The sequence below is a fragment of the Peromyscus maniculatus genome, chromosome 11, assembly GCF_049852395.1.
Source record: "Peromyscus maniculatus bairdii isolate BWxNUB_F1_BW_parent chromosome 11, HU_Pman_BW_mat_3.1, whole genome shotgun sequence".
NCBI lineage: Eukaryota > Metazoa > Chordata > Mammalia > Rodentia > Cricetidae > Peromyscus > Peromyscus maniculatus.
The window spans coordinates 75,610,538-75,682,626 of NC_134862.1; the positions used below are offsets into that span (position 1 = coordinate 75,610,538).

Consider the following 72,089-nt stretch of genomic DNA (forward strand, 5'->3'; position numbering starts at 1 on the left):
AGTGCCCTTCTTTTCAGGAGCTTCCTAAGACTTTCAAGTTTCATCGTCTCCAGTGTCATGAGTTTCTCCCCACAGCATTCCCCTCCCATTTCCCTTCAGGAAGGAATGTTTCAGTGTCTGGGAAATAGCTACCCAACAAAAGGACTAATGAATGGTGGGGAACTGTTTCATAATGAATGGACTCCTGCACTCTTAATGTTCCAGGGAATCAAGACCAAGGTTGTCAAGGAAGGTATTTTTACTACAGTAAGCAGTCATTAAACCCTCTCCCTCATTTTAGCACACAAATCAGTGTAGAACATAATTTTTAAAACTTATTTTTTATTTTGAATGTATTAAGTTTACAAAAGGGCTAAAAGATTAGTGCTATGAACAGCTGCACAACTTTTGACCAGAGTCACAAGTGGTAGAAGTTCTGCCCTTGTGTTTCACTTCTGTGTTTCTTACTCTGTCCCTGCCAGTCTATTGCAAATAAAATGTACACATCATAGTACCTAACTCCTATATTTTCCTACCTCCTAGAAATAAGAACATTCTGATGCATAAACATAATATTTTTATACCACACAATATTATCATTAATTAAATAAGACCATATAATAGTAAACCTTAAAACCCCCTCATTTGTCAATCAGTGTTCAGATACTTTCATTTGATCATTATAGCACTGTAGTTCAGCTTTCATTTGGAATGGAGCTAAGATTTATTGGGAATGTTGACCTTTCTTCAATTTCATTCAAGCTAAACATTCTGGCAGCGATATTAGACTGTGATATCAGCCTTTGTACTGCATCAAATCAGGAGCTACAACATATCACGCTGACCTGTAACACTTGGACAAATAGAGCTGTTTGGTAAGTGATAAGCTGATGAATTTCAGAGTTTTCTATTGAAGAATCTTTCTTGAGGGCCCAGTGCCTGGCACTGGCTTACAATCCCAGCATTTAGTAGTAAAAGGCGTGAATATGAGGCCATTCCAGACTACATACACACTGAGTCTTAAAACTAACAACCAATCAACCAAACAACAGCTCAAACCAGCTATAATTTTCTAGGGGGTCAAGAATGGGTAAAATATTTTGAAGTCTTAGAATGTACTTTTAAGGGTTATCCCTTATTACATAGTCTCTGTGCTCTTTTATTAAATAAGGTTTATTCCTGGTTTTGGTTAAGTAAAGTTTACTTCTGGTTAATTAGTCTCTCTTGTCATTTATTAAATAAAATTCATCTCACTTTTAATTATTCCTCATGGTCATATTATATATATATATATATATATATATATATATATATATATATTACTTTTGGAATAAAATGGAAATAAATTATAACTTTTCAAAGCTCTCCTCATAAAGTCATTATTGAAGTAATTTTGTTTGCATTTAAAGATCCATTTGTGAACTAGTCTAATAAACATGTTTCCCCATATATTTAACAGATCCTATGATATACAGTTTAGATAACAATAGTTTACTCTCCAGCTTCATAAATATCTATGTCAATATGAAGTTAATGACTTGTGATATGCATGATAGCTAACATGGAAACAAAGAAAAAAATGACAACACAGATACTTTTGACCCAGAAAAGACGAGAGAGGGAGGTCTGCGATTGTTGGAGCACACGGGTTCTCAGGGGTTTGAGCATCCTTTCTCTCTGAGTGAGGATGGCTGCCCGGGCCCCAGCCCATTTCCCTGGCCCTTGTAGACGGTATTGGTAGGAGGTGCAGGGACCACAGAAAATCTCCTTGGCCAGCTTTGTGTCCCAGAGGAAGAGAGAGAGCAGGCTGGGTTTGACGCCTAACTCTGAAGCGATTTCATCCATGTAGTCGATGAACTGTACTCGACGAGAATCTCTGAAGTTTTTTGTAAAGCTGGGGTGAGAACAGAAAGACAGGAAACATCAGATTTCAGTCACTATTGTTCCCCCAAGTTTCCAGGAGAGTTTGCTTCTGTTTGCTTGTTGATTTCATGATTTTACATGGTTATTAAATCTTAATGTCATACCTTTGCTTCAACTCTCTTAGCATACTATGACCTCTTAATACATGATACAAATCCCTGAAGACTTTAAAGCTCCCAAGTACCCAGCAGAGTGACTGACATATATAAAGAAGAAACAATGAATGACCGGATGAAGTTTTTTTTAATCTATATTTCCCTTCTAGATACAGAATCCAGTTCCATGGTATGAATTAAATTAGCAAGGAATATATAAGTCACAGTGTATGAAACTCCATTGATTACTTCAAGTTTCCAAGCTACATAAACCATCTTCTCCATATGCTAATTCTGTACACAAATTCTTCCTTTGAATATTCCTAGATAATAATAAGTCACTATTTTTAGAGGACCAAATACTTGAAAAATTGAAAGCATCTCTGCAAGCAGGCACAGTGGCACATACTTTAAGTTCCAATACTTAGGAACTTCAAGGAAGTTCAAGGTCAGCCTGGGCTATATAGTGAGTTCAAGGCTAGCTTAGGCTATAATATCAGTCCCTATCTCCAAACCATCCTATCCCATCCCATTCCATCCCATCCCATCCCATCCCATCCCATCCCATCCCATCCCATCCCATCCCATCCCATCCCATCCCATCCCATCCCCATCCAAACCAAACCAAACCAAACCAAACCAGAAACCACTCTGTTGAATCACTCTTGGGTAAAAGAGACACAAAATAGAAAGTGTCACAATTTAAAAAATATTGAAACTTTTCAAAATGTTGGGAGGAGATAAATTTGTATCATATAAGATAAGCATAATAAAAAGTGAAAGAAAGTAGGCAAATAAGTTAGAAGGAAATGTTAAAATAAGGCCAAGGAGAGCAGTACTAAGGCATTTATTACCAAACTCATGGATGCAAGGGGAGAACAGTCATCATTGGTCTTGCCCAACTGTGAACCTTAGTGACTGTCAATATCTACCTGCCAGGCAAACTATGTCCACTGGTACAGTAGCAGCAAGACTGTTGTGGGGGTAACCAGTCACCCTCTGATGGGATCTGAGGTCTGCTTCACAGGAAGAAATTCATGCCTCATACTATAAACCCAGTAAAAACCCCACGACTGCAAAGTTTTGGGGCAGTAGGAGAGAATTTACTATTGTGTAGTTAAGTTTGTGTGACTCCAAACCACCTTCTAAATATTTATGTTTATACTCATTAAATAACACCACTACTCTCCGCTTTAACTGAACAGTTTCTCTTTGTAACGAGTGATGATGAATTCAGAGCCTCATGGTGCTGAGGATAAAGGATAGCTAAGTGTTCGGCCCTACACAGGGCATTTGTACTACCCATGATAAGGTTCAGAGAATACCAAGGAAGAGAGGAAAGAAGGAATGCAAAGCCAGAAGATGAAGAGAAGGGCTGCCAAATGCTGTCTTCTGGGTGTCACAAACCCTTCTTTGCTCTGCCATTTAAGTTTCTTTAAAATTATACAGGGTTCCATGGGTGCCTTCTCACGTAAGTATATATGTGCTTTGAGTGTGTGACCCCCCGACCTCACTACCCTTCACTTTACTTCCCCACACTGCCATTGGTCCCCACAGTCACCCAGATTTGTTTGATTCTATTTTCATGTCACCAGTGCAGATTATTTTATGTATCTGTAATGTCTAGGGCCCACAAATGAGAGAAAAGTGCAATACAACATCTTTTTCATTTATATACATGTTCTTGCAAATGATATAACTTATTTTTGCTTAGGACTAAAACTCCATTGTGAATACAACGTGCAGTTTTTGCTATCCTCCTGGATACCTGCATTGTTTCCCTAACCTAGCTACTGCGAATAGGGATGCAATAAATACTGATGTGCAGCTTGACTTTGTGTTGACCTGGAGTCTGGGAGAAGTGCTATATCTGGTAGGGCTATGTTTTTTTTTTTTTTTTTGAACCTCTGTTCTTACTTCCATAGTAGGAAATAGGAATTGCAGGAATTGCATTCTACTCATCATGTAGACTTGATGTTGTGTGGTTATTTAACATGTCATGTCAGATTTATGTTCCACAATCAGATCCGTGTTTAAAAAACTCAGCATGATATCACTGAACTAAGATGATCTCATTAGGGCTCATGCAGATTATGACTATAAAAACAAAATCAAATATCCGCCTCTGAACAGGTTTTGTTTATTTTAACAAAAAAATTAAGTTTCTTACTTTTTGGTCATTTTTCGTCTTTTTCTGTCGATGTCAGCCATCATGTCTTTCTTTGAGGGCAACTTTTTCAGTCCTGAGAAAACAAGATAGAGACATTGGAGAGTTGGCATGAGGACTAAAGTATACAAATAAATAAAAAGAATGGTTTTGAAACAGAATAGAATCATCAGGCCTCTATAAAGTTTCTAGTCAAAGCCTTATGTTTAATGAATTTCAAAGGAAGAGAATTTTCTTTCCATCATCATGCCCAGGATGTCAGGTAGGCAATTCAGCTTTCCCTTTAAAATAAATAGATGTTTAATTTCTTCTTAGGTTAAATGTACACTTAACATCCCTGAGTACTATGAATGCTCTAAACATGTCTTATAGTCTTCCAAAGATCCCCAAACTATCCTGGGACCTGACTCAAAGTTTCTCTTATCTGAACATGGCTTAGCACTGAGCTTACATCCCAAACACAATTTTTCTGTCTTTTGCGTTAAGAACATCCCTTAGTTTTCATTGTGTATTCTGAAAGTATACATTGAAGGAAAATGCCCTCAAACTGCAATAGCTACATTTTGAAAGGAGAGCAAGTAATTGCATACAGAAATTCTGTATGTGTGAATGTGTCAGGGACAAGGAAGCTACAACAAACAGAACGTTAAATAACGCTAGGGAGGCAGGACAAAGAGGACTAGGTACGCTGCTTAGAAATGATCTGCCTCGTTGCTTCACCAGGTGTCACATATCTGTTAGTATCTGAAAAAATATGGCCTTTGTACAAGTACCTTCAAATTTTTCAAAATACATTTCAAATATGAGTGTGCAAAGCATGAAAGGAACAGAATTGGAGAACTGAAAGGTCATGTAGGACTTTAAATTACTACTGTACACATATGCACATCTTGTGAAACATCAGTTATTCTTCAACAAATATACCAAATGGATATCTGCATATATTCTATGAAATACATGTGCAAGTTTGCCCAGGCATCATTTGTTTATAATAATTATATAAAAACACTGCAAGGCAACTCTCCTGAAACTGACTTTGATTTCATTCTACTAGCAAATTTGTTTTGCCCAGAAGCATTAATTTGGGTAAAGACTTGGGAAACAAATCAAGAATATGATTGGAGTTGGTCAGCAGAGTAAAATGACTTCACTACATTTCTGAGATGTGTCCTAAGTGGTTTGTCTCTTATTTGTTTTCTAACCTAATTTATATTTCCATAAAACCTCTTCCTAAGTTAGGTTTCTGCTGAAAAGTAGCAGATGAATTAAAATAAAACCTCATTACAATTTTTTTGGTTTATAATTTTTATTATTTGGGTGTTGTCATTTTTAGTAGAATTCTCTTAAAAATGAAATATCCTTCAGAAGAACCCAAAATGGTTTATTAAATTAATTTAATTTATTTATTTTAATTCTTTTGTTTTTTGTTTGTTTTTCCCCAGGAGCTGAGGACCGAACCCAGGGCCTTAGTGCTTGCTAGGCAAGCACTCTACCACTGAGCTAAATCCCCAACCCTTGTCTTGGTTTTTCAAGGCAGGGTTTCTCTGCATAGCTCCGTCTGTTCTGGAATTCACTCTGTAGACCAGGCTGGCCTGTGGACCTACCTGCATCACTGCCTGGCTGTAGTAGTTTATTTTTAATGGTGGAATTTCAAACAATTTGATGTAATGAGAGCGATCAACAGAAGACCTCTTGGTGACTCTTAAATCACAGAGCATTTGGAACATTCTGACTTCGTGGGGAGATCAGTACATACCTGTGAACACACGCACAACCCATCGGCTTTGGAGCTCGGAGGTGGGGATGACAGCTCCAGCAGGCTGGAGGATGCCAATGAAAGCTAGGGTTGGCTTCTCCAACTCGGGAGGGAAGACGAACTTAAACATGGAGTACTGGCTGTCCAGGATGGTCGGGTCATCATTCAGGAAAGGGAAGGACAATGTGTAGCCTGTGGCAAAGATGGCAACGTCTATGTTCTCTTCAGTTCCGTCCTCAAAGATGGCCGATGTTGAAGTGAACTCTTTCACGTTTGGTTTTATCTGCACTTTTCCAGTAATGATACGGTTTGGCAGGTCGTCACTGAGAACTGTCCGGTGGTCAAGAATTCTGTGTCAAGAGATGAGTATATAACTTCTTAATAAAAAGGTAGTATAGGCAAAAGCTTTGGAAATGGTTGCGTAGCTTCAATAATTTTTATTCTGCTTTTCCGCATCCTCAGAAGGCCATGTAGCTCATTAGTCAAGCCCTGATTTTCTGATTCAGAACTGAACCCTGATGCTTGCTCAGTCTCTTACCCATTGGGAGACCTTTGGATAAACCATGAGACATTTTAATTTCGCTTTCTTAATTAGTAGGACACCAATAAGGACACAACACCATGTAAGATTTGCTAATACATACTAAATTTCTTTAGATAATAATATTTTTACAAGGAATAAGGTGTATTAATTGTTTATTGAGACAAAGATTCACTATGTAGCCCTGGCTGGCCTGGAACTCATTTTGTAGCTCAGGTTGCTCTTGAACTCACAGAGATCTACCTGTCTCAGCCTCCCAAGTGATTGAATTAAATGTGTATGCTACAAAGTATGTTAATTTTTGATGTATTTATTTGTTCTTGATACTAGGTAAACTCAGGTGACATTAACTAGTCATTAATATTTTCTTGCATTTATTGACTTATTACATTTATTTACTTATTTACTGACTTACTTACGTGTGTGTGAGAGCATGTAGAGGTCAGGGGACAACCTATGGAAGCTGATTCTTTCCTTCTACCATGTGGGTTCCAGGTTCAGGTTGTCAGGCTTGGTGACAAGTGCCTCTATTTGCTGAACTACCCGGCCAGCCCTAGTTGCTAAGATTGTTAAAGACCTAATGAATGAATCTTCAATGAGAATGTTTGTGATCAGTGACACTGAGACCTTTGGTAAATTTCAGTTTAAGGTTTGAGCTATGAATTAGCAGCAGGGAGTCACATTCCCAGGGTACATTAGTACAAAAGTAATATTATTAAACCTATTTCACAGGTTGTGGATAATTTCTCCATAAAAAGGAACTTGTAGTCATATGTATGATCTGAGTTAAGCAAAAAACTATGTATGCATTCTTCTAGGTATCTGTTAATATTGATTTTATATTTTCATTAATTCAAACCTTCATTATATTTTTCCTGGTATTAAAAATTTACATTTATTTATTTATCTGTGTGTGTGCACATCAAGCGCACCACAGTGTGTGTGTGTGTGTGTGTGTGTGTGTGTATGTGTGTGTGTGTATGTGTGTGTGTATGTGTGTGTGTGGTGTGTGTGTGTATGTGTATGTGTGTGTATATGTGTGTGGTGTGTGTATGTGTGTGGTGTGTGTGTGTGTATGCATGTGGTGTGTGTGTGTGTGTGTGTGTGGTGTGTGTGAGTGTGTGTGTGTGTGTATGTGTGTATGTGTGTGGTGTGTGTGTGAGTGTGTGTGTGTGTATGTGTGTATGTGTGTGGTGTGTGTGTGTATGTGTGTGTGTGTGTGTGTATGTGTATGTGTGTAGGTCAGAGAGTAACTCGTGGGAGTCAGTTCTCCCTTTGCATCCTGTAGAGTCTGCGGATCAAATTCAGGTCGTCAGGGGTGGGAGCAGGTACCTGTACCCACTGAGCCATCTCTCCAGCTATGGGATTTGAAATTTTAATGCAGGGAGCTACTTAAGATGAAAACAAAACAGGACTGAGTGTGGACACACGGTGACACCAAGTCTTAGCTGTCTTATGGAGAAAAGAAGAAGAAAATAGAAGAAAAGTGGCCATAAACTTGGAAGGACCAGAGAAGGGAGACATGGGATTAGAGGCCTAGGTCAGGGCTGAAAACTGGCTGGTATTGAGTGAAGCAAGAGTAAAGAGCTAAGAATTCTCAGGTTCAGAAGGAGTTTGGGAAAGATGTCTATAAACACTGCAGTTTTCAGTGATGAGGGCTTGGGTAGCTGAGGCTGGGAGTCATGCAGATGGGATAGGACGGAAAGGCAGTGCAGGCGAAGAGGTCAAAGGCCACGAGGTTGTTGTATGTGGATAATGAATTGTCCTGGATGGTGATGAGTCTCAAGGCAAGCAGGGAATCAGTTTTTAGAGAGTGAATATGAAGTAGTCAACAGAAGATGGCAAGAAACCAGGAGAATGTGGCAAGTTGACCTTGTATGAATTTCGAATAAGACAAGTTTTAAAACCTCTACTTCCCTACTCTGCACATTTTTTTCATCTGCCTTAGTTGGATAACAAAGAACCTTCAGTAGGAAGGAAATAATTTGGATATTCCCTGTAAAATCAAATGCCATGAGGAATTAATGGTATCACTTATCCCATTCATGTACTTACAAATTTAGTTGATTAGTCTAATAGCTTAGATATTGTCTGCTTGAAATTCCACACTTTACCTGTGTTGAGGCAGCAGTCCGTAACTGGCATGGTTAAACCTCAAGTTTAACTTGTTCTCTATCTGTCTGTTGATCAGGTACGTGGGGCAGACCTTTTGGACAGCTCTGTTATAACGAGTGAAGAGTGTAGCATCCATAGGATTCCCATGATCCCAAACACGGTTCCAAATCCACGCCCCTCGTCTTGTGCTGAGGAAAACCTTCAAGAGAGGAGTGGTTGCCTAGTAAGTATTTAGCTGCTAATCACTCTGGTCTTAGATCCTTGGAGTATTTTTTTAATTGTCAAGGGAATGGAATTAACTTCTCATATTGCCTTGTCCAACTAGCCAGATTCCTTCCCCTGCCCCTTCTTTATAAAGAGATCCAGTGACTGAAAGTCATTTTGTCATGGGCCTACTCTCCTTGTGGTGTTTGCTCCAGCTATGTTAGATGTGTGGAGTATCTGAGGTCCCCAAATTTGGGAAAAACCTCACAACACAATAGGTTATTATGTTGAGTGTTAGCAGTTCACATTCAAATTCCATGTAAGCTCTTTCAGATGAAATTTTCAAAGTGATAGAGAAACGTGTGAATAAAACATTTGGGATGAAAACAAGTCAGATATAGAAATTCACACTGGAATTTTCTCACTTTTACAACTGGAAAATTACAAACAAAATGCTTGCAGTGCAAAAAAAGGAAATACACATTTTGATAAGCGTTTTGCTCTATTTTGTGTCATTTAAGAAGACTTTGAAAAGAAAGCTTTTTATCAATGTTAACAACCACAAGAGTGATGCCATTGTCATGGAATTCTGTGACTCATGTATCTCAGAATCATGACATGATTAACATATTTTACAAAAATTATTCAAGTTGGAAAATCTTGTATTTCCTATAAAGTATGAATCAAAATAAAAAAGCTAATTTTGAATTGTAGGAATGACCTTCCATGCTCAGCAATATTCACTACAGAGGAAGGACTGTTCCTCTTCGCCTACTTCTTATTTGGTCCTAGTCAGTGGAAACCATGGAATTTGTCCTCTTTCCTACCACCTTCAGCACAGATCAGCAATCTATTTTAAACACTCAGATTTGTGTATATTGATTGCTCTTTAAATTTCATTCCCAACATGAAAACAGGGTCTTCTGTAAAATTCATTTCGTTTTGAAATTTCCCATTTAGCTACTTGTAGTTAATTCTAAGTTATCTGACTCTAGTTAGATTATTACTTCCACAGCTCTACTTATGGACTTGGAGTATTGTCACTTTGGAAGTCTTTATTCTTTTATTCATATATACTCAGCAGGAAAACATGCCCTTGCAGTCCAAATGAGAACATCCCTGCTAAAGCCAGAGAAAGTCTAGACTCATGTTCTCTGCAAGTATCAAGGTTACCCACCCCCAAGAGCAGAATCAGGGTAGGACACCAAACCTGTTCAGCAACACGACCGATCTCGCTTGCCACATCTGCTCCAGAATTCCCGATGCCGATCACGACCACTCTCTTCCCCTCAAAGTTGCCTGGGTGCTTATACTCCCAGCTGTGGAGATGGCTGCCTTGGAACTTGGTGATTCCTGTGAAGGAAGAGTCACATCCCCCAAGTCACAAGCAGAAGTGGAAAACATTGGTTGGTAAATTTTATTCCTAAACATTAAGTTAACATTACTTAATTCTCTCCTTTATGCTTGGACCTTATATGCCATGAATACAGACTATTCTCATCTAAGGAACAAAGCATTAGTGACTATATGGCTGAAAACAAAATCAGAGCAGATTTTTCAAAGTAGCCAACAAAAAGATACCCATTTAAGACTGACTCAATGTGTTAACTCTGTCACTTTATGTTATTATATTTTTCTAATTTTCTGTTCAGACATATGAGACTGTTTCTTCACTTTTCATAACTCTTTGTTTATAAAATTTGTAAAGGTCCTTAGCAATGTACATCAGCGTTATCCAAAAGCAATTGAGTGCTAATCACATATGCAGTTTTAAACTTCCCAAAAGCCCAGGAGTGCTGAGAATGATAGTAATTTTAACTCCATATTTATCATATCCTGTAGGCAGAAGGTTATGTGGCTGGGTTAGTGTTCTAATCCTTCCACTGGAAGTCTTGCCTGGCCACAGCAGATGTCCAGTTCACTCTACATATCCCTTATTGCTAGGAGTCTTATCTGGGGTCATCCTTGTAGATCTTGGGAGTTTCACTTGCACTAGGTTTCTACCTTGCCCCGAAATGCCCCCTTTGCCAGTCATCTCCTTCAGTCCTGTTAATGCCTAGCCAACCAATGACTGGTCCAGCCTGAGACCCAGAGTGAGCCCACCTCTGACACTGCCTGGAGTGCCAGGGCCCAGAAGCTGGACAGCCTAGAGATCTAGGGTAGTACCAAATATGACTGGCAAAAAAAGTCAATGTAATGATGCCTAACAGTGTTCTGCTATACTCATAGATTGCTGCCTGGCCCAGCTGTCATCAGAAAGGCTTCAGCCAGCAACTGATGAAAACAGACGCACAGCCAAACATTAGGCAGACCTCAGGTCCTGTGCAACAGGGAGAGAAAGGATTGTAGGAGCCAGAGGGGTCAAGACATTACACAGAATCAACTAACCCGGACTTGTAGAGGCTCACAGAGACTGAACTGACAACCAGGGAGCCTGCATGGGCCCTCCACATGTATGTGACAGTTGTGTAGCTTGGTCCTCTTGTGGAACTCCTAACAGTGGGAACAGGGGCTGTCTCTGACTATTTTGTTGGCATTTGGGGCCCTTTCCCTCCTACTGGGTTGCCTTGTCCAGTCTTAAGATGAGGGGAGGTGTTTAGTCTTACTGCAACTTGATATGCCACGCTTTGTTGATATCCATGGGAGGCCTGTCCTTTTCTGAATAGAAATGGAGGAGTGGATGGTGACAGGGGGGGCAGAGGCTGGGGAGGAGGACAAAGATAAAGAAGAGGTAGGAGAAGAGACTGGGAGAAAAGGAAGAAAGGGGAAACTGTGGTTGGGATGTAAAAATAAATAAATACATTAATTAATTTAAAAGAGATTAGAATCCTAAGAGTCTTCTCACATACACACCAGAGAAATACCTGGGAAATCCTGTAAAGGAAAATGCTTCTCGCTGTAGTGTCCGCTGCAGACCATGATCCCATCAAAGATATAAGTTTTCTGTACCTCATCAGCTTCCACCACAACATCCCACTGGCCAGAGGATGAAAAATCAGGGCGCTTCCTTATACTGCACACCTTTGTCTAGGAAACAAGGAACAAAGCCTGAGTTCTAGGATTTTTTGCCCAGTTTTTTTTTTCTGTAGAATTTTATGTTTAAGTTGGGAAAGTAGTTCTATGTATGGCTCCTGGGTGGCTAGGAGTTGTGTGCACATAAAGTTTCTAAAATGACCATTTCCCAAATGTTATGGTTTCTTAGAGCACAAAATACATTGTTTCTTATTTCCTGTGACCTGTATTTTTATTTTACAAAATTAGCCAAAAATTGGAATTCAGGTTCCAGCTGGGACTGTGTCCATCTGGTGGGGTATATAAGACAAATATGTCTTCACTATTCATGAGAATGGCAGAGACATGGATGGGAAATGCAGACTGAAACTGTGCCCCAGCTGGCTCTGACAGTGCACACTTTACCTCAACCAATGAGCAGGCGGTGGGCGGGCTTTCACTTCTTACCTGGAACTGGATGTGTTTCATCAGCCCGAAGTGCCTGGCATACATCCTGAGATACTCCATCATTTTGGTGTTGTGCATGTAGTTGGGGTAATGGTCAGGGATGGGGAAGTCGCTGAAGCCTGTCATCTCCTTGGATGTATTGCAGGTCAAAGATTTGTATATCCCAGGCCTTCCACTTTCTGGTGTCTCCTAAAGGAAACAAACCAATCCTTGGCTACCAGATCTGCTAGGGGTAACCAGAACTGTGGTGTATGGTATACTTGTCTTTGAAAAGCCATGATTTGGTTTTCAGGTTTTGTGATAGTAACTCATCAGGATGAGGGTGTTAGGCCCATTTCCTGATGAGGGTTCTCTTGCTATAATTCTGTTTATAGTGATTGACTCTGTGGTAGGAATAATTATTTTGCGACAGCAAAAAGAGAGCACGCTCCAAGAATGCCCACAAACCGAGACAAGATTAGAAAAATAGCTCAAAGGAGGTTTGGAAGGGAGATTCCTAATGGACAAATCTACCTCACAATGGAAGGGATTTTGTTTAAGAGAAGGTAATAGAGAATACAATGCTTATCTGCTTTGGGACAAAAAAAAGTCATGCAACTATGGGGTATATTAAAATACAAAGAAATAATAATGGCGACAATAAGATAAATGTGGTGAGTTTATAAGAACTGCTTTTAATGATCATGTGTTATGCTTCACTAAGACACATCAACGTTAAGATTCCTCTTCCACCCTTCTGACTTCTGGAGACACTATGAGATAGACCCACTTCTTTAAGTTATTATGCATGACACTGTTTGTAAGGAAGCACCCGTTTCTTGGTGGAGACATGTTTTTCCAATAACTAATAAACAACACAAAATAACGCGTAGGGAGATTGTATGATGTGGAAGAAAATGCCACAACTAATAGTGAGTGTGATAGAGCGACAATAACTTTTACATTTCTGAGTTTCAGCACTCTCATGCCAAACTTGCGCATCAATATCTTAAGTGTTATATGTAGGGCTGGTTGTCAGGGACGTGAAACTGAATAGGACTGTGCGTGTCCCACAAGGAATTTTAACTTTCTTTAACTATTTATCACTAATTTGGAAAGTACACTTAAGAAATAATTTATGGTATCAGTTTTATTTCTTAGTTGAATAGAAGCAACTCTCATATACCTAGATGATGTCATACTCTGAAAATTCATAAAATTACCTCATATCTCCACAGTCCTCCAATGTCACTGCTCTTTTCAAAACATGTAGGTTCTAGTCCCTCCTCCAAACAGCTCTTGATGGCACCCAGTCCGCTGACTCCGGCACCAATCACTGCAATTTTCTTTACCGTCATGTCTCTTGAATTAAGAAGAGTTATTTCAAGTGTGCTTTTGAGCAACAAAACCAAGGTTCATCACTCTGTCAGTGCCCTGCCCCCCTTCATTTTAGCATAGATATATTTTGGGGCCACAGCTTTAGCTGTTTCTATTATACCTTATACTGTCTTAGCATACACATTCTATTTTAATTTTATATTATATAACTCTTTCCCTCCATTTCAGAACACTGTGCACCCACATATTCAACAGCAACAGATGGAAAAATCTTCTTAAAATGTACATTTCTATTGAACGTACAGATTTTTTTCTTGTCATTACTCCCTAAACAACATAGTCTAAAATCTATTCAGAGAAGTTGGTGAATATTACCAGTAATGAAGACAAGATTTAAAGTGTATGGGAGTTTGTGGATTGACTATATGTGTACATGATCCTATATATGTAAGAAGTGAGCACCTGCAGATTCTGACATTTGTAGGGAATCCTAGAACCAATCACCTGCATGTGCAAGGGATGATTGTGTGGTCATTTTGAATAGAACATTTTGTCAAAACAAGATTTGTAATGAATTTCAAGATGATTAATAACCTTATTAAAGAAACACCCCAGATTTTACTATATTGTTAAAGCTTGATTTTAAAACAGTCATGCTGTGAAATAATCTGCTTACTAATAACTATCAAGGTGTACAAATTTTTGTTGGAATGTTGTCCTGAGTCTTAGTGCTGTATTGTCTTTACTTTGTTTTAGTTCTATTATCTACTTGATTTCTTCCCAGTTAGGTCAGATGTACTATATTTTAACACCTGCACAGAAATGGAAGAATAATGCAAAGATTGAATAATAATAGGTCCACTCCGTTTTAGGTCTCTTGGGTGATGCTTGTGAGAAAAGACTGTGGTCACCCAGGGACATAGGGTAAAACCAATACCATTTGTCTAAAAAACACACCACACCTTTCAGCAGGTTGGACAGGAAATAGTTAGATGCTGAGGATAGCAAGAGACTAAGTCTTTTTATATTAGCTAAAATATTTTGGCTGGCTGCCCTTTGTGGTTACAAGGTACCAGACATTGAGTCTTAAAAAACAAATCTAAAAGAGTTAACTTTCATTCTTCAAGAGGGCTGATGTAAGTGTTTGCACCATGTAGAAAAATAAGCATTCAGTTTTCTAGGTTTAATACTAAGCACACCTTCCCCATGTTCCTTTGATCTACACTAGCTGTTTTAGGCACAAATGTAGACTTTAAGCCTTGCTCTGGGCAATCAAATGTTCTCAAGTTTCCTGTAGCCAATGTACCAGTACATTTTTTCCTAACACCAACTGTCCATAAAATATTTCCTGGGATCAGTGCCTCTCAGAATACAATCAACAGGACACATTAAGGATTCCTAAGTGGGTTCAGATAAGGTAATTTCTTTTACAGCAGTTGGGGTAGTCACAGATTTATGCTGAGTAGGAGTGAAAAGAAACATAGGGACTTTTGTCTATTCCCATAGTATTCCCCATTAGTTTCATCTTCTCAGACATTCCCTGGGGAAATTGTTCTCCATTTCTTTATAACATACCCTCATTATTCTCTTGTGCCCAAATCACCATGAAAAACCCAGTAGTAACAGCAACAAGACCAAGAAAGGAAAGCCCCAGGACCAAACATCGTTCCTGGGAATCACAGGAGATAGAAGGGCATCTTCTTGCAGGATATTTGTTATGGAGCAAGGAGCTCAATAGGACTCTGCCATACAGTAATCCACAGCTCTACACACCTGCGGTGATCCTGGCAGGTGCATGGCTCCTGGGATTCCTGAGTGTGTGAAAGAGTGGGTCTCTGACTCTTATACTTGCACTTGGGCTCTTTTCCTTCTGTTGTCTTGTCCAACTTTGATGTGATAGTTCTGTTTTATCTTATTATATTTTACTTTGTTATGTTTTATTGTTATCTCTTGGAAGTTTGCTATATTCTAGTGAGATAGAGAGGGAGTGGATCTGGTGGGAGGGGAGTTGGTGAGGAACTGGGAGGAGTAGAGGGAGGGGAAGCTGTAATCAGGATATATTATGTGAGAAAAGAACCTATTTTCTATAAAAAGAAAAATAGAACAATAGTTTTAATACAGGGTACACATTATCCCAGCATCTCTATCTGGTTTCCAAGGCTCTTGGTGAATCGGGCATCACCTGACTATTTGGTGTTCCCGACGCCACCCCCTCCCTCTGGCTTGTCAATATTGTGACCATCTTATTTTGGTATCTTTCTGCTGTTTTCTCCTTTTGTGCAGAGATTATTATCTTTTCCACATACAGCCAACTGAAATTTGCACTGATACCTTCTGTTCTCACAGTTGACAAAACACAGCTTAGAACTTCACTCTGGATCCTAATTTTCCTTTGCTTAACAGTTTTTTTTTAGGATGTGTCATATCTCTTCTTCATTTAGGTGAGTATTCCATTCTCTGAGAACAAGTATATAGTGCCAGAGGGCAGTGTAGGGACTCAATGACAGATAAGTAGGCTCATTTTCCTGAAGGCCAAGCTCTGCTTGACTTAGTCCTGTCTTGATAGAGGGATTCCTAGTATACTTGAATTTTAAGGACTACTTGTGGGTATTAATTCTTGTTCTTTTTTTCTTACTCTACATTATGATCCTTTAAAAATAATTATGTGTATGGTGTTTTTCCTACATGTGTCTGTACACCACTTGCATGCCTGGTACCAGCCCAAATCAGAAGGTGTTGGGTCCCCAGAAACTGGAGTTACTGATGGACATGAGCCACCATGTAGGTGCTAGAAATTTAATGGGGTCCTTTGCAAGAGCAGGCAGTGCTTTTAACCTCTGAGCATTCTCTTAAGACCTCATACATTCTTATTCTATTTTGCCATGGATGAGGAATGGTCCCTAATTTAGGTGAGTAAAAGGCTCTGTTGTCTAATTTAGGAACTGAAGCAAGCCCACGACCCTTCTGTCTCTCACTGAGCCTTTTTCTTTTGTCCATAAAGGGAATGAAGCATATAGTGGTCATCTGCACTAGTGATCAGCTATTTGAAGAATTCATTCTCCTAGCTGTATAGCTTTCAACGTGCTGTGGAAGAAGAAACAGTAATTCTGTTCAAGTTGAAATGTTAGTCGTATTCTGTGGCTCAGTGAAGAGAGAGGCGTGTACTTTGGGAAATAAAGCAATTGTGGTATCTTAATGCCCAGCTTTCTTTCTACTTCTCACTTGGTTAGAACTAGTACATTATATATGTGTACATAATATAGATATACATATAGATATGTGTATATGTTACTTGTTTAATCAGTTTTTGAGTCTTAATCATTATAGAATTATATTCTATATAATCATTATAGAATTTTCCACATATAACTTTCAGCTGGATATTTTAGATTTCCCCCACTATCATAAATAAACAAAAGCTGTCTTATTTTTTGCATCTTTTCTTAATACAAAGTCATCTCTCCTTTATTTCCTTTCTGTCTGTGTCTGTTGTGTCTATTACTCTCAGGCTACAAGAACACAGGCATCTCTCTTGGAATGGTGCCTGGGGCATTGCATTTATTTATTGGGGAATGAGTATGCTGGGTTCCCTATCTGACTTTAGATGCTCTTATCATTCCATCAACTATAGTTTCTGATTTTTTCCTATTTCCTTAATTTCATGTCCATATAAAATTTTGCTAAAACAGATTTATATTAAACAGGCATAAAGTAAACAGAAAGCCTATATATTATGAGGAACATTTGGATGGAACAAGGAAAGCCATGTGCATCTCTGCAGCAGTAGGTATGGTGCATAGTAAAACCCAAGTGCCAAGGTGAGAATTGCTACATTACCAGAATATATAATTGTCATTTACTTAATCTGTGTTTCAATCTAGAAATAAAACTATTTTAAGTCAAGAAATCCTGGCAATTCTGAGCTATAATTTTGCAGTTGGAAAAGAGTGGTTGAAATCAATGCAATATGAATTTGGGGAAGAGGAGATAGATGAAGGCAGGAAAATCTATGGCAGTAATTTACCAAGCACAGCCCCCCAGTGTCCCCAAAGTGGGGTTGTCAAGCTTACGGTCTTTAAGGAGTGAGGCTGTCCTTTGATGGATTCAGCAGTGTTGATCTTTCTGTCCTGAGTCCCTTGGGTTGGGTTGCTTATGTGCCCAGGGACCGTTAGCAAAGCTGCAGTCTGCTCTCCTTGGCCGGTCCTTGTGGTCTCCTTCCCAGGTGGCTTCTCCACTCTAGAGACGCTAGGCTGCTGCTAGTCTCTTCCCATCCTCATCCCTCTTTTATGTTTATCTCCTCCCTTTTTTTTCATGAGAGGGCAGGATCTTTATACAAGCTCCCAGAAGGATCCACCCTGTTTGATTCTTAGAATAAAAAATCATGATCACTGCAGATAGAGGTAAATAGTTTCCACACGACTGCCAAAAATCACTTCCAAGAAAGATTTATGTCCAACTTCCCCTTTTGGAGCTTTCAAGCACAATTGAATTTTCCTTCACAAATTTTGTCAGGCGCCCGCCCCCAGTCATAAAGTACTGTAGAGTCAGTTCCAACATGCTATGCTCCTTACTTTACGTGTCAGAGGTCTCCAGCCCTAATAGGACACTGATGTACCTATGCAGGCACAGAGGCAGAGGCAGAGGCATGGGAAGGGACTCGTGGTAGGAATTTGTTCACATGGCCATGCCAGCTGATGAGCTTCATAGTAAGCCTGAGACCATGTGATGCTGGGAGTCCTCAAAGCAGGCCCATTGATGGTGGAGCTTTCCATCCACAGCTGGAGGCCTGAAATGCAAGCCATTGCTGCTTTTAAAAACATATTTATTTTGGTAGTTTATACTAGGTGCACAAAACATAGGGTTTCAATGAGACATTTTCATGTACATATGAAATGCCATTTGATCATAACCCTCCCTACATGTCTTTTTTATTCTTTTAAAATTTAATTAAATTTTTTGAGAATTTCATATGTGAGTACTGTATGTAAATCATTTACAGTCCTCCTTCTTCCTCTTCAATTCCTTCTGTGTCCCCCCATTCCCTATCAAATCATGGTCTCTTCTTTAATTATCTTTAATATACACACAATTTTTTAATTTTTATTTTGATATGGAGTTAGGTCATATGGGGTGTTAATGCTGTTCCCAAGAGTCATAAACTAGCAAATCTCCCAGTGCTGGGCATTGGAACTATCCTTTTGAATTGTTGGCCAAGGGAGTCCAAGAGACTCCTCAATCAGTATAGGTAGTTGCCATTGCCCTTGGTAAGGGATACCACCGAACTGAGAGGTACTACCCTATTGCTGAAGATACTACACTTTGGATACAGACATTGGAGGAATCAAGCAGGAACTGATCTTGAAGCCTTCTTCTCCCCAAGGGCTCGCTCTCCTGGTATCTGAAGGTGCTATGTGAGCTGCCATGGCAGAAAAGCAATCAACAGTTCTACCTGTGAACTGCAAAACTGACCTGTTCAGCAAGACATCCCCAGTGGTGCATCAGTGACACTTGCATCTTGAGGGTAACCCATAGATGTCTAATTGGACTTAAGTGGTACCCAATAGGAGAAAATCCATGCCTGTAACACTGTAATCCTAGCCAACTCTTCACAGCTGGAGAGGTCATAGGCCCCAAAGGAGAACTTACTCCTGCTATTTTCCTAAACCAATACAACTCCTAACTAACTATATTCTACAGAGATAACCTTATGTCCACAGATACGTGTACCTCTCACTTCTCATCAAAGAAGCTTCTTTTTGCAACAGATGGGGCTTCCCACTTCAGATATCCACAGCTACACAAAATGTAGAGAAAACGTGACCATGTGGTGCCCAGCCCCAGTTCAAACATCTACAGGGCAACCTGTATACCCAAGACTTGGAACATCACGAAGAGGGGTGGGGAGGTTGTAAGAGCCAGAAGACCAGGATGTCGACTGCAGAATAGTTCCTTCTGGACATGACATGGAAGCTCTACCCACAAAGTTGCTATTTAATTGCTAGAGTCCAAAAGCACAAGAACTTGGAGTCCTGATGTCCAAAGGCAGAAGAGTATTCCAAGATAAGGAAAAAGGATCACCTTGTGTTTCCCTTGTACTTTTATTGTAATGCCCTTGATCAATTAGATGGTGGTCTGCCCACCCTGAAGTTGGATCACTTTATCTCTGTGGACACTTGAGTCCCATACCAGTGTTTGGCAACACCTTCATAGACACACCCGAGTTAGTTCAATCATTCTGATCAAATGCCAAAGTATCAATTTCCCATCCATCAGAGGAAGAATTAGCTTACTGCATAGTGAACGGTGAGAACAATGCTTCACCAGCTTGGCATCCTTTAATCCAGTCAAACTGACATGTAAAACTAACCACCGTTTGTTAACTTAGCATCCATATGCTTTTTCCTTAAGCCATTCTGAATCTTCAATCAGGCTATTCTAACTGTACCACGGTTCATTGAGATGTATAGACTTTGGGTCTGGTTAATTTTTACAAATAAAGTTTATAAAAAAAACAAATGAAATCAATAAAAATGAATTAGTTTCACTGAACATGCTATAATTATTCTGCTGATGACAGAAAGAACATTGAACTGTTCCCAAAGAAGAGGCACAATCCATGAGTGATGTGGTTCATTTTCTGATGTCCCCAGTCTCAAATGCTATGATGGACACAGAACATAAAATCAATACTTAGGTATTTATATAAATATTATGTATATGATAGAATGATAAGCATAACTAAAATAATTCTATGTTATATATACATGAACACATCCACACAAAACATACCCATAACAAACTATAGAGGGAATACTTGCAGCAATTATAGTACTGGTGTTTGGAACTGTCTTTCAATCATGGCCATAATTGGTCAGCACCAAGGAACTTCTTAGGCACCAAGTCAGCTTGTGGCCTTTCTTGCCTGTATGAATCCTTATGTAATCAGATTCATGGGTTTAGCCACAGGTGCCAATCCTGGGTGCCAGGAAACCCTGTATTCTTGCTATATACTGTGACTTGTGCAGCTTCCAATGACAGGCCCTGAAACAAAAGGTTAGTCCCAGGTGTGGCATGGTGTCGCCAAATCCATGCCAAGAGCTCGGTCTTATGGAGCTGTCAGGATCAGACCAACTTAGCATTTGCTTGCCAGGCCATGGATTCTTGTCAAGGCCAGTAAGTGTGTAATCTGTGGGTTCACAGAGGCCTGCTGCAGGGAAAGGCCTTTTCCTGGTAAGGTGGGCCAAAAGTTTTTCTCAGAGCCAGGCCTGGGACAAGAATCTGGAAAAAAAAGTCCTACAGGATTCTTGAGTTCTGTTCAGACTCTGGCTTCTCCTTAGAATCTGATTGATGGTACCCTGAAGTCTTGTCCTTCTCAACCACACAGACTAACCTCAGTCTCAAATCCATTATCTATATTTTCAGCACTTGAGTCCTCTGGAATTGGGCCTTGTACGACCCAAAGTGCTGGTCTTGTCCTCAGTTTTTCTCAGGACCAGGACCTTGGTCTTATCAGGGCTGAGATTGTATAAGTGGGATATGAGGCTGTCATCTACTCATTATGGTAACCCTGGTGATCTCTGGACCATGATGCATGCCTACCTCTTCCGAGCTGAACATGGCTATGGAGCCACTGATCTCAGAACCCTGATCTGCTATGTTGAGAGGACTTTTGGGTACAGAGACTTGCTGGCTGAGTAACAATGGCATAGGCTCTGATCTAGTCCTGGTGGTGGAGGTGTCCTGGGCACAATTAAGAAGGATATTTAGTTCTCTAAAAGGCATATATGGTTTCTTTCTGTGGAAAGGCACTATCCAGTGTCAAGAGAGAAGAGTGGGCGGCCCATAAGGTAGCCTACTACTGCTTCAAGGTTTGCATCAGGATGTGTGTTTGGACTTGGCTTGTAACAGAATCTTCACCTGGCCTACTACGGCAGCCTGGCTCTTGATGGTAAAGGCTCAAGAGAAGTACAGAGTGAATGTTAACTCCTTGGAACTCCAAATGCTCCATGTGCAGCTATCCAGGATAACGTCATTCATAGACTTGTGGCTGTTCAAGTACTCCAAATAAAATACTATGTTGCCAATCACATGAGTCCAAGGTGTTGGTAAGGCAACACCAATCTTGTATATGTAGCCTAACTTGTCCACTGGGATATTACAAATGGCACAGGATAGATTGTAGTTTGCTCATCTTCTCGGTGAAGCCAGCACCTGGAATCAGGGGTTTGGAGTCTCCAGCACAACTCTGAGCTCCATTGGTTTTGTCCAGCTTCATCCTACAACCATTATTCTCTGGGTTCGGACATCCAGGTTGCCTGGGACAGTGCACTGGACCATGCTGGGTTCATCAGGAGGGAAGGTCATTTGGTTTTCATTCCAGTGCCTGTCGTGGTGAAGGTGTTCAAATGCTACTGGCTTGGAGTGTCAATAAAAACAATCTGGCATGCTTTCTAGGGGACTGGGGGACCCTGAGACTCAGAATGGCCCAATACTAACCCCTTGACCACTCATAGATCCATCTGGAAAAATCTCACTACCAAGCCACTTTTAATTTCCTATAGCAGGCCTGGATCAACAGCTGGCTAGAAGCAGAGGTCTTGGAGTCAGACTCATCAGGGCCGAGCTTAGCTACAGTAACAATAGCAGCTCTTTATTCCCTGGTTGAATGAACAGAGTCCTTTACTATTCAATGTCTTTTCCATTCACCTTCCACTTGAAACTCAGCTGGTCATATTTTGTACCTGGTAGGATGGCCTACATATTTGAGTAATTTGTAGTCTTATCTAGATCATGTTGTAATTTCCATTGACCTTAATCACAGGGCATCAGATTACTAAATGATGCTGCAAGAGAATTGTCTGCACTCTTTCTTATCTATGTGGCCAATTAACATTCTCATATCTCCCTGTAGTCTGGTTCCACTATTTCATAGAGTGTGGTGTTGCTTTCTTAGGCTGCTGAGTCAGAGTCAACGGGAGGAACCCTAATGGGAATGCCAAATTGCAAAGAGAGAGCATTCCCTTCTAAAGAACAAAGAAATCTAGGTCAGCAGAGAATAAAACCATAGGAGCAGGAAGTAAATATTTGCTAATGGGTCACTATGAGTGACTGGCCTACTTCTCATTTCTGCTCTCTGATTCTCGGACTTGTGAATCCCAGCTATGGAGAAAATGATTCATTGTAGGTGCTGATTTAAATCATATGCAGTGGGGCTCCAGGAGAAGATGGAAGATTAGAAACTGACTAAGTAGCCCCGCGGAGAAGTGGAGTCATGGAGAATGGGCTGTTCTACAGAAAGGCAGCATAGAGACGTCAGGAAAGGGATGCTGTGGCAGCTGAGGAGCAGAGAGAAACAAGTACAGCGAAAGGGAAAACGCACCCGGCAGCTTCCCACGGAAGCGCAGGAAAATATCACCCACAAAGTAGCCGAAAGTTGCCGATGAGAAGAAAGCAGAAGTCTGTCACAGGATAAGCCCATGGCTCTCAAATCCATAAAGCCAGTAGAGATGTTTGGTGCAATACTGAGTCCCCTTGTGTGACAGCTCACCATTGGAGAGCAAATCAATCTGGTCATTCCCTGTATCTTGGAGGGATATGGTCACACACAATCTTGACAGAGAGAGCATATTGTTTAAAAAAATGAGCTACTAAAACGAGCTACTCTCAGTGAACCAGGGATTAATCAAAAGTCAGAGAGCCTGGGGACACTCTGCCATAATGCCTTCATGGGAGATGGCTGTGCCAGGCAGTGGTGGAGAGGGAGAAGGCTGAGGGGACCATGGGAAGAAGTCTAGGTGGAGGAGACCGAGGAGGGTGTGAAGGGCATGGTGTAGGGGTCCTTCCATTGTAGTAGGGAGCAAACCCCATGACTGGAGGAAACCTCTGGCAAGTGATAGCTGCAAGGCTCAGCAGGAGGGTTAGCCTCAGCAGGAGGGTTAGCCCCAGCAGGAGGGTTAGCCCCAGCAGGAGGGTTAGCCCCAGCAGCTGTGGCTCTGCACCATGGTTAGTTGTTGGTGAGAATGCTCCAAACTTGTGTCCGCCAGAGCATTCCATTTCCATAGTCTTCATCTTCCCACATGAGGTTTAATGCTAGGTGGGAACTGGATGTAGTGAGACCAGTTCTGTGGTACAAATCCCACTGTTGCTTGTTCCGCTCACTCTCCAGCACACTTGAGAGTAGCCTGTGTGTTGCTGGAGGGCTTCTCTCCAGGTTCCCCAAGCCCCGCAGTCCCACAATCCACATATAAAATAATCACTCAGACGCTTATATCACTTATAAACTGTATGGCCGTGGCAGGCTTCTTGCTAACTGTTCTTTTATCTTAAATTAACCCATTTTTATAAATCTATACCTTGCCACGTGGCTGGTGGCTTCCCAGCGTCTTCACATGCTGCTTGTCCTGGCGGTGGCTGCAGTGTCTCTCTCCTCAGCCTTCCGCTTCCCAGAATTCTCCTCTCTCCTTGTCCCACCTACTTCCTGCCTCGTCACTGGCCACCAGTGTTTTATTTATATAGAACAATATCCACAGCACTTGCCCTTTTTTCTTTTTTTCTTTTTTAAAAAGGAAGGTTTTAACTTTAACATGGTAAAATTATATATAACAAAACAATTACCAAGGAAGAATTATAGTTACAATATTAAAGATGTCCTATCTATCTTATATTTGTGAGTTTAAGGTTTTATAGCTAACTTATCTTTTATCATAACTGAGGAAATTACAACTATCTAGTTTTCAACCACATCAAAGACCTGAGAAGGAACATAATGGTACCTGAGAAATGGTAGATGGATGCAAGCAACTTTCGGGAATCTTGTAAGAGTAGACCAAGACAGCTGGCAGCCTGGACAGTCACCTAATGTTTCTCAGCATTGTTGGTGCATTCAGATTGGCTACAGGCCTAGAATATCTGACAGACCATTTTCAGAAGCAGAAATTTTGAGAGACCATCTTACCCTGTCTTGGCAGAGTACAGTGGTCACTTTTCTTGTGTCCCGCTTGTCCAGAAAGGACAGCATTGCATTTGTACTGTCAGCCATCAAGGCAAGGGCAGTTCTTTGCCCAGTAGGCCATTTTGTGCCAAAAAGACAAACTTCCAAATGGAAATGTCTTAGAAGCCCAACATTCTCTCGGGATCAATTGGTGCAGCCAGGAGCAATTGTGTCTCACATCAACAGAATTTTAAGTTATTTAAATGCCATATTCTCTAGGTCTATGAAGTGTTTGAAGATTACCTATCTATCTGAAATATATCTATGTATACCTAGAAAACTTAACTAACATGGCAACAGATATGATTATCATAGATGACTAATTATTAATTGAAGACTAGCAGTTATAGTTACAACTTAGTATATATAATATCTTAGATAGAACATATTAAGTATTAGATTCAGGTTCTTTAGGATAGGACACCTTTGAATGATCTTTATAACATGCCGTTTACCTATGCTCTATACTTCTCTGGATTTTAGAATGTGTTTCTTGCTTGATATTGTTTGCATTGGTTGTAGTTACATCTTATCTAGGTCATTATCCCTCATTATTTCTGGACAATATTTGATAACCATTCCTTTGTATATAGTCTTGTATTAGTTTAGAACCTTCTTATTTAGACAAAAAGGGGGAGATGTAGTGGGTAGCCATTCCAGCTTGGATCTGGAAGCTCCAACCCCCATTGAGACTCTGGCAACTGTCACGCCTACGAGGCGGGGCGAGGGTAGGTGCTGGAAACCTGAGAGCTGGATGGGCAAGCGCTCACTCTGGGCACGCTCTCTGCGCCTGGACCCTGGATGGTGGAGATTGATTGTGCAGAGCTCCAGAGAACACCGCTGGATTGCTATACGCCTTCCCCAGACCCCCGCGACCTATCCGTTCCTTCATTTGTAAGTCATCCACTAAATAAATCTTCCTTTTAACTACGTGGAGTGGCCTTTATAATTTTCCCCAATACCCGTGGCTTATATGTTACCTACTAAAAGAAGTGTGAGCTTGAGAGTTTCTGGAGTGAGTAGGAAACTGCCCAGCCCATAGGCTGCAAAAATAAATGAAGCCAATGCTGGCTTCTGGTACTCAAAGAAGGGAGGGTCCTAGAGGGACTACAGATCTAGTAGGCAACCGACTCCTGGTGGATCTGGGACCGTCACCTGACAGAACATAGGAAAGACAATGAGTTTCCACTCTGCCTGGTAAACACCTGGACTGGAGGAGACAGAAAGAAGCTGAAATAACACTGTGTCCTTTCTTCAACTGTTTTTTCCTTTTGTGTATTCCTTTTGTTCTTTTTGTAATATTTCTTAGTATTACTTTTGCTTAATTAAAAAGATTTGTTTTTTTGTGTGTATGCATGTGTGCTTATGTGTGTGCAAGCATGTGTGTGTGTGTGTGTGTGTGTGTGTGTGTGTGTATTCACTGACGCCAGAAGGAGGCATTGCATCTGTTGGGTTAGTGTTACAGGTGGTTGTGAGCAGCTACACATGGGTGCTGGGAGTGGAATTCTGGTCCTTTGAAAGTAGCCAACAGTTCACTACTGAGCCATCTCCCCACCCCCGATACTTACAGCAAAACTTTTCTGTTTTATCCTTCATTTCTCTTCTTATATCTACCAATCTTCATTCATTCGTATGTGTTTCCTACTGCCATCTCTCCTCTCTTCCTAACATTCTTCTCTTTCTATGTTCTTTTTCTGCTCCTTTATTGCAACTTCCCATTTTTTTCTTTCCTTTTCCATTTGGTGGTTTGAATGAGAAATGTCCCTCATAGATACATAGATTTGAACACTTGGTCCCGACCTAGTTAATGGTGCTGTTTGGGAATGTTTAGAACCTGCAGGAGTGGAGTCTTGATGTAGGGATTATAACACTGCCAGGTGGCTTCTGTCCTCTATGTCTACTTCCTGTGTGCAAGTGGAATGTGATTGCTCTGCTTCCTGACCGCCAAGGTAGCCTCACACTGCTGATGCCATCCCTTCCCTGTAAGGATGAACTGTATCCCTTTAGAACTATAGCAAAAACAAACCCTTTCTTCCTTAATTTTTTTCTGTGTTTTATCACAACAGAAAAGTAACTAGTATGCCTGTCCTCTTCCTATATGTATTCATTTGTTATTTTTACTTTTACTATAATTAATCTTAACTTTATGCTTTATGCTACTTAACGTTGTCATTTCTTTTCTATGTTATTGTTAATGTGGTAGCATCTTTAAAATGCACTTTAATTGTATTTAATATCTGATGGGCTTGGCGGTCTGCTTTTGTACAGTTTGTTTCTTCTCTCTAAGTTATAGTGGGGACTCAGAGCCTATAAAAATGGCTGCTCACTCAGAAAACCCAATGCTGTACAAATTGGAACAAAAAATATAAGAATTTTATTGTACTATGATCTGATAACATAAAAGAAATTGTTTTGATTCCTTTGTCTTTTGAATAAAATTATTTTGGTTCTTTTATTCTTTTGTAAGACTTTATTTGTGGCTTATGGGGTAGTATATTTTAGAGAAGGTTCCATGGGTTGCTGAGAAGAATTTGTGTTCTGTGTCTGTTGGATGGAATATTCTGTGGACGTCTGTTAAATCCATTTGCCTTATGACATAGCTTAACTGTGAATTTTCTTTATTGATTTTTAGTTTGAATGGCCTATCTAGAGAAAAGAGCTGTTTATTCAAGTCCCCCATTATTATTATATAGGGATCTTCTTGAGCTATTATGCTTATTAGACTCTATTTTATGAAGTGGGAAGCCTGGTTTTTTTTGTGTGTATGGTTATGTCTTCTTGATGACTTATACTCTGATTACTATATGGTGGCCTTCTTTATCTTTTCTAATTTTCATGAAAAGTCTACTTATCAGTTATTAGAATAGCTATGCCAACCTATTCAAGGTTTCTTCTTGTTTAATAAATTATTTTCCATTCTTTGGCTTTCAATATGGGCATCTTATATGTGATATGTATTTCTTAGAAACAAAATAGATAGTTGGATCTATTTGTTTAATCCAATCATCCAGTTTCCATTCTTTACTGCTAAGTTGAAGCCAGTCATATTTAAGGTAGAGAGATATTCCTGATTTCTGCAATTTTCTTGATTGTTTTCCCTTGTTAGTTGGGTTATTATTTGTTCTATATTTTCTCTTTTAGCAGGGTTTTGTTTGTTCACTGCATTAAACATATTTGATTCCTTCCTAGCTCTTCTTTTGTCCATCTATTACTGTCATGAAACTTCTTCTTTCCCATGCTCTTGTGACTGGGACCGTGTGTGGGTGTTCCAGTATGTATAGCATTCCATTAGGTAACTTCCATAGTGCTGGCTGGGTGGCCACGGAATGTTACAGTTTGTGCTTATCTTGAAATGTCCTTAATTCTATGTCTGTTTTAAAGGACAGATTACTGGATCTAGTGATCTTTATTGGAGGTTGCTTGTCTTCAGAGCTTGAAACATTATCCCATGCTTCCCTTGATTTTGTGGTTGTTGATGAGAGAGCAGATGTTTTGGTGTTTCTGCCCTTGTGGTTGTGTTGCTGATATAATGTTGCTCCTTTATTCTGAATGCTGATATATTATTGTTAGACCCCAAAAATCTAGGGTCTCAAGTGGGCGTCCCAAGAACCCAGACTCCAGTTCAGTTGATGCAACAGCAAGAGGTGTTTATTAATGCGGCTGTACAGTCGGGAAAACTCAGCTCCAGAGAGCAAGAGTCGCATCTTACTGTAGACACATGGGTGCTTTTAATGGAAAAACCCACAAAAGCCATAAGATTACAGTTCCCATACAATTTCGTTTCACAAGATCATGGTCTGATCACAGAGTGGGTACAGTCCTATCGGCATGTACATTTTTCCCCGAAACCTCAAGGCGGGTATCAGGGCGGGAGTGGAGTTTACACAAAGGTCACAGTGGTCCTTCCTGGAACACCTGCAACTGTTCCAGTAACAGTTGAGCACATCTTTTAACAGAAATCTTTTTACATTGTTACATTGTTACAGGTTGAATAATGGCTGAGTCAGGTTGCCCTTGGAACTAGATTTTTAGTTTCTCATTTCCTGGGGTTTGGGGGGTGTAAGCCTGAAGGGTTAGGGTCTTTCAATTATGTGAAGATCCCTTTCTGATATTGTCTATATGGGTCCTAAATGCTTCCTATGATTGCACATCTGTTTCTTTCTCTGAATTTGTGGGTTTTTTTTTTTTTGCTATAATTCCATTGAGTACTTTAAATGCCTTTAATACTTAGCTCAGCTCTTTATAATCCATAGATTCTTAGGTCATGTTTTGGAGTTCTTGGACGTTATAATCATGCTCATTTTGTTTTCTTTTCCGACATGGTTTTTAGTCTGTGTGCCTGGCTGTTTTGCCTGCATTTATGCCTGATTTGCATGCTTGTGTCTGTAAAGGCCAGAAGAAGATATCAACTCCCCTGGAATTGGACTCACAGATGGTTGTGAGCCACCATGCTGCTGATGGGAATTGAACCTGAGTTCTTGGAAGTGTAGCCAGTGCTCTTAAGCACTGACTCATCTCTCCAGCCCCTCATTTTATTTCATGTTTTAATGTGTCAACCTTTTCTTTCATCTCTAATATTTGTTCTGAAGCTTGGTTGAGTCTATTGAAAATATTTTATACTTTCTTTTATTCATTACATTTTTATCAAATCAGAAAACTTTTAAAACTTCATCTGGCATTTTGTCTATTTCAGGATGTTTAAGTTCTTCAGTTAGGGAGTTGTAATCTTGCCTTGATTTTCCATGTCTATTGTATGTCTGTATTGCATTTTGCACATTTTCTAGCATATATATCTCTTTTTGGGGGGTGAGGGGAGTATATTCTTGTCAATCATCCTCCTCTTGAAGGCTCAGTTCCCAGCATCACCCGACAAAGATGAAACAAGCGGCTTTTGGGACAGTTCCACTTGCCCGTCTGTTGCCAGGGCCGTGCTCGCACTAAGATGCACTTGCCTTGCTTTTCCATGTCACCTGTCTTTTTTCCCAGGCATGTTTTGTGGATTTCCATAGCTTTTCCTCTCTTTTTTTTCTGTCTAGAAAAGAGTTTCTCTCTCTCTCTCTCTCTCTCTCTCTCTCTCTCTCTCTCTCTCTCCCCCCCCTCTTTCTACATATCACACAGTGGCTCTCTCTAGGTCTCCACCTTACCCAGAAGGCCTCATTTTTGTTGTTAATTTCCTCTCATTTTACTTTTTCTTAATTTCCTCTAATTGAATCTATTTAGGGTAGAGGAATTAAGGGTCAGATAATGGTTCTTAAAGGATGTGGGATTGCAATCATGTTTTGAGAGATGAAGGATGTTGTTTTTCATGTAGAAAAGAGAAAGGGATTTTTTCCCAAATAGATTAGTCTACACAATGGTGTGGAACAACAGACACATGGATACACCTGGAGTGGAGGGGTTTGCTTCACAGAAAAATGCCGGAGAATGAGAATGAGGAGCGGGTGAAGGGCAGTTCTAGACAGCAATCCTCTTTTGTAGCTGAAGAGGTTTTAAGGGAGAGGGAAGGTGAGATTTCCCTCTTTAGATCTAAGCATGCTAGTGGTGTGGAGGAGGGCAGACCAGGGAGAAGCTCACCAGATGACAAGGTTATGAAAAGGAAGACTGTTTAACTTGTTGAGATGCGAAATTGTAGAGAGCTGAACTTTCAACACTGGGAGTTCAATCAGGAAGGATAAAATAGGTTTTAGGAATGCCCAGAAGGTAAAATCAGGAGGCATTAGAAACATAGCCTACAGGAGGAGATGGAAGAACATAATAGGACCTCTAGATTTTTCACTTGAATATTATGAGGATAAGTAAGAAGTAAGGAAGAAAACATATTTATGTCAATAAAATAAGGTCATTTTTTTTCAAATGAGAAGATGAAGTGTCTTTGGTATCATTTTGGCATAAATGTGAGGTGTGACTCAAGAGAAAGAAGCCAGTGTTCAGGTGTTTGTTCCTACCTGACTTTTTTTTTTTTTTTTACTTATCTCAATAACATCTGCACAGTTCCATTTCTTATATTTTTAGCTTTTGAGAACTGGTTATTCCAATGGTTGTCAGTAACTTCTGTGGTTAAGAATAACTTCATCAAGTGATTATGTTGTTGTTTTGAGGTTTCAGGGGAAGTATTGAGGCATAACAGTGTCCATTTCAGCCCCTGGAAGGCATGTGGGCATTTTTTTCTCTCAGTAGAGTAAGTAAACTTCCAGTTGAGTTATTCTGATGAGAAAGTATGATATTTCTCAGTGAATAAATTTTATTGTGATACTTCTGGAATAGTTTGCTGATGCCTCTTCTGGGATGGGAGTTTCATATGCTCCTCAGTCTCCCCACTCAGTTTCACACTCGTTCCAGGGTTTTTCAGAGTTTTAGTCAGGAGAGCAAAATGGCAGAGGTGGAGTCTTAGGGACGCTTTATCATAGTTGGTGTAATGAGAGGGCATTTGAGATAAAGAAGGCTTCTGGCACTTCTTGTATCCCAACAGTGAGGAAACCACCTATTCCACATAGGGAAAGAATGGTCTAAAATCCAGTAAAGTAACTACAGCTGCCAGCAAGAACTCATGCCTGCTACCTAGATCCTCAGACAGACTTCATACAGCACAACAATTATGTGTTTCTGAAAACTGAAAGGTAAAGTCGTTCATTGGTAGCTCTGACATATTCTATTTTATTCTTCAGTTATTTCTTTAAATATTCACAATTTAAATGAGAAGAAATTTTATTGCTTCTAATCAGTTGAAACACAAAACATTCTGACATATTTTAAAATTTCTATGCTTTAAACTTAAACTTTCGCATCTTGACACAAGTTACCAAATAAATTGGAAGGAAAAAATATAAGTGGAAAATATAGTCAGTGCACAATTAATATTTATAAATTCCTGTAAGTATAACCAACCTTTGTGGAACCAGTTGGGATCACCTTGGCTGTAAAAGTCTTTTAAGCTTTAAGTAAGGGCTCAAGGCTGTTTTTAATGTAAGCTCTTCTTGTACATTCAAACGGTTTGTAGAAGTTAATGCACACTCATTTTAAAGGACTCTTCTACTTGTAAAGTATATCTAAACAGTTCTGTAGCTATAATCATGTTAAATGAGACTGCCATACACTAGCAACTAAAGGCTTTGTAATGAACTACAATGAGTAGGAGTACATGTTTCCCCCTCTAAACTATTCACTCATTCATTTGCGTTTACCATGGTAAATATATCTAAAGTATGCTAAACCTGTAGCCAGAAATGCAAGGCCAACTGGTGCCATCTTTATCCAAGAAAGCCCTGAGGTGGAGTGATTATTCTCACTAGTAATTCGAGTCTTCAGCGGTTTGATGATCCGCTCTCTCTGAGTCAGGATGGCTCTCCGGGCCCCATCCCATTTCCCGGGACCCCGCAAACGGTATTGGTATGGGGTGCAGGGTCCAAAGAAAACTTCCATGGCCAGCTTGGGATCTGAGAGAAAAAGCAGCAGCAGGTTGGGCTTCACCCCAACCAGAGTGGCAATCTCATCCATGTACTCAATGTGGTCCACTTGGATTGTGTGCCGGGCTGTCTTCACATACCTAAGACAGACAGAATATGGATGACTCAGCTTCCAGTACTGGGCAGGAGCTTTAATTATTTCCATCTTAGAGGTAAAGAAACAGAGTGGGCAAGCTTCCCTGAGAAAGCCAGCACCACCCAGATGTTGAATAGAACTGAAGACACAGAATCCACGCTTTCATCCTCGATGTATGTTCACTGTTTTTGACAAGAGGATGTTTTGCTTTAGACCGTGTTCATAGTGATCTTGAAGATGCCTTTCTTAGACACGATTTATTTTGCATTTATTTATTTTCTTAATGTGTGTGGGCATGTGTATAAGTGCTATAGTGCACATATGTAGAGGCCAGAGATAACCTTGATGAGCTTGGATCTTTCTATCAAGCACAAGAACTTAAGTTTGATTCTCAGAGCCCATGTAGTAAAAGGAGAGATGTTTTTAACAGAAAGATTTTGATGAAAGATTTGATGGAGAACTTAGTGTCTAGTCCCTCCCTGTATTCACTGTAAACCAGGGATGAGTAATAAGATAGTCACTGGTGCTCTGGCCTCAGGAATGTAAGTGTACCTTGGACTTAGGCCTTAGTCCTCTGGCTAAGTTCTATGGTGTGCATTTGGTTTTGTGCTGTGTGACAGCATGTTGTAGGGAATGGAGAAGGGCAAGATAGACATGGAGAACTGAGTTAGAATTCCACACCAAGAGTCCTGTCATCTCTTTGAAGTTTCCAAACACTTGTTACTGCATTTTTATTTACCGTTTTTCCATAGCCTTTTTCCTTTGGGCAATGTCTGCTTTCATGGTCTTCTTGGAAGGTAATTTGCTCAGCCCTGGAAGTGAAAAATACATCAAATTTTGCAAGAATAAAAAGGGCATGTGTAACTTAAAGAAATGCTCCAACATTCTTAGCCATCAGGGAAGTGCAAATCAACACTACTTTGAGAATCCATCTTATACCCGGCAGAATGGCTAAGATCAATAAGGCAAGTGACAGCTCATGCTGTCAGGGATGTGGAGTAAGGGGAACATTCATCCATTCCTGGGTGGGGTGCAAACTTGTATAGCCACCATGGCAATCAGTGTGGTGGTTCCTCAGGAATATGGGAATCATCTACCTCAAGATCCAGCTCTACCACTCTTGGGCATATAACCAAAGGATGCTTCATCCTACCATAGAGACACTTGCTCAATTACATTCATTGCTGCCCTATTTTTAATACCCAGAAATTGGAAACAACCTAGATGTCCCTCAAAAGAAGAATGGGTAAAGAAAATGTGGTACATTTAGACAATGGAGTATTACTCGGTGTTAAAAATTGAAATGATGGAATTTGCAGGCAAATGGATGAAACTAGAAAAAAAATCATCCTGAGTGAGGTAACCCAGTCTCAGAAAGACAAATATGGTATGTATTCACTTCTATGTGGATATTAGCTGTTAATGATAAGCAAGCTACAATTCATAGAACCACAGAGGTAAGATACAGAGAAAGGGAGTAGGGGACAGATAGATCTCACTAGGAAAGGGAACTAAATTAGTTATGGATGGGGGCGTGGCTGTAATGGGAGGATCAAGTCAGGAGGCAGAGGGAAAAGAGAGGCAAGGAAAGGGATATGGTGAGAGATAACAAAAATTCAGGACCATTTGAGGGGTAGCATGAAAACCTAATAGAGTGGAATATTCCTAAAATATATACACACATGAAGGAAATATATATGAAATTTTCAAATAATGTGGGAAACTGACCACTTCTTGTCATCAAAATGAAACTTCTAGAACCAGGATTGGATTGTATCTAATTGAGTTGGCTAAGGGGTTCCCATGGCAATCCCCAAATAACCCCGGCTTTATCTAAGACTATTGGTTGCTCTCCGTGCACTGACGGCAAGGCCCCATTGCTGAAGACAACACCCATGTAACTCATTGAACACATAGAGATTTCACCACTATGCGTTCATACAGAAAGGTGCTCTGCACACTACCAAAGGAGAAACAAACACCAACACAGCTACAAACCCTTTGGTCTACCATGGTGTCGTACCTGCAAGACATGCTAGTGCCATGGTGGCACCAAGGTTGTGAGAGCAACCAACCAATATCTGACTTACTTGAGGCCCACCCCATGAAATGGAACCCATACCCAACAGTGCTTAGGTGACCAAGAACCTGAGATTAAACAGCCTGGGACCTAGAGTAAAACCATGTATGACTGTTTGAAAAACAGACAAACCAACAACAACAACAACAAAAAAAAATAGCAATAATATGATTCCTAATGACTTCCTGCTGTAATCATAGATTATGGCCATGCTCAGTCATCATCAGAGAAGCTTCTTTCTGCAATAGATGAGAAGAAATACAGAGACCTACCACCAAACAATATGTGGAGAGTTGAGAGACCTTGGAACACCCAGCCCCCAAAAGGATGTTTCCATCAAGTGCCCTCCTCCATTCCCCAGGTCTCAGGGAATCCCATGGAAGAGGAGGCAGAAAGAGTGTAAGAGCCTTAGGGGATGGAGGACACCAGCAAAGCAAGGCCCTCTAAGTCAATGAGATCGACACTAAGCGGCATGCACAGGGCCTGCACGGGTCTGCACAAGATGGGGTTCTAGAGCTGAAAGGAGAAGTGGACACATGACCCAGCCCTAACTCAAAAGTAATTTCTGGTTGATAACCATTTGAAAATGAAAACTGAGTTCCCTCCAAGGGAATCTCACTGAGGAAACAAACTGCTTATTTTTGGGTAGGCTGCCTGCCCAACAGTAAATGACCCGCAGGAAACAAACTCAATAGCATCTTTGCAGGTTCCTTGTCTCAGAATGTTGAGACAAGGGCTCTCTCGCTCTCTTTTTTTAGTTATCTTTTTATTTTAATTTTATGTGTTTATAACTTTTTTCTTCTCTCTTTTTTGCCATATAGGTCCTTTGCATTATATGTTGTCTACCTTAGTGTTTTCATGGGATTCCTTGGTGAGCGAATGAATGGATCTCTGTTTCTGTGCCTTCTCTTGGGCTCTTTTCTCTCTGTTTGATTATTTTGTCCAATTCTGATGTGTTAGCTTATATTATATTGTATTATATTATATTATATTATATTATATTATATTATATTATATTATATTATATTATATTATATTCCCTTAGAAGCCTGTTTGTTTTCTAATAAGAGACACGAAGGGAGTGGATCTAGATGGGAGGGGTGAGAAGGAACTTGGAGGAGTAGATGGAGAAGAAAACGTAATCAGGATATATTATGTGATTTAAAAAAAAACCTATTTTCAATAAAAGGAAAACAACAACAATAAAAAGGAAGAGCATGTTCAACCAGAAACTAATGTGAAGAGAAAGGAGGGTTCACTTTAGGTGAACTGCCAGGCCCCCTCTGTTCACAGCCTTTGTTCACAGACCTTTGAACACCCGCACAGCCCAGCGAGACTGGAGTTCTGCAATAGGCAGGATGATGCCCAGGGGCTGGATGAGTCCAATGACAGCCAGCGTTGGCTTTTCCAGGTCTGGAGGGAACATCAACTTATACAGGGACACTTCATTATCAGTCACTGCAATCAGATCCTCCAGGAAGGGGAAGGAAAAGCTGTATCCTGTGGCAAAGATGACAACATCGATATTCTCCTCCACCGTGCCGTCGTCGAAAATGGCATCTGTTTCCGTGAACTCCTTCACATTAGGCTTCACTTGGACTCTTCCGGAAATGATGTGATTTGGAAGGTCATCGCTGACGGTGGGATGCTGACTCAGTGGTCTGTTCATAAAAATAAAGATCTAAGCAAATCTAAGAAGGAGAAAGCAATGTGTGAGAGAAGGGTTTGAAGCTGGCAACTTCCCTTGACAGTTTTCTCTCCAAACACAGGAGTGTGTGTGTGTGTGTGTGTGTGTGTGTGTGTGTGTGTGTGTGTGCACATGTGCGCGTGCATGTGCAGGTGTGTACTCATACACAAGTATGCAGAGGTCAGAGAAGGACATAAGGCATCCCACTTTATCACACTGTATCTTATTCCCTAGGGGTAAGATCTCTTACTGAATCTAGGTTCGAGGTTTTGGCTAGGCTGCCTGGCCATTGAGCTCCCTGAATCTACCTGCCCTGCTTCCCAAATCTGGAATTACATGCACATGTGGCCATACCTGACTTTTGAAATTTATTTTTACGTGGGTCCTGGGGATTCAGACTCAGGTCCTGCCACTACTTAGCTCATATGAATTCCCTCATCACTCCAAGAGTTTATGAAGGCGAAGTGGTACATCCGGGGATGTTTTCCTTTAGGTTGTATCCCTTCACTAGCACTTAAACCACACAGCCCCAGAGGGAATGAGCTGTAGCTTGCTTGTTTTAATCCATCAACCCACCTCTCTCTCCCCCTCCCTCCCTCCCTCCCTCCCTTCCTTCTTTCCCTCCTTTATTTCCGGTTTCTTTTTGTGTTTTCATTTCTTTTCTGTCCGTCTACCTTTATACGAATTCAATTTTACATAAATATTTATGTGTCTCCCCTCACCTTTCTCCCATCTTCTGTTCTGAGGTACCTACTCTGATACTTTTCCACTGTGGACCCCAACTCACATGACTTTCTCTTCTTCTTATGGGATTTAGGAGCCCGAGGTTGAGACATTTTCTAGCAGAATCTGTAAATCCTATCACACTATACTCTCCAATGTTGTATGTATGGAGGTCAATAAAAGGCAGGTTGTTCTTCCTTTCTGCTACAATTTACCTGAGAGTTTTGTTTGGTTGAGGCTGGGACTGGAGACACTCAAAACTTCTCCAAGAAGTAATAGGGTAAAATTCTAAAGTAAGAAGTACTGAAGCAGGCTCATATATTCAAAGAAAGTACTAGAGGAAATCACCAGAGGTGTAGTGTATCCTGGTGGTACAAGACAAGGGAAGCTCTACCAGGGTATGCCCCAGTGAGCAGGCCAGGCTATCAGTTTATAAATGTGTTAAAGGATTTGACTTAAGGTTGGGGTTATAGTTTTATTTATTTATTTATTTATTTATTTATTTATTTATTTATTTATTTATTTATTTATGTGTGTGTGTGTGTGTGTGTGTGTGTGTGTGTGTGTGTGTGTGTGTGTGTGTGTTGTGGGAAAAGACATAGGGCCCTTTAGAAATGCCTGTGGTTTTTCAGGCCCAGTCTCAAGCTAACTTGCAGGAGACAAAGCATGTGGCTGACCAGTACAGTTCAGCCAGGACAGAGAAACAAGTGCTGTAACTGAGGGCCCTACTTGAGGCGTGTCTGTGTGTCTGTGTGTTGCCTGTACTGTGTCCTGAAACACAGAGGCCCTTTTCAATCTGAAGAACCTTTTCTTCTGTTCCTATTTAAGTATTGTGTCTCCTCTATATTCTTACCTCTCATCTTCCTAGTAAGCACTTTTCCTGCCATCTATCGGCTTTGGCTTTTAATTGGGAAATGACATTTTTAATTGCTAAAGCATTCTGTATAGCCTTGGCTTTATTAAAGATTGCTTCCAATTTTCATGCAAGCTGATTTCCCTTCTATATTCAACTTCCCTAGCACATGCTCCAGTTTTTTGGATACTATCTGGATTCTGGTTATTGGCATGGAGAGCTTTTCCTCTGTTACTTCCTACAAGCTGCCTTTGGCTACTGAAGGCTCCTTTGGATGGCCGTTCTTCAGGTGGTACAAGGTGGCCAATTCTGTGAACTAAGACAAAGAAACTAGCAGACATCCCTGATCTTGGTGTGCTATCCAGAGAAGGCCTTTCTATGTCCTCCTTCTTGGGCATAAAAGCCTCAGGAAGGACTCAGTTTATTCATCTTGTCCACTTCATCAGTGCTAGGGTGCCACTTCATGGAGAATTGATGTTGTACTAGGGTGCCACTTCATGGAGAATTGATGTTGCACTAGGGTACCACTTCATGGAGAATTGATATTGCCTTTCACCAGAAACACACACCAAGCTCTCCCCAGGGTGCACCAGTGTTTCACCTTTGGGATCCCTGAAATTGATCTCCAGGTACTTATCTGACCTAATGGAAAAAGAAAAATATACTGTTCAAAGCCTTAATGGATCCTTTTGCCTCTCAGCACCAGACATTTAAAAATATAGCATTATCATATGACCCCTAAATACTTATTCATAGTATGCACTCAAAAGGGATAAAACCACTGCCCTCAAAACATATCTGCACTCCATGTCCATTGTAGTCTCGTTCACTCTAGCCAAAAAGATAAAAACAGAACCTAAGTGTAGATCCATTAGAGAAAGAAATTGTGATACACATTTGTCTGTCTGTCTTGTTAGCTCTCTTTTTATATAATCCATGACTGTGGTAAATATGTACAATGGGATGTTATTCAGGCTTAAAATTGCTGGTAGAGCACTTGCCTAGTTGTCATAAGAGCCTAAGTTCAAAAGGCCGGCATCAAACAGTATATGGGTAGCACAGATTGTACTTGATGGTTTAAAAATAACACAACATTGGGCTTGTATGGGATGTGCAGATCTGGCAGGAATTTAGGAGGGTTGAATATGATAAAAATACATCATACGAAATTCTCAAAAAATAAATAAAAAAGAAAAAATAACAATAAAGAAAATATTGCCAGTTGCCACAGCATAATCAATCTGAAAAATAGTATGCTATGTGAAATATGCCAGATACTGAAAAAGAGTATTATATTACTTACATGTAGGATGTAAAAAGTCAAATGTGTAGAGAATACAATGGCTGTCAGCAGGTTTTAGGGAGGAGAACATGGAGAGAAGTAGGTCAAAGGATAGAAAGTTGCAGGTATGTAGAATGAACAAGTTAAGGTTCAAATTCACAGCCTAGGGACTATAGCCAACAACATCATTGCATTAAGGATTTAGATGCTTTTGCCAAAACAGGTCTACGTGAGAGCGTGGATGTTTTGATTTGCCTCACTATAGTAACAGTTTCATTGTACGTGTATAGTAGAGCAAGTTAGATACCTTAAAATTATGCAATCATCAAAATGGACAGAATCCAAATTTTCCCCCATGCTCAAGCCATATGTGCCACGGCCTCTGCCTCTTTGTGGTCCTCTCGCTGACTTCGTCATAGTGCTGAGTTCTATTCTGTGCCTCACTTTGCACCCAGCCCCTTCCTAGCTCAAGAAGGCTTTGCTTGAGAATCCTACTTACAGCCTTCTTTCCTGGATGATTTTTCTTGATGGCTCCTCCTTGCTCTTTAAGTCTTAGCTTAAACATCGCTCCTAAGATTTGCTTCCATGATCATTCTATTAGTTTATCCACCTAGTCTACCCCTAGACAGTCTTTATCATATTCATCATCCACTTCCTTCATAGTTCTCATGACACTGTATAGCTTAAATATTGTACTCATCTTCCTTCACAGAACATAATGTTTTCACTCACAGCATAATAGAAGATTATTATTTTTTTTAGTGAACATATCAATACATGCTCCATTCTTTTGTACCACTTACTGAAACACATGAGGCAGTGAGGAGGCAGGGTCGTTAAGTCCACAAGTTCTAGCTGTGCAAGAACGAGGACCTGAGTTTGATGCCCAGCCCCTGCATAACAACCTGGGTACTGCAGTGAGCACCTGTAACCCCAACAGTGGGAAGGAGGAGACAGGAAGGTTCTGGGACATGCCATCTAGCTAATCTGACTGAGTTGTTGAGCAACATATTCAATGATAGCTTTTTTTAAAAAAAATAAGATGGAGAGCAATTCATAGGACATCTGACATCAAGCTCTGGCCTCCATATACACTCTCACACACACATATAGTACACACACACACACACACACACACACACACACACACACACACACACACGAGTACCCTTGGATCCCATAAGTAGTCATACAAGAAAGATAGTATTTGTTGTTGGCTTATCTGTTTGCCTTTGCTAGAACAATATATAAGAGTGGGTAATTTATAAAAAAATTACAATTATTGAATTAGATCAGTTATGGAAAGCCACTGTCAAGGAGTCACATCTAGTGAGAACTTTCGTGCTGCTGGAGACACTGCACCGTCTGAAGTGGGATAGGGCACCACACAGGAAGACAGAGCAAAACCGCTGACTTAGTTATCTCTTCCTCTTCTTGTAAAAACCCTAAGTCCTCAGAGGGGCCTCATCCTCATGACACCATCTTCTCTCAATTACCCTTGAGGGCACCCCCTCAATGTATCATTAATATATGAATTCGAGGCTAAGTATCCCATGAATGAAATCTGGGGCACCTAACTTGTTTGAATAATATTTCTTCATTATATTTATTTTCTTTTCTTAACTCTGTTCAGTCCTAATCCCACTCTGTCTTTTGTTTATTAACTGGAAGCTACTGATGATTTCTGAACCAGGAAACTTCTATGAGATAAGACCTGAAATTCCAGGGGTGATCTTGCAGAGGAAGGACTCCTTAGATAGTTCCCCTTCCATGTGGGCCTCCCTGACACCTCTACCCCAACCTCAACACAACTGATGTAAATTTGTACATAGTTATACCTCCCTCTGACATTTATTATGGCATCCACATTGCTTTGCTCAACCCTGTGTTTGTGTCTTCTCTGATCTCCATAGCTGTCATCTGTGGAAGGGAGGAACATGGTATTGTCTTTTGTCTGAATTTTTGGTGTATAGCAATCAAGTGTTAACTGATTGATGAATGGATGAGAATATTATACAAGTGGAGCTGAGAAGCACACACACACATTTACATGCAGTAATGTGCATAATACAAATCTGAGTGCTTTACATGCCTAAGGGCATGAGATCAACCAGGAGCCAAAAGCTCAGTTGTCTTCAAAGCAGAAAGCTCATTGTGTCCACACACGATTACCCACATCAAGCCCTGAGTGTCACCTGTGCTGTGGCTGCAGACCGTAGTGCGCATGGTTGAATCTCGAGTTCAGTGTTTTCTCTAGGTACTTATTTACTGCTGCTGTGGTTAATATTTTCTGGAGAAAGCTATGGAAGCGAGTGAAAAATGAACTGTCCATGGGATATCCATCATTCCAAACACGGTGTAAAATCCACGATCCTCGTCTAGTGCTGAGGAATACCTGTGGGAGGCAGAATTACAGCAGGAGAGAACAGGGGAACGTTTACCTGCTGTACTGTTCAAATGTCAGCCATCACCCCCCTGTTGAGAGTGTTGACCACTGAAGAATAGGAGGCCAAGTGCCATGCAGTGACCACCATGCTGTGCTTTCCCAGAACTTTTACTGAGCCCCAGAAAAGGGCTGTTTATATGACACCAAATTTATTCATGAAAACCAAAATGCAATTCGCTTATCTACCTGTCTTTGAAATACCATGTTAAAAAAAAAATACTCCAGCCGGGCAGTGGTGGCGCACGCCTTTAATCCCAGCACTCGGGAGGCAGAGCCAGGCGGATCTCTGTGAGTTCAAGGCCAGCCTGGGCTACCAAGTGAGTTCCAGGAAAGGCGCAAAGCTACACAGAGAAACCCTGTCTCGAAAAACCAAAACCAAAAAAAAAAAAAAAAAAAAAAAAAAAAAATACTCCTGGATATTGACATAGCTGTACTTCATATGTAAACAAGGGTTTGAATTTGTAAGTTAATTGCCATATTAATTGCTGTAAAAGTCTGTATTATTTGTTTTAAAATAAATCCATGGAAAATATTTGGTGAAATTAACCCAGACTCACAAGACAAATAGCATGTGTTCTCCCTCATACAAGGATCCTACCAAGAAAAATGAAATCGGTTATCTAATGTCTGCTACTTCTCTCTTCACTTAGGACACCTGCTCAATTGTTCACATGCCTGTTCCCATGGTTAGTATAAAGGATCCATTTTGCATTCATTTTCTACTCAGCATGAATTTAAACCTCTTGAGGGTGGGTCCATAGATTTCTCTAAATTTCTTTTCTGGCCCTTCTTAAGCCAAAGCTACATTCAGGATGATACCCATAAACACACGGGATGCCACTGGTGAAGTTAATGATTGCCAACAAACCTGTTTTGCTACTCGACCAAGTTCCACGGCAATATCCACACCAGAATTCCCAATGCCAACCACTATGATTCTCTTTCCTATGTAGTCCTCGGGACTTTTGTATTCCCGACTGTGGAAGAAACAGCCTTCAAACTTCTCAATGCCTGTGGTGAAAGAAGATCCTTAGTCATTATGAGGAGACCTTTCACATATTAACACACGTAAGAAAGCTCCATTCTGAATAACCCGAAAGAGGAAGAAATGAAATCTGGGTCGGCCAGCTGAAGCTCACGCATAGTCCTCAAATGCTACTCATATGAAGGGAGCTCAGGGAATGGAGGACTAAACTCAGAAGTAGAGTCCCTGGGCTCTAAATACAGACTGGTGATCTTATAAAGTATTTACGAAATAATAGATCTATCTGTCTTGACTTGGTACAAATGGAAGTGTTACAACTGCACCAGGATCTAATGCTACTCATTATTATATTAGTCTCACAGTTCTAAGCAAACTGACAAAGCAAGGCACTGGATGTTCTACTCTTTTACAATTCTTTAAGATTTGAGGACCTTTTCTTCACTGGTGTTTCCTCTGCCTTATGTGCCTGATGCCAATTCCTGATGCTGTGTGTGGCTTGGCTGCATGCTTCATAAAACCCACAATCTGTCTGACCTTGGTAGGTCTGCTCTATGTGAGCACGTTTATGTCTCCTTCTAGGGACTGCCTTTCAGCCAGGAAGCACCAATTTGAAGCTGATACAGTAGCCCATTGTGTAATCTGTAGATTGTTTCATACCTAGGAATGCTTTCCTGAATATACTGCATTATAATGTTCAAAAACCAGGGACTTTCATTTTACAAATACTCGTGTTAGTGTGCAAAAAGATTATACACCTGTTATGCCTAGTTCACTCGGAATTTTGAACAACCATTTGAAACAATCTTATTTACCTTGTCTCCATTTTTTCACAGTGGTTTCTTGGGCACCATAGAAAGGATTTGAAATATAAAATATTTTCTGATTGATTCCTGGTCATAATTTGATGGAAATAGAGGGCAAGTGGGTCAAGAGCAAGGGGAGAGGACTTAATTAGGGGAGGTAGGGGAGCTAAAACAACCCCCTTGAGATAGATACCATTTTACTTCATAGAACTACAAGGGAGCAATAAGTTGTTCACTCGGTTTTATTAGCCAACAAGAACCCAAGATATAGAAGGGGGAAATCTCATGGCCCCTACACCTAGACTACAGTTGAGTAAGAAATGCTGAGAGCCAGAGTAATAGTCTTCCCCAAAGAAAAGACCCTTCAATTGGTTATCCAATACTAAGTGGCCAGCCCTTAAGTCATATATATCGCATATACCATGGTTGGAGGGAGGAAAGGAAAGAGGGGATGAGGGATTATGTTTCATTTATAAAATAAAAATCAAAAATAAATCCATGATAAATACATGGACTGAAGTTTCTTCCCCATATGTTAAGATTTCTAAATGTATGGATTGGCCAGCTGTTTACTTGTCATTTGTCTTTGTGCCTCACTTTTATTAATTTCACTTTCTCTGGAATAGACAGAGATTAAATACATTGACAAAACTAAAACCATTTGAATGTGGATGGTTTTTGTTATTCATTAGAAGCCGTATGCCATGATAGTAAGGGGGAAAGCAGAGGTCATTGTGTTTGCTTGCTTTTGTATTCCAGTGGATTATAGTGTCCTGTTAGGATTATAGTGTCCTGTTAACAGAGAACGAACAATTTGCTGCTGAAGGATACCAGGAAAAATTCACACATTTATGCCCACTCATTTCTGCGGTAAGTTATTTGGAAAATGCCCCTCTACCAGATTCTTCATGACATACCTGGGAAGGACTTAAGCGGCAGGTGGGGGTCTGTGTGATGGCCACTGCAGACCAGAACCCCATCAAAGACCAGGCTCTCCTGCTTCCCATCCATCTCCACAACAACATCCCATTGTCCACTGACTCCGAAGTCTGGACGCTTTCTCACGCTCCTCACTTTGGTCTGAGAATGAGGAAACACAGATGGAAACACAAGTGACTCACTTCACAGTTCTTGCTTAGGCCTCTTCCTCAAGTCCCACAGACCCTGACGGGACACTCGTCTAAGACGTTCACATCAATATAGTTCCTGTTCCTACCACAGTAGGTTCAGTGTTGAGTGCATTTTCAATATACTAGGGAAATTCTGTCACAGACCTAGTCTTCTGTAGAAATAGAAATAGTTGGGGCTTTGTGACATATTGGAGTGGCTGAATCCACAGAATTAATATCTTCCTAGGAAGACTTCCATATGCATGGAGGTGCTATTTTTTCATGTTTTTCATTCTTTAGGACAGGCTCGTCCATTTACCTCTGGCCTGCACTTTGAATTTTAAAGAATTCATCATGACATGAAAATGGGTTTATGTATTTGAGTTGTAGTACCAATCACAGGTAGGAGGTAGGGAATAAATAAATATTCTTTGTATGAGTCTTCTTCTTGTTCTAGAGGCAACACCATTTGGCTCAATCTCTACTGCCATTATTCTAAGTTCTCAAACGTTTTGAATTGATAAGGAGGGCTATGCCACCACAATGTACAATAAGAATAGACCCTGATGAGCAACGTCTTCCAGCCTCACATTCAAGTAAAACAGTCAAAATATTTTTCAAGCTGTGATGATATTCAGATGTGGAGGTCAACTGATAATCTCTTCTTCATGGGTGAACATCAGAAGGTGCTGGGTGTAACTTTTGTGTGTGCACACGTGAGTGTATGTGCCCACATGTGCATGCACATACACACAATGCAGTATTTCACCTTAAATCGAATGTAACGCAGAAGGCTGAAGTGCGTGGCATACATCCTGAAGTAGTCCATGAGTTTGCAGTTATGCATGTAATTGGGAAAGTGGTCAGGAATGGGGAAGTCACTGAAACACATCATTTCCTTCGAAGTGTTGATGGTCACAGATTTGTAGATACTAGGCATTTTCTCTGAAGGATTTTTCTACAAGAGAAAACACCTCAATACTACAAACTTCATAATTACAAGGTAATAAAATATTTTAAGTGGCCTCAGGTATTTAGAAAAGTAGAATATTGCTTTTTATATATTGTCAAGCATCCATTGATATTTTCTCCCTAGCTCCTATATTTTCTAGAGGAGAAAAAAATCACATTGAATCAACAACAAATTCTGTGTATGACTTCTCAATCAGAATGATGGATTCAGAAAGGAGAATAATGTCTTGAAAACGACAAATCAAAATGACTGTCTAGATTTCTAATCCCAGTAAAAATTCCCTTAAGTCTGAAAGTGAAATACAATTTGAGGTAAACAAAAGCTGGGGAGCTAGCAGCCATAAATGCTATGCAAAATGGGGAAGCCAATGCCCTCCCAGACACTACCCATTCCTACAGTCTTCCACTCCAGGTCTAGCTGGGTCTCACACAGCTTTATACCCCAACTGTAACAAAAAAGATCACTCATTTAATAATAGTGACACCAATATCATGTAATATACAGTAAAAAATTCTTCTTCCTTAGAAACAAGATTTTATATATTAACAAAAGGAACTATCAATTAAAAATATGTAACAGCCACAAACCTATAAGCATATAAAGTGAACATCTGTATATACAATAAAATTGCTAAGAGAAATGGAATAGATACTAACATGTATGATACACTATATTGTATTTTAAATAGTACAATTTGCTATACTCTCATGGATTTTGATATAGTTTAACATAATATTATGTCTATCTTCTTATTGAGAATCTTTGAAATTAGACATACTTGTTCAGCCTTCCCTTTGGTCTAGTCTCAATGTAGCAGGATGGTCCATCTACAGAGAAAGAATGCTGTTCTTCTCTTTAATCTTGGTTTCTATCAAAGTCCTTACTACGGTCTATACCCACTGACAAAACTCAATTTCACATGTACCTCAGACCCATAGCCTAGCTTTCTCCCCCTTAGGTACCACAAGCAAACTACACTAGCCTGCTGGTTTTCCTTGCCATGCTAGCCATATGCCCACCTCCATAGTTCTGCACCCGAAGTTCCCTATAAACCCTTTTCTCAGACGATCTCCCGAGTTGCCTTTTTATTTTTTAATGCACTGTTCCAAAATCATTTTACCTTGAGGTTCTGTATGGACTCTTACTTAGATTATATCCCCAAGTCTCAGTTGCCGCTGTACTCTTTTCAATGTGCTCACGGCTGCTATCTGTACTATTTATTTCATTTTCCTTTAATCTTGTATCAGAGTTTAAGCCCCCTGATGTTGAGGATTTCGCACTCATATTTGTTAGTATATTCGTTCACTTGTAAAAGTGCCTTGTATATAGTAAGTATTCAAAAATATTCATTGAATGAGTGAACTTTTAAATTAAAGAAGAAATAACATGGGTGCTGATATCTAAAAACAGAATGTCAATCCTTGGAAAAATCCCACAGGCTGCAGAGGGGTATTTGAATCATATCAATACTATGTTGGAAGGTGTTTGGGGTGAGTGAGGCTGTTCCTTGGACACTTCTCTGTTTCAGGGGTACCTAAGGGAGATCCCTGTGAGACAGCCATGATAACTACTTTGCCAGAGCAACCATTGTTCACAGGAATGAAGAGGTCTCATAGTTAAGCTGTTGATATGTGTCCTAAGTGGGGCTAAAAGCCATGAGCAATAAAAGAAACCCAACTCATTAATGACAACCCCCTGAGATGTCACATGGACCATCCATGACTGGTGAGCAAAATTGTTCTGTAGGATCACCAGAACTGGAGAGAATTGATCACAAGTCCTGAATTTCATGGGCACATCCAATAAATGAGTGAAGCATCAGAAGAAGATGGCCACTTAGAATCTGGAGCCTATTCAGCATTGAGCACCCTTGAAAGCAATGCATCTCTTGCTACTTAGAACTCAGAGGAAAAAAATAATTATTGCCCTGTAAAACACACACACATGGATACAAACACACACACACACACACACACACACACACACGCACACGCACACGCACACACACACGCATATGCGCACACACAAACACGAGAGAGAGAGAGAGAGAGAGAGAGAGAGAGACAGAGACAGAGAGACAGAGAGACAGAGAGACAGAGACAGAGAGACAGAGACAGAGACAGATCTACACATGCTGATGTCCTACACTGTGCCCTGGGACATTTAAGAAAGAGTAGCATGCAGATATTACCACAAGACCGAATATCAAATTACATAGTAGAAGGTCAGCAATGGACCATCATCTTATCCTACCACCCAAATCTATGGCATCCCTAGCTTTGAATAACAATAGTGCATCTAAACAGTTCTGTAGCCACCACACCTTTACTAATATTTGTGAGGATCACATGGATTTCAGCTGCTTTGAATACAATCTTCCAAATTTTATTCCTCATCTAAAGTTGACAAATTTCCTCAGTAAGTGATATAAGCACAAACATTAGAGCCATTAATTGAGTTGACTGATTATGTGACACCTTGTATGTTTCATTTAATGAAACTATTCAAATTGTTATTGCTATTTAGTGAAACTGTATTTAAAGTCAAATAAAATGCAAATGTACTTGAAATTTCCACAGGCCTCCAATGTCATCACTTCTTTCAAAGCAGGTAGGCTCCAGACCTTCATCCAAACAGCACTTGACAGCTCCCAGGCCACTGATTCCAGCGCCAATCACAGCTATCCGCTTCTTGGCCATGGTACCACCACAGACTGGTAAGCATTGAGAATTCTCATTACCATCCAGTCCATTGAAACAAAACTACTTTACCACAAAGACCTATAGCTTGATGTCCTAAATTATATTGAATACCTGCCACAGACAGCAGCAAAACTATCACACACACACACACACACACACACACACACACACACACACACACAATGCACACAAACCTGCTTCTTCTGGCCTGCAAAGTTTTACTTAGAGTCAGCCAGAGAAGCACAGATGTGTACTTCTAGGCTATTTAAGTGCAATAATAACATTACACCAAGTAGGCTATGGGCAGGTAGCACAGGGGGAGACTGTGGAGGAAATGAAAGAGATGAAGAGTTAAGAGTAAACACACAGGAGTTAGCTAGGTGTGAAGTTAGGAAGGTGTGTGTGTGTGTGTGTGTGTGTGTGTGTGTGTGTGTGTGTGTGTGTGTATGTGTGTGTGTATTGGGGAAAGGGTGTGCTTGTGTGGCTGATGTCATGTGGTGTGTGTTAACAATCCAGAATTAAGACAACCTAAATGAAGGCAGAAGCACAAGAAAGCATCATGGGTGTGCAGAGCCAGGAACTGTCTGGTTATAGTTCAGGAAGACAGGGACTGAAGTGGGTCCACTATGTGCCAAAACTGTGGGATCATGCGATCTTTAACAGAGAAATTCCCGTGGCATGCTGGGATAGAAGGCATCTGAGGAGAAAATAACACTGGTAAAAGTAGATAGCGACCAATAATTACACTCCGTAAGTGCTTACAGAAACAAAGTTAATTTCATGTGATATGTTCTTCTCCTTTTATAGCATTATGAAAGCTCAGAGACATAATTGGGAAAATTATAGAAACTATCATTCAGAATGACAACATATCAACATTTAGTATTTCTGAGCCTTTGACTGTATTCATCCATTTACTTACAGTTTTTATATATTATTCAATAAACACTGACCCAAACTGGACTAGGTACTGTGATTGCCTCAGAGGTCACAAAAGAAGATCTCACACAGTCTTTGACCTTAGTGGCTCCAGCCTAAAGGAACAGAGAGACACAGATAAGGGAAAATGCCATATGGTGGCAAATATTAAGACACCAGCATATTGTGTTTCAGTCTCATTGGACCACATCTGAGACTGGGGCATCCATGTTCTTTTCTGATGAAAAGGCTCTTTGTTGTAGACACTGGTCCCACTGTCCTCTTTTTTTTTTTTTTCCTCCCATGTAAAGTCTTATGTGAGCAGCTTGGGCACAACTAATTAAGCCCTTTCTTCTCAGTAACCATAGTGATTTGTGTAGATCTCTTATTACAGTTACAACACACCATTATTGCAGTTCTGTCTCGTTGTGGATGAGCAATAAAGTCTTTGTAACATTTGAGATTTATTAGATGTCGTGGATGAAATCTAATAAATACCTATGGTCTGGAAAAAGTGAATGAATTAATTTCTTAACCCCCTCTTTTAAACTTGCTGCCGTGCTTAGAAAGTATTATGCCATCTATTATAATCAGATAGAATATATTAATGACTGTCTCAAATTTCACCTACACAAAACTGTATTTTATAAGGAAAAACTAAGGTACCAACCCTTGTAAAGAAGGAAACTGGAGTTTAGTTTAGACTTCTTAGTGAAGGTAGAGATGATCTTCCTCCCCTGCTCTTGAAAATGAAGCCAAGTTCCACAGCAACTTGAAGTCTTTTATAGTTGATGGAATTGGCTAATGTATAATCCTTTCCCATGACTCTTCTAATTTGGATTAAAAAATGTCATGAGCATATTAGGGAAGGGACTCTATCTAATGGTGGTATTTATAATTAACCACTGACATCGGTCTGCAATACATTTTAATACTAATTGACACATTGTATAGATGATCTAAATGAAATCATTGTCATTGCCATAATAAAAACTGAGGAATATGAACAATGTTGTTATTTAACTGGCCATGGCACAAATGTGGGTTTTTGTCACTTTAAATAGTTCTATGCTAAGAAAGCATTGTCCACAGATTGAAATAATATTCACTTAACATTTATAATTCAACTTCTATAAAAACTAAACAGATTTAAATTAAAAAAGAAATATGCTAATAATAAATTAAAAACTCAGTGTTCTCACTTTATTAAATGTCAAAACACCTGTTTTTGACAAAAATTAAATATCTGCTCAGCTAGCCTTGGAAGAGAGACTTGTGATGATCTCTCTGAAATCCTCCGTAAGGTGGGGGATTCTATAGGATCTGGATCTCTGGGGCCATCTTCCAGAATCCTGCTGTCAAGAGTTGCCTTGTCTCCTTTCTCTCTGACCTTTATGGGTTAGGTACACAGACATTGGTGACCTTAGCAGAGAATAGAAGGTCCTTCTACCCATCACCACATTTGCGGTACCTGATAGCAGAATGAAACTATTGTAATGGGAATGCAGTCTGTTTCTCAACTGCTGACAATGTCTCAAGTTTTTTGTCTAGGAAATGCCTTTGCCCCCATGTACATGGACTACAGTACATGAGGATGAGAAGGGATGCTCTAGTCTTCACACTGATGGGAAAATATTCTCAACACATGACTGATATAGCAATAAATGTGAATGTAGACAAAGATTCAATGCACAGAAGTTCTCTGAACAGACTTGAATTTTACCAAGCAGTGGTTGGAGTTTCATTATGTAAACCATCGAACCCAGCGGTTGCCTTCAGTATTTTCTATGTCTGTGTTTCAGAAGTTGTAGAATGTGGAGGAAATCATAAATTTATTCATTCAGTAAACTCTCAAATGAGTTTCCTGTTTCTCTAAAACACCCTGCCTCCTTCTTCCCACAAGCGCTATTCATTTAATTTTCTTTACATTTTTGATGAGCCGTATCCAACATCAATTTATGCCCCATAAAGGCACAGCATCTCCAGCCCCATCTCCAGCAGAAAGCAGACGTCATCCCCACAGCTACTGTTTCGCCTTCACGTTTGATGCTACTCTTTCCAGCTGCAGATAGGAAAGAGAATTGAGAAAAAACCACACAGCTACAACAACAAATACATTTTCCTAAAATGTTCACAAACCCCTTGTTTATGCTTTATAAAACATAATAATTAATCTTAACTAAAAGCCTGTCAAAGTATACCATAAATTCCTTGGTATGACAGATAAATTTCTCTATGCCTTCGATATGACAAATTGTTCCCCGTGCTTTTCATTTGGATTAGCTTTATCTTTTTGGGGATGGTTCATGTACAAAGATACAAAGATAAACTCATGTTCACCTTTCGCCTCAGCTTGGTGTATGACTTGCCAGGGCAGAAGTGAGCTACAGGTTTGTATTAAAGAAAACAATCTGTCACTCAAGAGTTTAATTTCACTGGAATTACTGAAAGCAATAATAGCTTGGGAGTGCAGATTTCTTTGAGACCTGTCACCACACCTACCGTGTTATTGCGACTTCTTTTCACTGCTCCCTGTTCACACCACCACCACTTGGTCCCTCCCACTCTTGGGAAAGTCCTCTCGGAGATTTCATTCTGTTCATCTTCTGTGGTATTCTGGGCCTGGGCTATATTTTATTTCTCTTTCTTTTGTAAAACTTCTGCCTTTCTATCTGAGTCTCTATAGATACAGTAAATCTATCTCCCCGGGAGATGAGATCTCAAGGTGTAAACTCAATGCCACTCAGCTATGCTGTAAGGATGCAAGAGAAACAGTGAGAAGGGAGGCAATTATTGCAAACAATGATGTCATGGAATAGCTGCTTCTTACTAAGAAGAGTGGTCCAGTATTTAGTGCCTCAAAAATGAGTTCGGTAGACTTTTGGCATGAATTTTCCCCCACACCATGAGCTTTTTCTCACAGCCTCAAGACTCCTCACAGGAAACAATCTCCATTGAAGGAACTAGTTAAAGATGTATTATAGTAGAGCGGGGTCAAAGTCTTAGCATGCTAAGCTAAGTACTACTTAGTTAAATACCTCTTGTAGAGCTTGGGTATTTTAGGGGAGTCCACACACTGAAATAGACCCACAGGTCTCACTCTGGATTCTCATCTGTGGCTTTCCCTTGTTAATCGCGTAGAGAGCTGTCAGGATCTTTTCCTGCAGACTCTGCTCAGCTGAAACTCTCGGGCTTCTGCATTGAAGAATGAAAGGCTCACCAAGTGCACTTCTTACTTCACCCTGCTCTGAATGAAGCTCACTGTTGCCCCACTTCTGACTAACCCGTATTTGTTGAGAACCTTTTTATTGGGGGTGCTAAAACGCTATTTCTTTTCAGACCAGCTTTTCAATCTCTCAAATGTACAGAAAAATTCAGGAAAAGCTAAAAGGCAGAGCACCTCTACTGTGTATATAGGAAAGCTAATTACAGAATTCTGAGTTTTGTGAATCCCTTTATCCCACCGTGATGACAGAGAGGATCCTGTAGCTGCTGGCTCACCTTGGCCAGTCGTATTAATCTTCAAGGGTCCTCAGATAGTCACTCACCTGCAGTAAGCATTTAATTATCTTAAATGATGTGTCTTGTTGTAAAAATTGTTTGGGAAGGGAAATATGAGATGTGAACGTACGTGCCAGCAGGATTTACCCTGGGTTGCCATATGCCCATGTTCTGGTGTACTTTTGAAATAAAGCAGTAAATCTCCACATTCTGATCCTCTACTCCATCCTCCTTTGCTGCTGTTCCCAAAGGAACTGCTATCCTGGAAGTGGTAGATACTCCTTAAACAAGCACACTGATGTATGGACACTCAGCAGTCTGTGCTATCAAGAGCTTATCGGTGTTAAATACATGCTGTCGTTGGATGCATTAGATTGCATGTTGGTTTTCAGTAAGCATCATGTCTTTGTAACTGAAGTTTGATTTAATTGTATTTTTTAAATCTCTCTTCTTCCTCCTCTCCCCCCTCCTCCCCCCCCCTTTTGGTTTATAACAATTTACTAAGCCCCCCCCTCTGGAATTCAGTACTTCCACTAATAGGCTGGAAATGATTTATTTAAATAATTCTCAATTTGAAGTCTCTGCACCACAGCTTAGACGGCTCCAAGGATCTTGGGACATTCAAATGTCCTCTAACCCCAGTTGCTAAGTCAAATACTACCTGAGTTAGCACTCCACTTCTCCTTGGACCTGCCAGATAGGTTTTCAAATGGAAACCGAACGAGAAAATAGATCCTGTCACTACATTGCCAGGCACAAAGAAAAATATTAACTTTGCTAGTGGATTAAGAAGAGGCCTTGAAAGTGACTCAGTTTCCCTTTTTTTTTTTGCAGAGGTTTTACAGTGTGTTACCTCAGCTTGTTGTACTTATGATGTCAATATATGACTGGGTTGACTAACAGAGTCTGCAGATGGCTTTGGGTGGACCAGTGGAGTTATACTTGGGTGTTGGTTTCAGCTTGCCGGTGTGATTCTTTCTATGTCTCTGCCCACTCCTGGCCATAGGATATGAACTTACCTCAGAATGAAAGGTGAAATCTAGAACATTCCAGGCCCATTGTCATTAGTTAACAAGATAGCTTATTAAATTAGGATGTTAGGTAATAAATTTTTTTTTCAGTTTTTATCAGTATCACTTACTTGGTTGATATTTTAAGGGCTTTGCCTAAGCCATTTTTTATTCTCGTAGTCAATTTAAATTCTAGATCCTTACTTTATGGTTATTTTACTTTTTAGTCAGATATTGTATTTCTGCTATAATAATTTTAGTTTTCATTAGCATGCACTAAATGTAAAGTAAGGATTTTCATTATGACATTTCCATGCATATAATGTACTTCCAGCACATGCACCCCAACTACCTGTTCTTGTTTACTATACTTCCCCTTTCCCATTCCACTTCCATAATATTCATGACCTTTTTTTTGTCCCCTAGATTCCACATGTGAGAGAGAGCATACAAAACGTCTCTTTGAGAAGCTAGAGCCCATTTTCCTGCAAATAACATAATTTTATTCATTCTCATGGCTGAATAAAACTTCAGTGCAAATAAACACCATGTCTTCTTTACAAATTTGCTTCCTAGTGTGGAGTCCATCCATTCTTTGGATGGACCAACAGAATTAGGGTATGAATTTAAGTTCCAGTTTGTCAGTGCGATTCCATACTCCTCTCACTCTTGGCATAGGATGCTGGGAAATACTCTCCACCACACATACACACCACCACATACACACACACCAGTATTTTGTTTTCTTTATGATGGCCTACCTGAACAGAAGTTAAATCCCAATATGATTGTTTTTGTTTGTGTTAATTTTAGTTTTCTTTTTATATTAGACAGGGTGAAACTTGAAACATAGACTAGGCTGGCTTTGAACCTACAGCAATCCTCTTGTCTCTGTCTCACAAAAGTCTTGGTTATAGGTGTACACCACCACACTCTACTTTTCCCTGTAGCTTGGATTTGTACATTTCTGATGGCTAAAGAGTTGTAATTCGTATTATTTTATAGCAATTAATATATTTGATAAAGTAGCTATATTATTATTATATAATATAATATTATATATATTATATAATATATATTATTATTTTTAGCATGGTTCCCTACTCCATTTCATCATTTCCTTCTATGTTGAATTTACTTTGAATATTTGAATATTGTGTGTTAGACTCCTGTCATTTGAAGATCTGTGAACGATAAAATCTTAATCTTTTCTTTTAAAAGGAACAAACAACAAGAAAAGAACCCTTGCTTTGCTTTATTAGTGCATCAAGTTAGAGAACTTTCTACTTCAGCTTGTCCTTCTGTCAACAAGTCTATTTTATTCCTTTGTCTTTTGTTTTGTACTGATAAGAAATCATCAATGAAATGATGCTTTCTTGCTGATACTCTATGTATTTAAGATTTTTCTTTGTTGTAAACATTATGAATTTTCCTTACTTTTTTTAAAGCTGGTCACATGCCAGACCTCACCCAGGGATGGCAGTGGGGCTCAGTGCACCTCATTCCCATCAGAACAGACTGAAGACCTTTTGCTGCTAGTGGTCAGGGAAAGGAGGAAGTTCTCCAAACATATTCTAATTATTTACTGAAATGAAAACATTTCTCTGGTTTCACAGGAAGTGGTTTTGTGTATGATCTTTTAATTACTAATATACCAGACTTGTGGTCTATAGAAGGGTTAGATGGGTAAATCCATCCACTGGGGAAACAACAATAAATCTGGCATATCTACTATATATTTGTTCCAAATGCACTCGACTGCATTGAATCTATGGGTCAATATTGACACAAATCCTGTGTCTTAGGTTTAAGGCACAGATCATTTGTGGTGATCCTTGGGGATGTGCAGTGCTGGATCATGTCCTCATTGGGTCTTGTGCCCTTAGCCTGTTGGGATATAGATCAGTTTCTCTGGGATCTACTCCATAGATTTTGAGAGCTTACCACTTCAGCTTAATGAAATGTACCATCACAAAAAGAATCTGGAGCTTCAAAGAGATTATTGTCAAGAGATCCTTGCTTCAAAATAATATTAATAATACAGACACAGGACTCTGTCTCACCCAATAGAAATCATCTGCCCCTTTAAGAGGTAAAAAGGCAATGATGAGCACATCAAAATTTCCCACTGTTCCTGTTTGGTCTTTGGAGAGAGGTGCTGAGGTGCCGCACAGCAGTATACCCAACCCTTGATGGAATCCTCCTAGAACCACTTGAGCATAAGTTCCTTGATGTACTTCAATTTCTGATGTATTTTTTCACAAGAAAGCTGGTAAAGTGTGACTTCTAACAGAAATTGTTAAACTGTGATCCATGGACCAAATCTAGTCTGCAAGCAAAGAATAGATTTTGCTTTCTAAATAGCTGGTGTGAAAAAATATTTATGACATTTAGAATTATGTTCAACAGTTATTGATAATGTTTTATTGGAACTTTTCCGTGTTTATGTTTAAACTATATTGTATAGATTTTTATGAACTACAAGAGGTGGATATTTGTATATAGACCTCATGTCTTAAAATTCTAATATATTTAGTGTCTGGTCCATTGGAGACTTGGCACTTTGTGGCTAATGAACATATATTGTAGGACTTATGTTATTATGTGAAATAAATTTGAATATGAAAGTCTTTCTCATTGCAGAATTATTATGTTCTATGATATCAATTTCATGAATGAACAATGATCACTAATATAGACTTCTAAAATACATTGCTTGGAAACATGAATGTGCCTCTTCTCAGAGAACTTATACTTTAATAAGAGGACCTGTCAATAACCAACCAACCCAGTGTTTAAGTACTGGATGAAAATAGATATGAAAAAAGGAAAAACACAGGGTTGAAAGTAAAATGGTGGTGTGGAGTATATGAACCTTATTCTTCAATTTATTTTCTTTAAAATACACACACAACTAAGCTACAGTTGGCAGTCTGGTTACTTCAGGGTACTAAGTCTCTCCTTGTGTGAAAAGTATGCATATATATCATTACATATACATGTGTTCACATATATACTTAAAGCATACACATAATGTGTTGTTTTTTTTATACCTATCCCTAGTAAGATGACAGTGAAGCAATTTAATTTGCTTTCTTAGCTGTAGGAACTTATTAGCATTTTTCTGTCAAGTTGTGTTACAAGTAGAGGGATGATTATCTTTTGAAGTGTTTCTGGGTAGAGATACACTGTTCAAAAACAAAATAAGTTAATGATCTCCAAGGCTTACGTGTTCTTCTGAGGTATCTGGAAACACTGGAAATCAACAATGCAGAGAAAATGTTCTCAGACCCGGCACACCTTCTTACAGAGGCTGAATTTGGGAGGTGTGAGAACACTCCTTGACAAGTGGTGCAGATAATCCTCTGAAATGGACCATGAACACAGGTCAGCAGTTTTCCAGGGAGACGAACTAGAAAGGACAATGTTTTCACAGCGGCTGGAACGGCTCCTTTCACCGGCACGCCAGAGAGAGAAGATATAATCCCAGTGTCTGAAGAACTTTCCTTATGAAAGAAATACCAAAAATGCTGTCTTCCCAGAATTGCAGCTTCCCTTCACCAGCAACTCTATTTGTTCTGTTTTAGTTACGTGGGTGATGCATCTGAGACTGTTCCTTAGCAATCATTTCAGATTTCTGGTTCCCATGAAAACCTTGATGACAGCGTTACCATGGACATCTGTGCCCGTGTGAGTGGCTGGGCTGGAGGGTTGCCCTGCAAGGCCGCATCTCTTAGCAGCTCCTCCCTTTTCTGTAGCCCACTCAGCATGCGATGACTACTTTGGTATGGGTGGCTAGCCACTAAGAGGACACATACACACAAAATAAAATGAGAGAAAGGGAAAAGAGACAGAGATACAAGCCCAATGTCTGAAGAATTTTCCTTACAAAAGAAATACTGGAAATTCTGGGTTCCCAGCATTTCTAATCTAACAATATTGATTTTGACCCCTTTAATTGAAAAGCCTAATATCTGCTATTTGTCTTGCTAATAAAAATAGACCAGAACTAGCTGTTAAAAAAATTTTCTACATACAGATCCATAGTAAATACAATCCTTGGACAGAGCTAGCATCTTAAAATTCCATTCTTTAGAAGAACTAATTTTCATATCCCTTTAAATTAAAGCATGTGTACTGGCTGGTTTCGCATGTCAATTTGACACAAGCTAGAGTCATCAGAGAGAAAGGAGCCTCAGCTGAGGAAATGCCTCCATGAGATTCAACTGTAAGGCATTTTCTTATTTAGCAATCAGTAGGGGAAGGCCCAGCCCATGGTGGGTGGGGCCGTCCCTGGCCTGGTGGTCCTGGGTTCTATAAGAAAGCAGGCTGAGCAAGCCAGGGGAAGCAAGCCAGTAAGCGGCAAACCTCCAGGGCCTCTGCATCAGCTCCTGCCTCTGAGATCTTGCCCTGTTTGAATTCCTGTCCTGACTTCCTTCAGTGATAAACAGCAGTGTGGAAGTGTAAGCCTAATAAACCCTTTCCTCCTCAGCTTGCTTTTTGTTCATGGTGTTTCTTCACAGCAATAGTAACCCTAAGACAACATGTATGTACATTGAATACTGAAGTTAGTTGCCAGACATCATTATGTAGCCTACCTGTCACATGATGTGACTCTTTTGAGAGACTGCCGAGCAGTTTCTCTTTCTGCAGAGAATTTCCTTGACTCCTTTATTACTTAAATAGTAATAAAAAAATCCTCAGATCTACAAAGATGTCAAGTACTCTACAGATTATTAACATAAATAACAATATGATGAGGAAATGGTTTCAATGTTAGGCACAAAGACAATTTCATGATTTGGAGTTCATCTAACATGATAATAAGCATACTGCATGAGACAGAATCATAAATAGATTTGATACAAAATTCATATCTATTTCTTCCTTTTTATGAACAAGAATCAGTATTGAGCTTTGAACAATATTTGACGAGAGCCAGTGTATGAGTTCTTTGTGTTGACTGCCTGTTCGTAAGATACAGACAGTCCCTGGTGAACACAAACAACATTAAAATGAGGAACATGACTAGGACTTGGAGAGAAGTCACTGGGCTGGGCATAGAGGCTAGGAACCAGAACAGAAGCACAGCAGTTGAAGACAAGGTGACGAATGGCTGAAGATCAAGACGTTTAACATCAGAAGGGATGGGAAAATATGATCCCCACGCAAGAAACAGGAGAAAAAATTCTCAATTAGAATGTTCAGTATTTTAAACAGCCCACTCTGCCCGGGTGGAGTCTTCACAGTGCCGAAGTCACCAAATTCTAAAAGGACTGCAGTATCCCAACAACACCTCTAAACTCCCAGTAGCAAGTTAACTTTGATTCTTGAGTAATTCCCAAACTGTTGTCCAACTCCCGGCCAACACAACATTTCGATTTCCTTGTGGATCCTAAAGGTATTATGATAAATCTGGGAAATGCTTCCGGATACTGTGCTGGTAGATCACTTCCAGGTCAAATCAAGCCAACTTGAGCAGACCAGTAGTAATATGAGGTCTTCCCTCCTGAAATGAAGTAGGTAATCTGCACCTAGGAACAAAGATTGGAACGTGCTGTCCTGTCAAATGGCAAGGTTGGCCAAGTCATGGTGACATGACTGATACATTCATTCTCAAGAACATATGCCTTGGTCTATTTCTGTTTTCAGAGAGTCTCAAATAAATGGTGCCAGTAGAAAAAAAAAAAAGTGAAGCTGTAGCCCAGGAAGAGAGAACCAGCTGCTACACTGAGCAGTTAGCCTGTATGTGTTTCCAAGTCTGTATGTGTGATCTTAGTGAGCAGTATATGCTTAACGATGGCTCAGATAGTGTTGTTTACATCATAGTATTACTGGAGAAGTTATAATGCCTGGGCCTTGGGATAGGCATCTGGCCCTTCAGTCACTGTGAGGCTAGTATCTCAGTTCATTCACCAAGTCCTCATGCTCTCTACACTTACTGTCTACACATACGTTTTTCAATATTCATTTTGTGTTAATTCAGTTTTGCCGTATTAACTTGTATTGCTACTTCTGGTCACAAATCTAGCAGCCTTGATGACCTCTGTGTCCTCAATGCCTGACATACAGTTGTTGTAAGGGATCATTTTAGGTACTGGTGTAGCTAGGCTACAGTTTTCATGGTCAAACAGAAGCCTAGGTGTGATTGATTGTGAAGGTGTTTTCAAAATAGCATTTAAGTAAGTAGGCCTAGAACTACTTATTTATTGTATGTATAGTATAATAATATAGTATTATTATACTATAAATAAAGCAGAGAACACATTTTTATGTGAGGGGATTTCATGCAATCAGCTGAAATCTTTATGGGGAGAAAAGATCAAGGTATCTAGGAAGAAAAGAATTCTGCATTCAGCCTCTGGGCTGAAAGTTCAATTTTTCTGTAGCAGGATCCCCCTGGGCCTGAGGCTGCTGGTCCACTGTGTAGATTTCAGAATTGCTAGTCCTGGAAATCTTCTACACAAGATTTTTGGATTTATAATCTGTGAACTACTTGTTTTGATGATCAGAGGTATGGAAGGAACAGGTTTCTTCTAAGGCATGAGTAGCTTGACACCTGAAAGATATCTTTCTTGCAGCTATGGAAGAACGTTCTAGGTCATTCAAAAAGAACACATGGATTTTCCTAATGTAGAAAGCATCACGGTGAACTCATCTTGATTTAATGAATCAAGTATCCTTTTGAATGTTGTAAAGGCAGGCATGCTGCACATATAGCCTGAAGTTCTTCATGTGTTTGAAGGTTGCCTCTGTTTTATCAAACACTATGTCTTGGTGGCTGTTGTCCTCTGAAAAAGAAGACCAAAGAGACTGAAGAATTAGTTAAGATAGAAAGAAAGATTGATAATATTTTTACCTCTCATGATTGCAAAGAAACAATTGTGGTTTGGGATGTCAAATAAGCCTCCATCTTAAGATTTCATAGTAGAGTTTGAAGTGAAATTAAAAGGAGTAACTTGCTCAACACTCAGGAGTTTTCTAGATCATTAATAAAGGCTAACATTTCATGCCAGGGTTAGTGCTGTTACAAGTGTTGATTTAGTCTCATTTTTTATTGTGTATCTTATCCTATCCTTTGCAGTCTGATCTAGGGGTCAGAAATCTCTTTTCGTAAAAGCAAAACAAACAACAAACAAGACAACTTCGGGTGGTTTGAATGAGAATGGCCCCTGCAGGTTCAAATATTTGAGATCCTGTTCCCAGCTGTGGTACTGTTTGGGAAGCAGTGCAGAGGTGCCGGATAGGGGAGAGCAGGAGATGGGTGGTGAGAGTCCGTAGCCTCACTCTAATTCTAGCTAGCTCTTTGCTTAGTGTTTGCCGTGGAAGGTGTGTTCTCTCAGCTCCCTACCCCCGCTGCTGTGCCTGCTGCATGCTGCCATAACATTCAGAAGTCAGGTGTCTGTGGGGGCTATTTGTAACTCCAGCCAAATCTGGTCTAGAATGAGAGAGGAATGGGCGTTTGAAGTAGAATGCCACCATGGCAGAAGTCTAGCAAAATTTCTGTCACCTCAGTTGTACAGAGCTGAGGCTTTCGGTAAAACAGTTCCAGTGATGGCTTGGAAGGGAAGGATGTACCATGTAAAGCCATAGCTGGCCAACTGCCGTCACGGCCCCAATCTGGTCCGCATTTGCTTTCATAAGCCCTTTAAGCTAAGAATAGTTTTTCCTTTTTTAGATGGCTGATGCAAAATTAAAAAAAAAAACAAAACGTATCACACAAAGAAATTATAAAAACTCAAACCCAAATGCTTATATGTGAAGCTTCATGTGAAGCAAGCCCTACTTGTCCTGTGGCTACTTTTGTGTGACCCCAGGAAGAGCTGAGTCTTGTGGCAGGACTCAGTGGCCCATAAATCTGAAATGGTCTCTGTTTTGGTCTTATAACATCTGCTGACCCCTGCTCTAGAGACTAGACAAAAATATCGATCCAAGGGCTGGGAGCACGTGTTGCTGTTAATTCCTTTAGTGCTGCAAGGAAGAAAGACCTGTGAGTGAGGGAACTGGCCAGTTAGCTGATGGGGATGAAAACGAATAAAGAGAACCCACACATTTCCATTCTTGAAATATTGGAAGGTGCAGCTGCTTTTAACCCAGGAAGTGAATTAGAAAACGGGGAAGAACTTTGCATGATAAAGCTTGACTGATCTTCAGGCTTGGGACCAGGGTCAAATCCAAGATGCAGCCTTTGAGCTGAAGAAGTGTTCAAGGTACAGCCAGGGAGGTCTTTTTAAGTGAATTCAAACCGCATCAGCTATTGATGTCTCCCTGATATCCAAAAGCTCCAAATCTGTGATGGCTTCATGCAAACGGTAGTGAGATGAGAAATACAAGAAAGAGGATGGCAGTACTGGGGTGGAGAAGTATACATGTGGAGGCAGAGAAATACAACCAAGTTAAGAAGTACCTAGAGGGACGTCTGTGGTAATGGCTGCTGGTACCTGGAAAGAAACAGTTAAAAACTCAACGTTTTGAGAGTTAAGTTATTTTTACCAAGTAATTATGTACCTAAACCAAAATAGACTGTTCAATTGTTTGAATCTAAAAGTGATCACTGGACTGGCAAATACCTATAGATATTGACCATAACTGGAAAGAACTGCTTTCCTATTCAATATTAGATTCAAAAGTTAAATAATTATTGGGCATTTATATGTTTATCTAGTTTCTGAAAACAATCTCAACTTCTAAATTCCTTATTTGGGGGCTCTTAAAATTTAAAATTTAAAAATTTTCTTTTAGTAGTTTTTCCAGCTATGTGAAGGCTGTGTGAGCAGGCCACCGTGTTCTTTCAAGCATAAGATGTAGAGCTTAGGTTTCCACGGCTTTCAGTCTCCACACCCAGTGACTCAGCGTGGAGCCTTAGGCGGCATAGCTTAGCAGATTTGTTTCATTTTCCAAGATGAAAGGCTACTAAGACTGACCTCTGAAACCTTTCCAAAGGTTTATCCAATACAAAAAATTATAACACAAATACAATTAATATTTCCGTGTAATAGACACCACCAAAGATTCAGGATAAGCTGACGACAAGCAGCATGCTTGGAAAGTGCTTTCTCTTAGGGCTGAGCCCCTCTAACAACTTTGGGTTCAATGAAAGTCAGTCATTCAGGCATGACCGTTTGCTGTCAGCTTCTACCGTGAGAGCTCAGCAATAAGCTGGTATAGTACAAAGACTTGCTGCCATTCACTGGTCCGTTGGCTGATGGAGCCTCTGAGTCACCCCAGCACTAAGCCATCTCATTTCTCTGCAGCCCCCTCCCCCAAAGAAGGTATTGATCCAGCTCTCCAAGTTGGCAGAGCATCTGGTACCCACTACCCATCTGTCCCTCCAGTCACTCTAGAGACTGGGAACTGTCAATCTGTACTCTGATCTTCTTGGCTGAATGTATTTCCCAAGGACATACTAAAAGAGTTGGAAAGTTGTCATGTCCACACGATCACATCTGTTAAAGGACAGTGATTCTCAGACTATGGTCCCTAGGGAACAGCAATGTCTGTCACCTTGGAACTTGTTAGAAATGCAGCTTCTTGAATCATGCCTAGACCTACCTAGTCATCGCCTCTAGGGAAGAGCATGGCAGCCTGGGCTCTGACAAACTCTTTGGAAGATTCTGAGGCCTGTTAACATTTAGGGACCGTCATTCTTAGAAGGCCATTTGTCCGTGAGAGTTCAGACCACAACTACGAAAACTAAAATGAAACATTAGCAAACGTGAGACAAAAGCAAAAGCGTTCCAATTATTTGGAATTGCCCTGGTGTGATTACACCCAAAAGGAACTTGTGGGGACAGAGGGCAGGTAGAAATGAATCTTCTCAGCAGTACGAAGCCTGCTGACAGAGGTCTGATGTGGGGCAATTGAAACGTGTATCAGCTTGGAATTTGGATCCCAGCATTGCCTTTCCAGATTAGTAAAGACAACCCAAAACGAGAATGGAAATTTTCACTTCATTTTCCCCATATACAAATAAACTCCGTGTGCACGTTGAAGGAGGTTGATCATGACTACATAGACAGAGGAGAGTAAATTCAAATTAGGTGTGAAGCGGGGAACAATATCACCAGATTGGAATTTTAGAAAGCCAATTCTGGTAACCAGGTGGGGTGCTGCATGCCTCTGAACTTGGTACTCAGGAAGCTGAGGTAACGGGATCAATGTCAGTTTGAAGCCAGCCTGGGGTACACAGTGAGTTTTTCAGGTTAGTCTGTGTTATAGACCTAGATGAAAGAGAAAGAGAGAGAGAGAGAGCGCGAGAGAGACAGACAGACAGACAGACAAAAAGGGGGAAGGAGAGAGAAAGCAGTTCTGGTGGTATTTTGAGGGTCACTGTGGTATGGGATAGGAGTTTGGATGCAGAGAGCTGAGATGATGTGAGATGATGGAGAGAGATGACTGGTTGCTGGAGTGAAGTGAAGGTGTACTTGTGCTCCTATGAGCCAAAGGATTGGGGGAGAGGGGAGGACAGTGGTGTTTTGTTTTGTTTTGTTTTTAAATAATTTGCCCCGCCCACACCACCTACCCAGGTTAATCAGCATTACTCAGCCCCACATTTCAGCACTCAGATTCTTCTTATTAGCTGGACATTGCGCAGCTGATGATCTTTCCTGGGAAAAATCTCCCAGTCACTGTCGTATTTCCCAAATCAACTTCCCACATTTGGAGGCCAGGAAGAAATGTATTTCAAGGGATACTGTTGTATAGAGCCAATCAGGAAGGCAGCATTTGAGCAAGCCCCTGAAGGTGTGAGGGAGTGAGCATTGTGAGGCTTGAGGGGAAGCATTTCTCAGAGGGAATGGCAAATACAGTGGCTGTGAGGTAGGAGTGGCCTTGGCTTAGTCGAGGAATAATATAAAAGTGACCAAAAGATCAGGGAAGCTAATCATAACAGGACTTTAAGACCATGGTTACCATTTGACTGCCTCTGAGGGAGGCAGCGAGCTCCAGAAGTTCTGGGAATAGTGCTAGCCTGATTTACTGCATTCCTAAAATATCAGTAGGGGTGTGTACTGAGATCGCAGGGATGAAGAGTGGAGCAGGAGTCCAGTGAGAAGAGTCTACAGGGTACAGACAAGGATGGGGGAGGGGACAAAGCCGGGGGAGGGGAATGAAGGCGGGGACAGCGGGAGCAGAGGATCTTGAAGCAGATCATTTGACAAGGTACTGGGTGTAGGGTAGGAAAGGGAGACATTAAGGGATTCAAAAACTGGCATGGGGGTGAGGGTTGATTTAAAAAAAAAAAAAAAAGACGTAGTTCCACTTCTGTAGATGGAGAAAGCTCTCTCTGGAGTGATCTGCTGGATTTTGATTGAGTTGCTTGAAAATGCTGGCCAGAGAAGCGGTGACTGCATTTCAGCTTTAGTTCCCTCTGAGAAATGCTTCCCCTCAAGTCTCACAGTGATCAGTCCCTCAGGTCTGAGGCCGTAGATATGTGATTGAGCCTTGCAAGTGCATAAACAATTAAGTTCACAAAATGAAATGCTGCTCAATGTACCTACCCATTTCCAGTGCAAATATTTCTGAGTAAATGAAAAGACTAGTACAATTTAGATCCTCAAAACCACAAAGAGTGCTATGTGGTGATATTGTGTTCCCCAAAATATTGTGTGACCCTAATAAACTTATCTGGGGTCAGAGACAGAACAGCCACTAGATACAAAGGTTAGAAAATGGTGGCACTCACGCCTTTAATCCTAGCATTCCAGAGGCAGAAATCTATGTGTTCAAGGTTATAGCCAGGCATGGTGACTCATGCCTTTAATCCCAGAAAGTGAGCCTTTAATCCCAGGGAGTGGTGGTAGAAAGCAGAAAGATATATAAGGTGTGAAAAGCAGGAACCAGAAGCATTTGGCTGGCTAAGCATTTTGGCTGGATAAGCTTTTAGGTTTTGAGCAGCACAGTTCAGCTGAGAGCCATTCGGATATGAGGACACAGAGGCTTCCAGTCTGAGGAAACAAGATCAGCTGAGAAGTTGGCCAGGTGAGGTTAGCTGTGATTTGTTCTGTCTCTCTGATCTTCCAGCATTCACCCCAATAACTGGCCTCAGGTTTGATTTTATTAATAAGACTCTTTAAGATTCATGATACAGTGCTATCCAGAATACTCAGATTAGATTTAGATGTAACCTGGTGGGGGGGGGGCTCCTTACGTAGCTTCCTCTCTGCCATTAGTCAGTGACATCTTGAAGTAAATGGCTGTGAAGCTTGCAAATACCTCCACATGCCCCCCATCTACTTCTTATTCTTTTAAGTGTTTTTTTTTTTTAAATTTTTTATTTTTGTTTGTTTGTTTTTTTGAGACACGGTTGCTCGGTGTAGTTTTGGATCTTGCTCTGTAGACCAGGCTGGCCTCGAACTCACAGAGATCTGCCTGGCTCTGCCTCCCGAGTGCTGGGATTAAAGGCGTGTGCCAACGCCACCCGGCTGTTTTCTTTTAATTTTATGTTTTCTGTAGAACTTACTGAGTGTGTTTTGGTAATTTTCATAACATGAAATTATGTATGATTCTTGACTTACATTATTTCCTCTTTCACTACATATCATCTTTCATAACCTTAAAAGTGAAAATTACCAGTAGCAGCTTATTACCTCAAATATTTACAACCCTATAAAATGTGGCTCCCATGGAAACGGTCTGATGAGGGTACCTTTCACTGTTAACTTCTAGATCAGCAGAAGACTTGCTTCTTCCCCAAATCTATGCTTTAGCTGAAAAAACAACAACAAACAAAAAACCAAAACCAAAACAACAACAACAAAAACCACAAAATGTATCAATTTGCAATGAGTTGACAAACAGTGCTTTCCATAAACCAATGCTGAAGAGAACTCAGCATGTCTGGGATTTTGTCATGTTACAAAATTCCTATGTGTAGTCCAAAAGAAAACTATACATTAAAAAGAAGTCATTGGTTTTTGTTTTGCTGTTTTTAGTTCTTTGCTTGGTTTTTTGAGACAGGATCTCCCCTTGTAGACCTGACCCACCTGGAACTCACTATGTAGACCAGACTGGCCTTGAACTCATAGATCAGCCCCCAAGTTCTGGGGTTAAAGTTGTGTGCCACCACATCCAGCCCCCAAATTTATTGTTTTACACTTTCATAAATTTATATCATGAATTTTAGTCATTTTTCACCCCCCACTTCCCCTCTATAATTTTCTTTCCTCTCCCACTGAAACCCTTCACTCCAGCAGAAGACTGATTCTTTCATGTCTTCTTCTTGTGTGTTTAATTAGCGGTTATTGCCTGAAGCAAGGGCAGCATATCAGTGGCTACACCACTGAAGAAAATGATGCCTCACTCCTGCAGCAACATTTAACTGCCCTTAGTCCCACAAGGAGGGGTGGGGTTTCACCCCACACATATACCTCAGCACCTCAATCAGTGATGACATGTCACCAGGCCCAATCTCGTGTAGCTAGCCACAGCTAATGTAAATTCATGAGTGTATTGCCCATGCCATGCTTATAAAATGTTGTAATCATGCATATGCTCTACTTATGGGATAGTATGGTGTTTAAACATGTGCATACTTTTTGCAATGATTAGATTTGAATAATTAGTATAGCCACCATTTCAAATACTTATAATTTTTGTGATGAGAAAAAGTCCCTTCTTCTAGTCGTTTTGAAAAATAGCATGTTGTTGGTAAAGGTAGTCACCCACTGGTACAGTGAAACATTGGAACATATTCTTTTCTAATTATTTCATTTATTTTTGAGATTATAAGAAAGTTCATTTTCTATATCCCTTTCATCCATCCAAATACTCCCAAATACCCTTCCTCATTCTCTTTCAAATTCATGACTTTTTTTCATTAATTGTTGTTACATGCATGTAAAACATATTATTGTCACGTATAACTGCACTTGTTCAATTTCCTCACATACACATATTTCTCAGCCTCTGGTAAATGCCACTGTATGAACATGTGTATAGGCAGGTAAAACACACATACATGTAAAATTTAAAAAATACCTAGGAATAGGCCTAATCAAGGAAACAAAAGGCACCTACAATGAAGATTTCAAAAACAAACAAACAAAATCCTAAAGAAAGAAATAAGGAAGACACTAGAAGATGGGAAGTCCTTCCATACTCGTGGGTCAGAAGAATCCACATTCCTAAAATGGCTGCCTTACAAAGGCAACATACAGGTTCGATGCAATCTCTACCAAGATCCCAGGGACATTCTTCACAGTTGTAGAAAATGATCTTTAAAATTATATGGAAGCACAAAAGACCACAAATAGCCAATGCAATCCCCATCAAAGAAAACCCTGCAGGAGCTATTCCTGATGTTAGCTTATACTACAGAGCCATAGTTACAGAAACAGCATGGTACTACACCCAAAATACGTAATAGACCAACAGAATAGAAAACAGGCCCAAGATATAACTCCTTGTAAACAAAACTACCTGACTACTGCTAAAGAAGAAAAAAAAAGAACACATTGGAGGGGAAAAAATCTTTAACAGACAGGGCTGGGGAATCTGGTCAACAGAATGTAAAAGAATAAAATTGGATCTCTAAACCTCACCCTTGACAAAGCTACAAAAAGAACAAAGGCTTCAGTATCAGACCCAATACCCCAAAACTGCTTGAGGAAAAAGTAGGGGGTATGTTTTAATGTATCCATATAGATAAGAATTTTCTGAACAGGACTTTTGGTAGCACAATAAATAAGACCAGAACTGACAAATGGATCTCATGAAACCAAAAAGCTTCTGTATAGGAAATAAACAAACAAACAAAAAAAAACCTATTAATCAGGAGAAGAGGTAACCCCACAGAATGGGAAAGAATATTTACCAGTTATACATCTGATAAGGAATTAGTAAGTAGAATATAAAAAGGACTTGAAAGAAACACTAAACTTCAAGAAAACAACCAACCTAATTAAAAAGCAAGCTAAGGAACTGTTTCTGTTTTTTACTGCTGTGATAGAACACATGATCAAATGCAGCTTGATGAGGGAAGATTAATTTCAGCTCAACTTCCACATCACAGGCCATCACTGAGGAAAGTCATGGCAGGAACCTGGAGGCGGGAACTGGAGCAGAAGCCGTGGAGAAGCGCAGCTCACTACCGGCTTGTTCCTCATGACCTACTCAGCTTTTTTTTCTTATGTATAACATCCAGGACTGGTCACCAGCCCAGGGGTGGCACTGCCCACGCTGAGCTGGGTCCTCCCACATCAATCACCAGTCAAGAAAACACACCACAAGCTTTTCTCAATTTGAGTTCCTTCTTCCAAATTGACTCAAGCTTGTTTCAAATTGATATAAAACTAGGGAGTACAACAACTAAGTGGAGAGATCTCGAAGGAAAAATTACAATGGTCAGGAATTCTTTAAAAAGTGCTCAACGTCCTTAGCCATCATGGAAATGCAGATTAAAATTATTTTGATATTTCAGTTTACCCGTCATATTGGTCATCATCATCTGTACAAATGACATTTTTAGGATCTTAAGACTGATGATCAAAGCATTTACCCTATTGTTAAAGAAATGGGTTATGCTTGTCAATTTATAACTTAGTTTACAAATACAGATCATAAATACTGAAGGTGACTCATCTCATGGTTATCTGATCTTTTTTTTTTTTCTGGACATAAATTGGAAACTATCATGGGGTGGGGGGATGAGAAACTATTGGAAAAAAAATACAAATGGGCCAACTTACCTCAATTTGAATGATATCACTCCATAAAGAGAGACAAAATCTCACAGCAAACTTTCGGTTCCACCGGCTCTTACAATCTTCCTGCCTCATCTTTCCTCTTCTACTATGATTCCCTGTGCCTTGGGTACCAGAGCTGTGCTGTAGATGTATCAGCTGAGGTCATGCTAACTGCATGGTCACTTGTTGTTTGCATTTTGATCTGTGGTGGTTTTCTGTAACAGTCTCTGTCTACTGCAAGGTGATATTTCTTTGATAAAAATGAGACCTGTATTTATATGTGGGTATAAGAGCAAATATTTAGAACGTAGCTAGAAATATCAGAGAAGCTTCACCCATGAATTCCCATCAACATGGTTGCCTAAACAATACCAGAACAAGGACATCAGGAGATATGCTAATGTGGAAGGAGGAAATCTAATGGGGCCTCAACCCTACACAAAGAACTACACAGAACTAAGGGATGCCCAGAGCAGGAGAAGTAGTTGTTCCCGGGGGGGGGGGGGGGGTGGCATGCGGGGGGGGGGGGGGAACCTCCACATTGGTTAACACCAAGAGGCCAGCCCAGAAAAAATATACATGCAAGTAGCATTATATGGACTGAACAGGTTGTATTTACATGCTTAAGTGTGTGTGTGTGTGTGTGTGTGTGTGTGTTTAAAGAAATAGAGGCCATGAGTTTGGTAGAAAATAAGGGGATATATGGAAGGGTTGGACAGAAAAGAGGAAGGGGAAGGGGAAAATGATGTAATTGTGTTTTAATTTCAAAAAGTACAAAATTTGGAAAGACTTTGAGCTTATCGTCATTGAATTTGTTCTCTGCACAACTTTTAATTAGGAATGTAAAGTTTGTTCAAGATAATTAAGATGAGTGAACAAGACAGTGCCTGTGGATTTCAGATCCCCACACCTAATCATGATGATAAAGATTGAGGAAAAAAATAATTTAAAAGTTGCCGCTTTGCTTAGCACTTCAAGTAGCTCTCATTTGACTCATGAGGCCTCTTTAGCGTAAAATGGTTGTCTCCTTCTTCTCCTTCTTCCTCTCTCTCTCTCTCTCTCTCTCTCTCTCTCTCTCTCTCTCTCTCTCTCTCTCTCTCTCAGCATCCGTGCTTTCCCAGCATTCTTCATTGTAGCAAAGCCCTGTCACTCAGGCTAATGTTAGCTATTGGTGCCTCCAGGATAAAATCATGTGTCTGAGATCCAAGCACTCCTCCATCTCCAGCGCTACCAGCCTGACCCATGACGCTGCTGTCTCTCATCTCTCCCTCGGCGGAGTGCGGAGTGCAAGAGGCTCTTCAGTGGTCTCCAGCTTTCTGTTACCACCCATTTCCCCAACTGTCCTTAACTCAGGAGCCAAAGTGATAGCCCATGTCTTTCCTCCATGCAGAGCCTCTTAGAGACTTCCATATCTCTCAAAATCAGTGGTGGAAATCTTCTCTTGATCTGATCTCCCATCCCGTTGTGACGTCATCCCACCCTTCTACTCCAGCGGGAGGGAGAGCAGGATGTTTCCCAACTGATTTCCTGTTCACTTTGCGACACCACCTCCCTACTCTTTCCTCTGCTCCAGTGAGAGGAAGAGGGATTTCTCATTCTGACCTCCCATTCACTGTGTGGCATCATCTCTTCCTGCTCCTTCCTCCACTCCAGCACACTAGATCAAACACCATCCTAGTCAAAGGGTTTGCACTCGCTCCTTCAGAAAAGCATTCTTCCCCACAGGATGATGTCATTTCCTCAGCCCCTTTGAATACTTACGCAAGTGTCCCTTTCTCACTAAAGCCGGGCCTGGCAACCTTATCCAACCTCACAACAAAGCCTTTTGTCGCTAAAGCCTCTTTGTCTTCCTCACTGATTTCCTCTTTTTAAAAGTTGCTGCTGCTGATGTGTTTATCCATCATTTTATCTTTGTCCCCTGACTGTCACCGTCCATATTCCTTGAAGACAGGGGATTTGTCATTTGTGTTCTGGTAAGCCTCTGACACACAGTTGAACTCAATAAACGTTTTCAGAAATATTGTTGATTGAATGAATAAATACAAGAGTAATTAAGTTTCTAATTAACAGTAAATTAAAAACAGTTCTCCCTTAGCCAATTATCACCCTGTCTTCTCACACACTAGAAAATAGGCTTTCTCAGCAACTGCTGCAGGGGATTCCAGCATCCCCCGAGATCCCTGGAGGAGTCTAAGGCTTGACATTCTTCTGAAGACTAATTAGACCTCCCAGTCCCAGAAACAAGGGGGGAGGTGGTGGAGAGAAATCATTCCTTCTCCATTTTTCAAAGGCAGGTTGCTTTAACTTCCAAATAGCAAATAATAGCACTGAGTTCTAAGACATAGTGGTACTAGCACATTGCTATTTATATTTGTCATGATGTCTGTGACTATCTGTGTGTGCGTTGCATTATATGTATGTACACACATTCAGAAGCACAGTCGAATCTTAAAATGTCTTTAGCTTTGTTCTTGCTATGTACTCAATCACCACAAAACAGTCTTCTAACTGTGGTAAAATATACCCAAAGTGATCGGGCATTAGTGATAATTTTTTCTATTTAAAAATATATGACATATTTATTTACTCCTCTGTGTGTGTGTGTGTGTGTGTGTGTGTGTGTGTGTGTGTGTGTGTGTGTGTGTGAGAGAGAGAGAGAGAGAGAGAGAGAGAGAGAGAGAGAGAGAGAGAGAGAGAGAACATATATGTGGTGGTCAGAGGACCACCTGCAGGAATCAATTCTTTCCTTCCAGTGCGTGGGTCCCAGGAACTGAAAACATCTCGTTAGGTTTAGAAGAAAGTGTGTTTACCTGCCATGCCATCTTGTTGCCTTGATTTTCAGTTTTACAGTGCTATGTATGATTTGATTAAACTTTCAAAAAAATCCATTATTTTATAATCAGAAAAGGCAATATCTACTGTGAAAATAAGATGACTATTACTTTCCAAGTTATAATCTCTCTCTAAAACAGAATTGTGATGATGACAAGCCCCTATAAAACCTGTGCCATAGCATTCTGTGTGAGATAACTGGAAAGTTGACCGGAACAGGGTAACATGGGAGAGTAAAAGCACTATAGTTGCATCAAAGAAATAAGTTCCTGTTTCTGGTCAGTCTCACCCTCACGGCCACGGAATGCAGAGACTGAGAACACTCCCAGACTCAGGTCTCTCCTTCCTGAGAGCATTTGCTTCAGTGAATAATCTTGGGAATAATGTTGGGTAGACCGCCTCTCCTCTGGGCTGCAG

At 40.3% G+C, this 72,089-nt stretch overlaps 2 protein-coding genes across 2 annotated transcripts; both read right to left on the reverse strand.

Moving 5' to 3' along the window:
* Window positions 1–1,469: 1,469 nt before the first annotated feature.
* On the reverse strand, window positions 1,470–13,576 carry LOC102909407 (flavin-containing monooxygenase 5-like). Its single transcript, XM_006983241.2, has 8 exons — window positions 13,442–13,576; window positions 12,240–12,428; window positions 11,645–11,807; window positions 9,991–10,133; window positions 8,576–8,775; window positions 5,921–6,270; window positions 4,168–4,240; window positions 1,470–1,873 (listed from the first exon to the last, which is right to left on the reverse strand). Exons 1-8 carry the CDS (start codon window positions 13,574–13,576, stop codon window positions 1,510–1,512), a joined length of 1,617 nt encoding a protein of 538 aa, XP_006983303.1. The 3' UTR covers window positions 1,470–1,509.
* Window positions 13,577–31,432: 17,856 nt separating this feature from the next.
* Window positions 31,433–47,725, reverse strand: LOC102909095 (flavin-containing monooxygenase 5-like). Its single transcript, XM_006983240.3, has 8 exons — window positions 47,591–47,725; window positions 44,823–45,011; window positions 43,862–44,024; window positions 42,025–42,167; window positions 40,906–41,105; window positions 35,474–35,826; window positions 32,825–32,897; window positions 31,433–32,089 (listed from the first exon to the last, which is right to left on the reverse strand). Exons 1-8 carry the CDS (start codon window positions 47,723–47,725, stop codon window positions 31,714–31,716), a joined length of 1,632 nt encoding a protein of 543 aa, XP_006983302.1. The 3' UTR covers window positions 31,433–31,713.
* Between the last annotated feature and the right edge of the window lie 24,364 nt (window positions 47,726–72,089).

Bases quoted from the DNA above. Each gene is read 5' to 3' on its own strand.
- LOC102909407 (XM_006983241.2), bottom strand. From the start codon at position 13,576: ATGACGGTAAAGAAAATTGCAGTGATTGGTGCCGGAGTCAGCGGACTG. The intron at 8,776-9,990 runs GTTTGGTGTCCT...CCTCTCTTGAAG, and splicing joins TCGGTCGTGTTGCTGAACAG to GTTTTCCTCAGCACAAGACG. The intron at 4,241-5,920 runs GTATGTACTGAT...TTGTTTTCTCAG, and splicing joins GGTTGTGCGTGTGTTCACAG to GACTGAAAAAGTTGCCCTCA.
- LOC102909095 (XM_006983240.3), bottom strand. From the start codon at position 47,725: ATGGCCAAGAAGCGGATAGCTGTGATTGGCGCTGGAATCAGTGGCCTG. The intron at 45,012-47,590 runs GTACATTTGCAT...TTTCTCTTGTAG, and splicing joins GAGGCCTGTGGAAATTTCAA to AAAAATCCTTCAGAGAAAAT. The intron at 41,106-42,024 runs GTTTGTTGGCAA...TGCCTCCCACAG, and splicing joins TTGGTCGAGTAGCAAAACAG to GTATTCCTCAGCACTAGACG.